This window comes from Zalophus californianus, chromosome 4, assembly GCF_009762305.2.
Source record: "Zalophus californianus isolate mZalCal1 chromosome 4, mZalCal1.pri.v2, whole genome shotgun sequence".
NCBI classification, from domain to species: domain Eukaryota; kingdom Metazoa; phylum Chordata; class Mammalia; order Carnivora; family Otariidae; genus Zalophus; species Zalophus californianus.
In genome coordinates, this window is record NC_045598.1 from 174,324,325 (window position 1) to 174,395,994 (window position 71,670).

A 71,670-nucleotide genomic window follows, 5' to 3' on the forward strand; every position below is an offset into this window, starting at 1 on the left:
GTCAGACATCAGGTGTCAAGTCAGTACCCGGGGCACCTTGACCCCAATGCAAAGCGGAGGCCAGTGGTACCCTCAGTCAGGCATTCGTGTTTGGTGTATTGTAACATACTGCAACTTCTGTCTGCCTGGCTACACGGATTTATGGATTATGTATCTGATTTTAAATTAAATCTCACAAAATGCACAAATGCTTTAAGAAGGTTCTTGCGGCAACACAACAGAGTGAAGATACCACACTTGCACATAAAGGAACAGGAAAATGTCAGCACTAACATGGCTCTTCCTAGGAGGGTCTCTTCACTGGTTGCAGTTTCTGCTACAATGACAAGCTAATGAGAGCCAACCGAAAATTGGCTCGAAAGTTCAAAATGCTCCCAACTATTTGAAATACGGGTATATTTCCATCATTACCAACGTTGACTATCCTCCTGAGTGTTCATTATGCTTTGAAATATTAATGATAATAATGCCTGCCTATACTTTTTTTTTTAAAGATTTTATTTATTTATTTGAGAGAGCAGGAGAGCAAGTGTGAGCGGGGGGCAGGGAGGGGTCAGACACAGAGAATCTCAAGCAGACTCCCTGCTGAGTGTGGGGCCCAACATGGGGCTCGATCCCATGATCCATGAGATCATGACCTCAGCTGAGACCAAGAGTCGGACGCTCAACTGACTGAGCCACCCGGGCGCCCCTGCCTATATTTAATAAGTACACATATATTGGGTTTATGTTAAAAATGCTTACTGATGGGATGATAGGAGACCATTGGTTTAAACAATAAGCAAAGGCTACAATTGTGGTAATTATGCTTCTGTTTATGGACAGTGAAGGCTACATGTTTTTTCTGCTTAGAGCACAATGCAAAAACAGAAAATGGAAAGTGGCCTTAGTGAATAATAATAATGAATGTTTATATAAAACTTACCATGCATTAAGCACGCTCTAACCACACAAAATGTATTAATTGCTTAAAATGCATCAACTCAGGTACTCCTCACAGCAGTTCTATGATGCAGGTACTGTTACCATCCCATTTGACATATAAGGGGACATGTCAAGGTTAAGCCGTCTGTCTGATATAAGAAGGAGGAGGCAGGACAGAGTTGGAACGCAGGCAGATTGACTTCAGATTCTTTGCTCTTGATCACTATGCTAGGCTACCTCTCTGAAGGAAGTAGGGGCTTCCTGGAATAATTTTGAAATTAAGACAAAACTATCACCTCACACCTGCCAGAATGGCTAAAATCAATAACACAAGAAACAATGGGTGTTGGTGGTAAGGATGTGGAGAGAGGGGAACCCCTGCGCATTATTGGTGGGAATGCAAAGTGGTGCAGCACTGTGGAAAACAGTATGGAGTTTCCTCAGAAAGTTAAAAAGAGAACTACCTTATGATCCAGCAATCACACTAGTAGGTATATTTCAAAGAACCCAAAAACACTAATTCAGGGGGATACATGCACCTGATGTTCATAGCAGCATTATCTACAGTAGCCAAATTATGGAAAGAGCCCAGGTGTCCATTGGCTGATGAATAAAGAAGATATGGTCTGTATATACAATGGAATATTGGTAATAAAAAGAATGAAATCTTAGCATTTGCAATGACATGGATGGAGCTAGAGGGTATTATGCTAAATGAAATAAGTAAGAGAAAGACAAATACCATATGATTTCACTCATATGTGGAATTTAAGAAACCAAACAAACAAGTAAAGGGAAAAAAGGGAGAGAGAGAGAGAGAGAGAGCGAGGCAAACTAAGAAACAGACTCTTAACTCCAGAGAACAAACTGAGGGTGACCCGAGGGGAGGTGAGTCGGGGGATGGGTGAAACAGGTGATGCGGATTAAGGAGGGCACCTGTCGTGGGGAGCACCGGGGATGTATGGAAGTGTTGGATCACTACATTGTACCCTGAAACTAATATTACACTGTATGTTAACTAACTGGAATTTAAATAAAAACTAGAGAAAAAACATAGCTGACAGGTCAATTGGGTGCTAGCGGATATAGAAAGGCTCACATTGCTTTCACACGCACACAAAAAGAAAGAACTAAATATAATTAAAACAATTGAATGCCAGTTTAAAACGTACAAAGAAAGGGGAGCCAACTCATTTTTATGTGGGGTAAGAGCGACTATTTTGCTGCATTTTCTAGCATCTGCCAAATATGATTTCTCAGGATGTGGTAGCTGGCTGACAGCCCCTTAGAGCCACTAGATTCCGCTCTTTCTCTGGGTTTTCTCCCTTTCCCTCCTGCCCTCTGAAGGCTTCCTGCAGGCTTTCCTTCCCCTTGTTCTCTTTCTAGGAGCTTGTACTAGTCAGGGTTCTCCAGAGAAACAGAACCAATCGGAGGCATTTCTCTCTCTTGCTCTGTCTTTCCCTCTCTCTCTCTCTAGATATACATAGTCTCTCTTTATCTGTCATCTGTCTATCTATCATCTATTCATCTATCTATTTATCTATCTATCTATCTATAAGGAACTGGCTCACACAGGTGTGGAGCGGGCAAGTCTATAATTTGTAAGGAAGACTGGGGGCGCCTGGGTGGCTCAGTTGGTTAAGCGTCTGCCTTCGGCTCAGGTCATGATCTCGAGGTCCTGGGATCGAGCCCCACGTCAGACTTCCTGCTCATCGGGGAGTGCTTCTCTCTCTCCCTCTGCCCCCTGCTCATGCTCTCTCTCTCTCTCTGTCTTGCTCTCTCTCTCTCTCTCTCAAATAAATAAATAAAATCTTAAAAAAAAATTTATAAGGAAGGCTGACAGACTGGACACCCAGAGAAGAGCTGATGTTGCAGTCTTGTGCCCAAAGGCAGTCTGGAGGAAGAATTCCTTCTTTCTGGGGGCACATCAGCCTTTTCCTCTGAAGACCTTCAACAATTGGCTAAGGCCCATCCACTTACCGAGGCTAATCTGTTCTCTCTACTGATTTAAATGTTAATCAGATCTAGAAACTACCTTCGCAGCAACGTCTGCATTGGTGTTTGACCTAACAAATGGGTACCATGGGTTAGCCAAGTTGGCTCAGAATTGATCATCACAGAGTTCATTGAAAGGACCTGGGGTTCACTGAGCTTTTGTTAATTTTTGAGAACCACGACAAGGCTCAGGCCCTGGGTCCCCAGGGAACACAGAGCGCTTCTTCAGTTCCCTTCAGAAGGGAAACCTGCCCAACCGTCAGTGTTTTGTTTTGTCTTTTTCAAGAAACCTACTGACAGCACCAAACAGGCTTGGGTGGTGAGTCTTGGTCTCTGGGTTTTAAGCCACAGTCCCTGGCTTCCAGATTCCAGAGGAGCCTTTGTTTATACCGATTCAGGAAGAGTATGTTGTGGGCTTGTCTTTTCCCACATTCTTCCTTTTCACAAGCGTGAACTCAGCCCTTCCTCTCTGAATTCCTCTGGTACTTTGTACCTCAGTCAGGGTACTTGGAGCTGAGGATCTTGTGTGGTAGTTGATGTACCTTCTCTTGCGCCTCCCAGCCCCGCTGACCAGATCTATGCAAGTTCTTGAAGGCAGGGGTTGGGCTCACACTTCTGAATGACTGCCCCCTGCCAGGACACCGCTGCTTTGTAAACATGGCTTCCTGGGGAAGACTTCAAAACGCTGATCCTCTGTCTCACCGGGCTAAGTTCAAGGTGTTGGCAGGGCTGCATGCCTTTCTGCAGGCTCTGGGGGAGAATCGTTTCCTTGCCTTTTCCTGATTATACATGGTGCTCTCCTTCCTTGGCTCATGGCCCGCTTTCTCCCTCTTCAAGGCCAGCAAGGGCGGGAGGGCCTGTTGTCCATGACATCACTCTGTCCTCTCGTGCCTTTCTCTTCCACTTTTAAGGACCCTTGTGACTGGGCTCACTCAGGTAGTCGGGAGTAATCTCCATCTCAAAGCACTTAACTTAATCACACCTGCAAAGTCTCCCTTGCCACGTAACACAGTCGCAGGATCTGGGGATTAGAATGTGAACATCTTTGGAGAGTCATTATTCTGCCTACTGTAGTAGCCTTATGATTTCCACTTAAAATAAGTAATTAGCGTAAGATATGATTTTAAATGGAAAGGTATAATAATTTTACTCATAACAGTGCTAGAGTTTTTGAGATATATTTATGCTTAATTTATTAAACTTGTAAGTTATTAATTTACCTGGGAATGTTTTGTTTATTAGGGTTGATGCTTACCTGAGCAGGTATTTGAAGTGCTTATAAAAAAAAAAAGCAGATGTGTTAGATTTATAATTGTAGCTTTAACATGTTTAAAGGAATTTTCTTTTTTTAAAGATTTATTTATTTGAGAGAGAGAGAAGAGAGTGAGCATGGGGAGGGGCAGAGGGAGAGAGAAACTTTTGCAGACTCCTAGCTGAGCTCAGAGCCCCATGCCAGGACTCGATCTCACAACCCCAAGATCATGCATGACCTGAGTCAAAACCAAGAGTCGAACACTTAACCGATTGCACCACCCAGGGGTTCCAAGGAATTTTCATTAAGTGTACAAAAGGGATTTTTTTTTTTAAAGATTTTATTTATTTATTTGACAGAGAGACACACAGCGAGAGAGGGAACACAAGCAGGGGGAGTGGGAGAGGGAGAAGCAGGCTTCCCGCCGAGCAGGGAGCCCGATGCGGGGCTCGATGCCAGGACCCTGGGATCCTGACCTGAGCCCAAGGCAGACGCTCAACGACTGAGCCACCCAGGTGCCCCAAAAGGGATTTGTTTTTTAAAGAGACTTTAGTCTGTTCAATTTGAGCTTATTAAACAGCACTAGACTTGTAAAGATGTAGTTGAACTTAAACTTTAATTAAACTCGGTCTTCACATTTGTTACTTTTTCAACTACCATTAATTTTTAACCAAGAAGCTATAAATAGTTCTGTCTATGCCCATAAACTCACACTGATTCTTATTCGAGTGGAGGGTAAGCATGTGATCAGTGAGACTTTCAAAAGCATTTTGTGAATGTCTGGTGTGTGTTATTTAAAAAAATTTTTTTTTATTAACGGATAATGTATTATTTGTTTCAGGGGTACAGGTCTGTGATTCATCAGTCTTACACAATTCACAGCGCTCACCATAGCACATACCCTCCCCAATGCCCATCACCCAGCCACCCCATCCCTCCCACCCCCCTCCACTCCAGTAACCCTCAGTTTGTTTCCCGAGATTAAGAGTCTCTTACGGTTTGTGTGTGTTATTAATTCATTTAGCCCCAGCACTGTGCTGGGTACGATGACACAACCCCAAATCAGAATACAGTCTAGATGCAGGAAAGTGTTATGGGAGGTGAGATTTACTCAGTCGGAGGAGGCTTTAGGGATGAGCTGGTCATAAGGAGCCATAGGTGCTTACCAGACAGAGGCAGGGGAAGAATATTCTAGGTAGATAGAGCAGCCTGAGCAAAGAATGCATGGGATATTTAGTGAGTGTTGAGCTTTTGTGTTCCTGGTGGAAATTAAAAAAAAAAAAAATCTGATTACTCCAATGTGCCTTTTATGTCTTTTTTTGATGGAGAGTTAGTGGCAGGATCAGGGTACATTCCAGAGTAAATGTATTAATTCAGCTACCATGTCGGTCACCTGAGCACATCACACCTAACTAGAGATGCAGAGCAATGTTGCTTGGGGAATCATGATTGTTAACATTTATGGAACATGTGTGGTGTGCCTGGTTCCATGCCTTTTTACTCACATTAGTTCGCTTAGCCCTCACAACCATAAGTAATGGATTTATTATCACCATTTTGGAGTCTAGGAAATTGAGACCTAGCGGAATTAAGGGGACAAAGGTCACAGCGTAGTAAGTGGCAGGACCATGATCTGAACCTTGCTCAAGCCATTCCCTCTTTCTGGAATGCTCAAGACCTCACTTTTCTGCGGCAGGCTCTTTCTTACATATTGGGTCTCAGCCTCACTATCTTTTGTTGGAGAGACCCACTGCTCAGCCTGTCATCAGCAGGTTCCCTTGTTATTCTGCATCCCAGACCCTTGTTTATTCTTACCATAGCACTTATTATGAATTAAATGTTTTCCTACTTGCTTTGTTTGTCTTTGTTTTTCCTACTAGAATCTAAATTCCATAGAGGCAGGCATTCTGTCTTGTTCACTATCCTATTCCCAGCGCCTTGCACAGTGTATAATAGCTGTTCAGTAAATGTCTGTTGATGAATAAATTGATACTGATTTCACAGCTCATTGTTCCCTAATCATTCTAGTATACATACAGTAAGTGGACCTGTCCCATTTGAGCATAGTGCTGTGTTATTGACTGAGTTTGGCACTCAGCAGCCAGCTTATTTTTCTACATGTTCCTAGAAATTTTATTAACAATGATAAGTTTCTGGGACAAGGAATCTAAGCCTCACGAGGCAAAAGATAAACATACTCAGTATGCTAAAAAGCCAACTTGAATTGGCACACACCAAAAATGCACCCGGGTGTTGTTGGAAAAACATTTATTGCAATTCAGTGTCAAAAAATTTTTACAAAAATATGCCACCGTCTGGTACAAACAACTATAAAAAATCAATTCATCATGCAAGGAAAGTGTGCAAATAATTTATACAGAAGGACTTAGCTCACACAGTATTAAATAAACATCTTTGCATGTAATGAGACTAACCTTGTACTTTTAGTTACATGTTCAATCCCCTATAGCATTTTTTATTAAAAGGAGTAAAGCTTCCAAACTTAGGACATGGACTTTAATATACACCCCCTCTAGCCAGGGTTATTGGCACTTGGTAGAATAAAGATGGTGCCAAGAGCTCTCAAGCGTAGAGCAATCCTTGGAGCCTTCTGTTTAACAGACTTGTGCGTCGTTAATTAAACAAACATTGCTATACTCAAAGACAGAAAAACTCCAGAAGTAATGTAGCAGATGGAGTTTTAAGAAGTTCAGAGATTTGGAGCAGCCATCCATTTTTGGACAAATGGAGCAGGGCCTGAATTTTGGGAGATTTCTCAGGAAGCTTTGTTTGCTGAGTTCAGGGACACTTTGAAAAATGTCCAGCAGACAAAGTCACAAATATCCGTGGTCCCTCGCTCCTTGCTGCCTATATTTATATTATTATAAAATAATCCATCTTTGCTTAGTGAAGATGACGTTTAGCAGAGAGTGGGAGGATTCTCTCCCCCCACCTCCCCCCGCCCCCTTTGGGATAGAAACTCACCAGACCTTATGGCAGGTGCTGGAGGGTGGGGAGATGAAGGGTATGGATTAAATGTACTTCTTCCTCTGAGAGGAAATACCTGCTTGGTTACCATCAGAACCTCGGTTTCTAGAAAGCAAGCTGGCTGCTCAGCCATTATCTAGACCACTTTTGTAATTAAAATTTAAGTACTGAGGGAAAAGTGAGTTTGTCAAAACGCGCTGCTTGCTCTATGGTGAGCAGGTTGTACTCATAGAATGCTATACTCTCACAACAGGGTCAGAGGTTCGTAAAAATGTTAAGTGGCTCCGGGGAGAAATGTTAACTTCTCCGGAGAACCGGGGACTTAAAATACTTGGAAATGATAATGCCTGGATGCCTAACACTGGACCTTCATGCTTGCCTTCCACAGTGAAGGTGTTGAGAACAGTCGGGTCAGGTGTCACGTGTCTCCAGACAATATGGACAGATGCTGGGTAGGGGGCACAGAGTCAAGGCCTCAGAAAGTCCTGGGTTCATACTCAGGTCTACCACTGAGGACCAGATGGGCTCAGACATGTCCCCTGAATATTCTGGACCCCCCACCTCATGTTGAAAGGCAGAAGGAATGCCTGACTCCACCATCTTCAACTTCCCTTCCAGCACCAAAGTCTGGGATGGGAGTTTCCTTCCTTCGGGAAACCACGAGGGTTCACTCTCTTTAACAAACAGAGAAGAAAGCATCTAAAGAAAATGTGGAGTTTAAAGGAATTATGATCTTGTTTACTGAAGACATCAGAGCCCAAGATATATCAAAGAGCCATGTCTTTGCATTTGTCTAGAGGTTCGGGGTGTTTCTGAAGTCTGTTTAAACACTAATAGGATTTTAGGCCAGGATCCAGTCAGAAGGATGGTTCACAGACTCAGATAGTTGGAAATAGATTAAAAAAAAAAAAAAAAACAACAAAAAACACCCAGATGTCCACATAGAAAATGTTGATATAGTTTAGTTAAAAAAAAATTCACACATAAAATTACAGTTAAAAAAATTCACACACATAAAATAGAGTGCATAGCAAAACATTATTGCCCTATAGCCTGGCAGAAAACTATAAACGCAGGTGCGTATTTTATGATAAATATTCAATGCTACAAACGATATACAGTTGAACATGTCTTGAAATGATTGACCTTGCAAATCACACCACTTGCTTAGACAAATGAAATTCTAAGCTCCCTCTCTTCTCCCACATAGAAACAACAGAAAAAAGGAGCCTGTGTTAAATTGTAAGCTCCTCATGAAAAACACTTTTCGAATCCACAGAGAATCATGACAATAACACCATACCTGCTGGTGACCTTCCTTCACCATCACCCAGTAAAGCCCACTGTTGTACCGAGTGTTTTGCAGTATCAACCCAGCCCACCTGCAATTATCTCCTCTAGGCCACTTCAGTATAAAATTGATCATCACTAAACAAATGTCATCTCACGGCTGACACCCTGGGGATGTTTTTTGTGGTTTTGCCAGTCGCCCTCCGATGCTACTGATCCATCTACTCAAAGTAATAGCATCAAGTAATCATGCCCTCTACTTGAAGATGTCATTGGACTTTTCTCTGGATCTTGCTGTGAGGTGAGCACTCACATAGTCTTTCCCCAAATGTTGTGCCTTACTCTCAAGAGACTCCGGGCTCGTTGATCATACACCTTGACGTTGGACCAGATCATACCTAACATCCCTGTGGACTTGTGCTCACTCACACTGCCCTGGGCGCCCTCCTTCCTTCTCTGGAAGTCCAAATTACTTCCTAGTTGACAGGGCGTTAAATTCTATGTTACGGGGGCAGGGGTGGTTAGGTAGGTACAGCAATGAGAGGGGAGCCTTTTATCTCTTCCAGCACTTTCCATTGTCCTGTCTCCCTGGCTTTTAGACCAGCAGTTTTGAGACAGGGATCCTTTGTTTTTGTTTTTTAGGTTAGGTTGTCCCTAGAGGGTTTGCCAATAGAAATTCTAAAGACGATTAGTACCCAGGGAACGAGAATTTTCTTTTTCACTGGCTTTACTTATATGTGAGGCTCTGGCCATGCTTAATAGCTGCCACGTGGCACCAACACAGATGCTCTCACCCGCCATGTTCTTCTCCATTGCCTTCACACAAACCACAGCATCAAAGATAGGCCATTTCTATTTCTTCCCCCATCCCTCTCCACCTGCGATTTCCTTTCTTTGTCTCCTCTTCCAATGAAAGAGAACCACAAATGTTGGTTTCTTCTTTTTCCTTAAAAATCTTCCTCAAAAATTTTCCTCGACTCTGTCACCACATCACCTCCAAAAATGCCAACAGAGATGGGGAGAGCCCAGAGGCACCATCAAGGGAAACAACTCAGAAAACCATCACCCTACCACTTGCGGTAGGAGTCATCTTGCACAGATGCGCCTCGCTGCCTGGGGTCTGACAGGCAGTCGCAGGCACTGTGGATAGTCCAAAGGAGACTGGTTTGCCAACTTTGTGCTGATGACCTAAAGCAGGCAACATTTCTGGGACTGCACACCCGAGGGTGCCTGGGAGTTCCCACCTTCCTGATGGGCATGAAGAGGCAGAGGTCACGAGTTGATGGACAGATGTGGAAGGCCACGAACACCTACACCTAAAAACGTCAGAGTCAAAGGTTCCAGAGATCTCAGAGTAACAATCAACCCAGCTCCGCCCCCCATTTTTCAGGAAGCAGAGACATTTAAGAGAAGTTGTCTGAATTCTGGAAGCGCTTTTTTATTCCACCATCTAGGTCCTGCATTCCTCAGTGTGACTTTGACTCAGGGGGGAGGGGAGAGCAAAAAAACCCATTTGGTATTACAGGGGCTCCGGAAGCTCAACCTTACCCAACAAGATCTTATTCTTTAATGTTTAATTCTTCTCAGTGGGGAGAATTTAAATGCAATTTACTTTTTCTTCTGATGGGCGTGGGGGTAGTGAAAATAAACATGGAGACACCCTGGTGCGTAGGCCCAGTGAGGAGGGTTGATGGAGAGTTGACTTCTCTTCAGCATGCTGATACGGGGGCTGTGCACTGAGGGGAGGGCAGGAAGGGGCTCTGCATCACTGGCTGGCACCTGGCCTTGTTTCTGTACATGCTTACCCACCTTTCCCCTCCACAGGTCACCCCAAGGTTCAACCCCTAAGGATACACTGTTCTCCACTGTGAATGTGAGCAAGTTCCTATTTCTGCTTCACTTATTTGCCAAGGGCATGGCAGGGTGGCAACTTTATTTGCAAAAGAAGAAAAGCAGCACAAAGCAAATACAACTGCCAAAATATGTACATTGTTGTAGAAAAGCAAAGTTCTATAAAAAGTAAAAAACAAAAACATCCCCTACCCCATCCCAGGAATATTTGACAATGACCTCATTAAGTCCTGAGATTTCCTTTCTTCCACACAGTTACCTGTGATATTTGCCTAGCAAGATCCCCAGGGGTATGGAGCAAGTTTAGGGATGAACTCACAGTACTTCTGTTCCCTATGTGATTGGAACTCCAGGCTTTATCTCGTCATCCTCGCAAGAAATCCTCGCTTAGGCTGAGTAAATTTTGATGTTGGACATAAAGAAAAGAAAGCTCCTCAGCCCATCACCTGCCCTGGGGGACAGCCCCTAGTAAAACGTTTAACTGATATGTAAAACCTGTTTTACAAGACTTTATCAGCACTCTGGCTTCGACCAGTCCACAGATTACACTTATCTGTGAAGATATTCTGGGAAGCCCAGACAAGCCGAGAAGTTAAACAGGAATAAGAAAGTCTTCACAGCTTTTGGGTGACTCATTCCATCTTTTCTGTGGTAGGACTTCCTCTGGGACTGTTTTTAATAGGCCTTACGTTGCCCCAGATGAGCTATATCACAGCTATAACATGAAAGGGGAAAAAAAAGGCATATGTGCTGTGGAGTTATTCTAGAAAAGAGGCCACTCCGAAGAGTGCCTATTCATCTAAAAAGGAAGTCTGCAACATGATGAGGATTGCCTCCAGGATCCCTTCCTATTGAAACCACTTTCATGTGACGAAAAACCAAGAAAAACAGACACTGCCTACTGGACAATGCACTTTGGCGGAGGGAGCACTGCATACTTTCCGAGGTAGACTATTGTGTGATATATTTGCAAGATAAGGCCCTATGCCCTCGCGGGTTTAAGATGGGTGGTGCTTCCTTTGCCTTTTTAAAACAACCTCCCCTCCCCCCAATCAAAACCAAAGCGCAGGGATTTCGCATTATGTTGTCGTCTTCTCTTTCTTTAAGCAAATTTTCACATTGTAAACAGAGTGTTCTATCTTGTATTCGACTTCTGCCCTTTTCTTCCACATCCCTAGGGAACTACCAAGGAGTCTCAGTGAACATGAGGAGAATTCCATTTTCACCGATGAAACTGAATTCCTGCCCTTACAGTCTTGCCGGCAAATAGTTAGAAAAAAGTTTATTTACAGTATTTCCGTTTTTCCATACCAGTTCTAATGAGAAGTCCGTATTCTTCAGCTCCCTGCCGGCACCTGCATCTCCCCTTCCAATGTCCTCTCAGTGACTTAGCTCAGAAGTTTTGAGCCAACGTTTCAAATGTACACTATTTACAAATGAACTGTCCAAGCTCTGTATTCCCAGCCGTCTGATCAGCTGGGAAGCCCTTCAGAAGTGTTGTCCTGTGCTGGGATTCAGAACTTGAACAAGTTGATAAAGTCCTGGGGTGAAAGGGAAACGGAGCAGCCCTCTGGGTTATTGGCTGTGCACGGGTGGTCAGTGCCCTGGAAAGGAACATCATGGTTTTAGGTTTGAGTTCTCAGAAGCATCTCGTTGGCTGGGCCCAACCTCAAAACAACATTCCTCTGTCAAGAATGCCGTAAGTTCTGCAAAAACTAAAGAGCTGTGTGTGTGTGTGTGTGTGTGCATGCGCACCCATACCCAAAGAGAATGGGAGAATTTGCAGGTGGGTGGGATGTACCACAAAAAAAAAAAAAAAAAAAAATATATATATATATATATATATATATATATATGTACACACACACACACACACACACAAATAGGAGTGGAGGAAATTAAGGACTCTCAAAGTTTTTCTCCCCAGGGACTGAATCAGTGTCTCCTACACCTTCCTTCAGCTGCAGTAGGGAAGTGCAGGAAAGAAGTAGGAAGGGCTTTCACATGGCAATGTTGGTGCCTTTAGCTCTTAGGGGCTGGGCTAGGGGGTCTGTGGCAGCCACCTCGAGACACATACCTTCCAGGAAAGAATGTGACAGTGTCTGCAAAGCTGAAGGGTGTCTCCGTACTGCTCTTTCCGTGGGTAACATCGCACAAGTTTAAAATACATCTTCTTCCAATCCAGCTGTCCTTTGTCGGACAAAATTAATCGCTTGCGGATCTGAATTGCAAACGAATACAAATAACTGCAAACGACTGCAGGAGGGTTCGTCAAGAAGATAGTTTGTGGTTTTGTGCTTCTGAAAAGTTCTGTTCCCACCCTCTCCTTCCCCCTTGTTCATCTGTGCCCTGCACTTACCAGGGAAAAAACTGCTAAGATAGAAAGAAGGTCCTTCTGAGCTCTACCCAGTGAAACGGTAGCTTTTACCAGTCTTTAAAAGAAACAGGGGGGCTGGTGACATCTTACTAGTGACCTCTACTAAATTGTATTTGGATGGTCCTTTAAGGTTTAGGTGATTTCAATAAACACCTTCAATCTTTTCTTTGCTGTAGACTTGAGTGATTATTTCCAGGGAGATGCAGTCCCTGCTTGGCACCGTGGCTCTATTTTATATCTGAATATTAGTGGCTTCATGAACAGAACTTGTTGAACTCACACGTCTATATAAAGAGGGTGGAAAAAAACGTCTGGGGCAGCACGAGGAGGGGAAACAGGCCTAGAGCTGGTGTCTGAAGCCCCCAGTTCAGATTCATATTCAAGGCCAGTTTCCTTCCCTTGAGAGCCATTTCCCTAGTTTGTGGACTGAATCCCCTCATCTGTTTAAAGTGAGCATCAAGATACCTACCCCACCCTGGGTGGTTAGACTAAAATGAAACATACCTATAAAAGTTCTTACCTGTAAACTATAAAGATAAGTTGCTTTTGTAAGTTACTCTGTCATAGCAGAGGAGGCCAGGTGTTGCTTTATGAACTTTTTAAAGCAAGTTGTGAAGTGTGCATATAGGTTAAGAATGTAAGTTGTTTTTTCCATTAGAATCACATGCATTATTTAGAAACTCCTCGTATTGTTGCTCTCTAGTCAGCCGGGAGGCCCCATGGAGGGTGGGCTCCCATGCCTCGAGCTCAGGAAGAATGCCAAGGAAGTTTGAGGCTGGGGGACAGAGAAGGGAGAGGAGGGACTGCCCGTGAGGGGCCCCCTGACCTGCCGCTCGGAGAAATGGTATTGGCAGAGCTTCTTCCAAAGCAGCCGGTCCTCGCTGAGCACGTGCAGGTCGGGGGCCACCTGGCCGAGGCTGACCAGGTCACGCCCGTCACTCAGCCTTTGCATGATGTTCAGTTGGAGGCACAAAGGCAGGTCGGTGAAGGTGAGGCCTTTGAAGGCAGGCTGTGGGGAGAAGGAAGACGTTAAGTTGCAGGTTGTGGGGGGTGGGCCGCAGATCACCGGGTGACACTCTCCGAGGATGCAGCTGTCCCCTTGTCCTCCACCCTCAAGCTGGTTGACTGATCCCAGATCCAAAGCTGCAATTCTCCCCACCCTGAGGGCAGAAACAGGACCCGCGGCTGAGGCCCACAGGAACAGCCTGGAACAGCTCCAGCTGAATGGTGCCAGAGGGACTTTCCTAAGTTTCACAAAGCCTTATACTTTTAACGGTTCTCCAAACAGCACATGTTGGATTCCTCTGCTCCACTCAGTGCAGTGACCAGATTCGCTACCTTCCTAAAGGGCCCCATGCCTTGAAAAACCCCCCAGACTGCCACCTGTGCAGGCTTTCCCATCACCCCTCCTGGCCATGGATCCCTCCAGGCGGGTTTTCTTGCCTGGGCCCCTGCTGTCCCCTCACCGCTCTGCCTGTCCAAATGATGCTCTTCTTCAGATCCAGCTTATACCCATTTTCCCTGAAAGGGAATTTCTTTTCTGTTTTGTGGGTACCCCAGGCATCTTCCTGGAATTCTATGAGCTCTTCTGGGGACTTTTTGAACCAGCCCCTTTTTGTTATGTAATGCAAACTGTTTCCAAAAGGAAGCTTGAATGGAACATTCCTGCTGGAACGTAAGCTCCATCGAGGCAGCACTTTTTGTCTTTTTTCATTGCTGTGTGCTTTTTTCATAGAAGAGTGCTTAGCATATAGTAGGTACCCAAAAAATACCCGAGGGATGACTGAAACCCTCATAATTAAGTAGGTAAAAAACAACAACAAAAAGACCCTGTGCTTGTTGTGTATATTTGTGTGTGTGTGCGCGTGCGTATGTGTCCTTTAGGAATGGCTGGTCCAGAAACTTTTGGCCTAAGTGCCCCCATCCGTTAGAACATCTCTATTCAAACCTAGGGCTCCATGGAATATTTAAAAAAAGTTATTTGTGGGTAATACATTGACAGTTAATCAGGAGCTGTTTCTGCTATAACCCTCAACTTGTATTTAATTGTTTAGTTTTATATTTATTATTTAAATTTTGATGGGCTCATGTTATCCCACCCACACCTAGATCCTTGAAGGTGGGGTCTAATTTCATATCCCTTGCAGACGAGCCCAGCACAAACAACCTCTTTTGAGGGCCTACTATGGCCTGGCACTGGGGCTGGAACGGGTTCATTAGGCTCGCAAGAGACTCAGAAACATAAGCAAATAATTATAGAACAATATGTTAAGTGCTATCAAGGAAGTAAGCACAGAGTGCTCTGGGAACCATCTGTACAGAGAAGGCCCTCACTAGTATTTACTGATAGCTCCTCGACAGCAATTGATGATGCCATTTGGGTAAGAAGTGAGCACAAATCACCTGCGACTGGGGTTCTTTGTTCTCATGCTAGATCTGGGTGAGCTCTTGATTTTGGACTACTGCCATTTTTAGCTTGGTGCTCTGTCACCTCTGGGGGTCACAGGAAAAAATATAGGATGAAGAAGCCCTTCCTTAGCTCAGGGGAAAATATCCTGTCAATGGATATCCTCAAATTTTTAGGGAACTACTCTGTTCAAGGCACATCAGAGCCCACACGCACAGGATTCCAGGGGGGATGCGTGGTTTCACCAATCCCCACCTGTGTCCCCTGCAGAGCAGGTCAGATGTATAGAGGGAAGTTGGGAAGAGGCATGGGGCCTTGGGAAGCCGGACTGTGGAGAAGAATGGGAGGTGGCATGGGAGGAACACGGGATGGAGAAGCAGTAGATCTGGATCCCAGGTGCCCTTGGGAACTCTGGGCCTCAGTTTCCCCATGTCCAAAGTGAATTGGCTTAGAAGACTCTCATGGTCCCTTCCAGCTCTAACAATCTCAGATTTGAATCAGCTTCAGCCTCTTAACTCATCAGAAGTGTCTATGACTTGACAGTTTAAATTGTTCAGGCTGCTGGGCTGAGTTTTCAATTGTTTGCAAAATTCAGGACTTTCGCTGGACCGCTGAAGGCTCTACACTTATTTGTCGTTTATCATCTGCTGCTGATCATATGAGCTAATAAAACTGCCATGAAACTTTCCTTTTGTTTCCAGCACTTCAAAGCATCTACTTTTTTGGTTAAAACTCCCAGGCCAATTATTACATGAACTCCTATTAAAGTCCACTTGGCAGAGTTCACGCTCAAATTTTCAAACCTGAACTTTTCCAAAATCCTTGCCCAGACCCCATGCTGAGCCCTTACTCCTGATAAATGGTTAACTGCTTGCATGCCGCCTTCTTTTTGAATATAAACATATAAAAGAACAATAAGTCAATCAAACATTTGGCTATAATCCTTCTATGGCTACCCTGCCCTCTCTCTGCTTCAAAACACAGCCTTACCCCAAACACTGCCTTACCCATAGTGATTCTATTTGACTTCTCCCTCTCCAAACCAGTTCTCTTCATTTTTCCCCCTTCATTCTTTATTCTAGTAATTATTTTTGCCAATAAAAATTGGCTCCATAAAATTAGATATGAAATTTTGAAGGAAAACAAGATCATATGCCGGGAAGCTACTGCTAGAACTTTGGCAAATAGAAAGCAATTACTGTAAATGTCACCTTAACATTTTTGTGGAATAACATACTTCTCTTTAGTCCAAACTGTTAAAAAGTAGGCTTTAGTATATGTGCTGCCGAAATATAGTCCAGACTGAAGTAATTAAGTCCTGTTTTTCTCTCTCTCTCTCGATCTTTCTTTCCTCTGGAGAGTTGGGCATTTGTGTGACAAGCTCTTTAGGGCTCCATGGGTTCCCATCACTGCTCTCAAAATAATGTGGCTCAGAGCGAGGAGGGCTGGGAAGGAGGGCAGCAGGGAGCAGAGTGCAGTGGGGAGAAGAGCAGCCTCTGCAGACAGGCCTGGGTTCAGTCCCCTGCATCTTACCTGCATTGAGGCACCAGCCACACTATTCTTTTTTTTTTTTTTTTTTTTTTTTTTTAAGATTTATTTATTTGAGAGAGAGTGAGCGAGCCCAGTGGGGAGGGGCAGAGGGAGAGGAAGAGAGAGAATCTCAAGCAGACTCTGCTGAGCGTGGAGCCCGATGCCGGGCTCGATCCCATGACCCTGAAATCATGACCTGAGCTGAAACTAAGAGTTGGATGCTCAACTGACTGAGCCATGCAGGTGCCCCCAGCCACACAATTCTTAACTACTCAGCCTGATTCTTCTCATTTATAAAATGAGGAAAAGCATTTCTTACAGTGTCGTTGGGCAGAGTGGACAAGATGATGCATAGAAGTACTTAGCATAGTGCCCAGTGGAAATCAGCTATTATAAAGACCTCACTCATAGTTATTCACTGGATGAGTTAATGAATACATGTGAAAGACTTAGAAGAGTGTCTGCCACAGAGTGAGCCCTTCGTAATAATAAGAGCTGACACATTTAAAGACTTACTACATGCCAGGCACTGTCCCAAGCACTTTCTATTGTGTTAGCTTATTAAATCTTACACCAGGGCTAGGAGATAGGCATTGTTACCCTTCATTCATCATTCATCTACAATTTATTGACCGCCTCTGCTCTGTGCAAGGCAGAGGGAACAGAGCAGGGGGCAAGATGGTGGTCTTTCTTTGTGGTGCTCGTAAGCCAGTGGATGGAGCTAGGGAAGTGGTATCACGTTGGAGATCATTTCAGATGGCAACAACTCCTCTGAGGAAGGCGAGATGAGAGTGTTTTCAGTGGACTGGACGGCCCGGGGAGGCAGGACCAAGCTTGGCATGGGCAGAGAAGGGCTTGGCCTGGCTGGAGTGCCAGGAGCAGAAGGGAGGGTGAGAGGAACTTCAGTGTTTGATCTGTCCTGCACGGGACTGCATTGGATGTAAAGGGTTTGCAAAAAGCTGGATCACTGAATACATAGTTGGAAGAAAGCTGGATTGAAAAGAAGTTTGGAAACCACTGATGTTAAGAAAGCTCTGCCATGTGAGGAATAAGGAGTCCTGGGTTCTGGCCTAAGCTGTTGGGCTTCTCTGGTCCCCACTCCTGTCTCTGAAGGGTTATAGCAGCTACAAGGGCTACCTCCTCCCTGGTGTGTCTGTGGATCAGTTAAGGGGGGGTTCTAGGTAAGCAAGCCCATGGGCGTGTAAAGTACGTGAGCGGCTGTGGCCAGGGAGGCTTCTGGGATGCAGGCAGCAGAGGCAAGATCTGGCCAAGTGTGATCACCTAAATAGTGTTCCAAAGCTGCTGGAGGAAACAGACCCTTGGGACAAATAGGACTTGCTCATTTAGGTCACTGGCTGGATGCTTCTCTCCTGGGCTTGGACCAAAAAAAGAAAGTGTTACGTCCAGGCTACATAGAATACCAGAAATCAGGTAGAAGGTCTAAGTGGGTTTTCTGTGAGAGAGAAGCTGGGAATCTAGGTCTCAAATTCACGTCGTCAAACTATGCCTACACTTAAGAGAAGACAATGGGGTAAGTTATTAGAATAAATCTGGCAAATGTTCAGAATACACGCTCTTAAACGACGGAGATAGCTTTTCTGGGCTTGTGCTGTGTGTGTGTGTGTGTGTGTGTGTGTGTGTGTGTAAGTGTGGGAGTTGTAGCCAAAGTGATTCTAAGGAAGTCACATAATTCTGAAACTTCTCATTATTCCCTTTGTTTCAGAGTTAAAGAAACTAAGAGGCACAGAGAGGTTCTTAACAGCCAAGTCAAGGATGCTGCATTTTGAAAACTTCATATAGTAAAATAAGTATTTAAAAGAGGTCAAAGCGGCTTCTTCATGTTACCTTCTCAAGAGATGGGGCAGACCCAAACTTTATCAGCTTGGGTCCCGGAAGCACTTAGAACAGCGCGGTCGGTGATAAGCGAGGCGAGCGCTACGTGAGCCGTCTAAGTGCGCCTGTCCATTAGCGAGCCCTAGCAGATTACAGGAGTGTCTTTCTCACATTTTTTGTGTGCCTCAGTCCTCTTGCTCACTATTAAAAGGACAAGAGCGGAGGGCCAAGTTCGGTTCAAAAAGTCAAAAGACACTACCAATAGAAGTGTAGCTCTAATACAGGGCCTCTTTGGGTTTTTTTCCACTTTGAGTGAGACTCGCTCTTTTCTTTCCCTGCGTGTATGGTTCGCGGTCTCTAACCAAAGGCTTACTTGTCATAATGATTAATCACTGGAACTAGACTTTGCAGAGGTTGGTGCCAACTTTCCAAGCCACTGCCATCAGACCTCTGTTGTATTCAAGGAAGCATTCCTACAGCTGTAAAGGACACGTTCTTCAGGAGGAAATGGGAAAGACGAGAGATCGCCCCTCAGCCCCCACCCCCAAATCCAAGCTTCTGGTTTGCCTACCATGTTGCAATTCACATACTTTGATCCTGTTGTGCCAACTTCTTCTTCCCACCCCCTTTTTTGGGAATTTCCAGCCCACTCTCAGCGCCCAGGAGAGAGCATCCAAATCGGGACAGTCCAGGCTCTTTGACCACCAGAGAAGATTTAAAAAGTCCTGGGGGAGGCCGCCCAGCCTCTCGGTGGAGGCACCGAACAGAGTCTTTACTGCTAGGAGGAGGCCGGGGCGTTCCCGCTTACCCTGGTAATTTGGATATTGTTCAGCTGCTGTTGCCAGTGTAGAATCGTCTCCATTCGGTACACCCACATGTTGATGTTCCCGACCAGCACCGACTTGCCGACTCTTTGCACCAGTGTGCATAAGGACGTGTAGAGAGTCTGCAGCAGTTCCCTGATTAGCCTGATGTTCTGCTGGTCTTCAAGGACTTGAAGTGGGGGAGAGAAAAAGCATGAGCAGTTATGATACAGGGACACGGTATATTTTGTACTCGGGCCTTTCTTTTTCTTCTCTGTTCTGCTCCTGTCGTGTGGGTCACTGCCTCTGGGGATGTGGTTTTCTTTCTCCCTCTTATTTATTCGACACCTGGCCAAGCTTCTACACTTGAGGTGACGGGGGAGAGTTTCCATTATCTAGGTCCCTCTTTGTTCTCTTTTCCCTAGTTTCTGGCAAAGACTCTTTCTCTCTTCATTGTTTCACCAGCACCGATTGGCTCACTCGACCTGAAGGCAGTTTCTTTGGCCCAGCAGTGATGTCCTGTGTAGGTGGTCAGTAGTTAGGAACATGAGTTGTGATCCTGTCTGCCTGAGTCTTTGTGGGATTACGGATAAACTACTCTTCCTTAGGGGCCTCAGTTTCCCTGCATGCACAAGGACTCAGATGAGCCAAAGACCTAAAGTTCCTTTTAGATCAAATAGTCTGTGAATTTATTCTGCCTTGTACATAGCTCAATTTTCTAGGAATCTGGAATCCAGAGGTTTGGTAGCCAAGCTTGGGACATGTGAGCACACCGAGAAGTGTGAGAGGTGTGCAGCAGGGCAAATGGATGCTCCTGATAAAAGGATGGGAGGGTGACGGTCTCTCCCCTTCGTCCTGAACATGAGTGGCACTCCTTTCTGAACTGGCATTTGGCACCCCTGAAACGCATCTGGAGTTATTCATGTCCATCCATGTCTCATGACGTGTCTGCTCTATTGGAAAATCCATCTGTCCATCCCCATCTCTATAAAAAAGGGAGAGAGGTGGGGCGGGGTGGGGGGTAAAGCTCACCTTTCAGTACCACTTTTTCCAAAATGTTCATGAAGTTCTTTTGGGCGATGCCACTCAGGGACGTGAGCTGTGACTTTGCTATCAGTTCCAACAGCTGTGGGTAAAAATAGGAGTTGCCAGGCTTAGAACACAGAGACATTTTTCTCCTCTAATCTTCGCTTTTGAGTCACATGATGCAGAGATACGGACCAACGGGGAGAGACAGAAGGCAGGCGGGCCCACAGTGGAATAAAAAGCAGATGCTCACAGTGGAAGACAAATGGAGGTAATTCAAAACCCAGGAATCAGGCTGAATATTTAATTGCCTTTTTTCTTTTGAATATAAAGAGTTTGGCTTCAGCCAGGGTGAATTCATTCTGCTTGTCCTACTTCAGCAAGTGAAGCCGAGGGACTCTGAAGGGAACAAAGCCGCCTATGACCTGCAAATGTTTGAGTTCTACACAGTCACTCCCAGCGGGAATCTGTCCACCCCTACTTGAACTTCTTCCCCACTGGTACCAACTGTTCTCAAGGCACATTATAGCTCATGGTCAGCAAGATGAGTACTTTCCAAGGAAGGGGCAAGTCTTATCCAGAAATCTCCTGCTCATGCAGTGTTCGGTAAAAATGTCTGTTAATTAGAATCTCCCATTGCACTTAATCTTCCTGTAGAAAGAGGCCAGTCCCAGGGAGAGAGGAATTCAGGGTTGTATAGTATATATACGTATTTTTACTTAGAGACTAGGATCCTCTGTGACTATGGGCAAGTTACTAAATTTTTTGGTGCCCCCATTCCTTCATCTGTACTAATAACACTCAGAGTCCCCAAGACTGTTGAGAGCTTTGAGTGAGGGAATGCCCGTCCATGAGGCACAGTGCCTGGCACTGATCACGTGGAAAATCAAGGTTGGTTGGTTGGTTGAAGGCATGTGTCCTAACCCCACTACCCCATTTATCGCCAAACAAGAAGAAATGTAGTAATTTAACTTGGTGCATCCTTAGTCTGCTTTTTCTTTGGTAGCAAAATTCTTTACAGATGTGGCAATATTAAAAAAAAAAAAACTATTAAAAATTCTACTGTTGAAAAATGAAACATCAGACTGGAAGGGCAGCTTCGAGATCAGGTAGATCAACCCACTTAGCAGATGAGCAAAGTGAGGCTCAAGAGGCTAAGTGTCACCAACTTCAAGCAGTGGGAGGACTCAGCAGAGACCTCCTCAATACACTCAATGCTTTCACAAAGTCACCAAACAAAAGAGGTTGATGTAAAGTGAAAATAATTTTACCAGAGCCTAGCAGGCCCCCCGCTAAAACTAGCTAGCCTAAGACTTAGAACCAAGACCCCTCCTTTACATTAGAGCTTGAATTTCTGCCCCTAGAAGACTTTTCAAGGGAGTTTCATCTGCTGGCCAGGCCCCGGCCCAACTTCACTTCAGGTCGGTAGACACCGAGTGTGACACTGTGCTCGGGCACTGGAATCAAGGCTGAGAGAACTAGCAAAGTGACATTCCAAACACTGGGCTGCAGAGGAGAACTGAAGCTTTTGGATCAAGGCCCTAAGCAATTCCAAGGCATTTGTTTAAAACTTCTGTCCTCCTGGAGCCCTGTAGGAGCCTGTCAAACCACATACAGACTTTTAATTTCCTGAACATAATTTTACCCAAAGTAAAATTTTACTCTAAGTAAAAACAAAACAAAACAAAACAAAACCCCACCAAAACCCCAAAACAAATAAAACACCCCGAAACCTCTCCCTGCCTGGCCTATGTGTCTCTCACACACGCAGGGAGAAGGAGGTGAAGAAAGGCTGAGGCTGGTTTGTTAAGATTAGTACTGGTGGTCCAGCGTTGGAAGTCAGGAGCTGACCTAGTGCCCACAGAGAGAGGCAAGAAGTCTGTCCATCTGTACAGGCTACGTCCACGGGTGGGCGGTGACCACACTGGATGACCTCTGCTTGTCTGGTTCAGCTCTGTCACCAACCAGCACGTGACCGTCAAAAGAGGAGTGACAAATGGCGGGGACTGGCCAGACCTCTCGTTTATCTCCCTGACCAACAACAACCAGATTCAGAAGGCCAACCCGATGGTCTATTAATACCCTGTGCCTCACATGACCAGCATGAAGCAAGATGAAAGAAAACAAAAGCCTTGAGTCCCTCTCGGAAGGGCAGTTGGCTGTGCACTGTGACTCATCGTGGGGTGGGAGGAGGGCAGGCAGCGCTCTGCCTGAAATCCATCCAAAACCCAGATTCCATGTGACTACCATCGCTTGAAGGTGTCAGTGTTAATCTTGTCTAAAAATGCACCAATCACAAGGAGAGGAAAACTCTCCAGGCTATGACTATGCATTTGAGGGAAAACAAAAAGCCCTTTGGTCTGACTGAGATGGTGTTTGACTAAGCAGGAGGAGGAATGCAGCAGCCAAAATTTCTCAGTTGACAGCAGAAGGACATGTCAAGCACCCTATGTTCAGCCCTATCTCAAGAGAAAGTCCCTCCTTCCACCGCCAGGGAGTTGTGGGGTCAGGAGAAAAAACCCTAGGGAATAGGAGACCCAGCTTCTCTAGCCGGGTGACCTTTACCACTCTCTTCCATTGGCAAGTATTTTCTGAGTGCCCGTGCTGCCCTAACATTGTGGTAGGTGATGTGGATATGACAATAAAGACACACGATGCCTAGACTTATGGAGTTTATGGTCTAGTCTGTGGTGTAAGTCTGCTAACCTCTCAAAACCCCAGGTTCTTCATTTCTAAAATGGAAATACAAAGACTACCTACTTCACAGGGTTGTTAGGAGAATTAAAGAGATAAATATGTGAAAAGTCACTCTAAATACCAAATACAAGGTATTATTTCATCTCTTCCAGACCCCAATCTTTTAGTGACGTTTACAGCTGATATCAAGATTTAGCAAACTTTCTGTGAAGGGCCAGATAGTAAATATTTTGGGCTTTGTGGGCCATATGCTCTTTGTCACAACTACTCAACTACTTAACTCAGCAGTTGTCATACAATATGTAAATGAGTAGATGTGGCTGTGTTCCAATAAAACTTTATTTACAAAAACAGGTGGGGGGCCAGACTTGGTCCTTGGGCCATAGTTTACCAACTTCTGATCTATATCTCTGATATATATAAATGTAATATATGTCACAGATATATCATAAAGTTTAAGAAATGTGTGTGTGTGTTGTGTGTGTAGAGTTTAAGAGGGTTTCAGAACCAAACTTCCTGCTTCAGTTTCCCCATCTGTAAAATGTGAATAATAGTATCCACTTCAGAGTTGCAATGAAGATTGACTGTGTTCATAAAGCATTCACAACAGTGTCTGGTATAAAGAATATATATATATACTCAAATTATTAGTTTTTATCATAATACAGAGACTATTACTAGGTAGTATTACTGCTAGGGAGGGGATAGTGAACTATTAAAGTAGAGCTGGCTTAAAGATCTTTAGAATCCCTGCATTTCAATTTTATTCATTGTCAACCAAATATTTAAATGGTTTCAAATTTTAATATTCCTTTCTGTCATTTTTATTATGTTTGTGATCCATTTAATGGCTCCCTATCTGTTGATGAGAGTTAATGTTGATACATTTTATGTCTTACATAGCTGCATCTACCCTGAGGTCTTATTTTGCTAACAATGCGGGGGGTTACTACATACCAGGGACGGCACTAAGCACTTTACCTGTACGATCTGATCTTGTTTAGTCTTCCATGGTGAGCCGATGAGTTGGGTTCTCCATTTGATAAAAGAGGACAGTGTGGCTCAACGAAATTAAGTAACTCAAGTCATACCAGCAATAGTAAGTGGTGGAGCCAAGGCTTGCGCCCATTTGTGTCTTAACAGAGAACATGTATTTTGATCACTTAAGGACTTCAGCTTTTCAGGGTCAGGTAAATTTACACCTAGGGCCAAACTTTAAAACTAGTAGCAATATCATGTATTGCTATGTTCTAGAAGACAGAGTCTAGAAATTCTCTATTAAGATGACATTGTGACAGGTGATCAGCTTTTACCGGGAAGGGAGAAATCATCCCCAGAAAGTGTTAATAACACGACTGGGACGGGGCAGTTGCTTTCGGTAAACCATTTAGGTCTCCTTTCCACACCCGCAGAACTCCGCGGGCCCCAGTGGGTAGGCAGTATTATGTGCAACTGGTGGTAAAGGGGTCAGAATTGGTTCCTTTTACTTCTGTGTTAAGAGAGCTGTGTGCCTAGGGGAGCAGGACTCTAGCTAGCCGTTTATTTACCAAGAGGATTTAGCCAGCTGGATTCTTTGCCCCCAGCCACAAGAGAGCAGAGGAAAATGTCTTGTTGGGAAATAGCTGTTTCTTTTCTGCTGGGCAGATCTGAGCCCAGGTGCTAGGAATTTGCAGCCGTGTTTAAGGGGGAGCGAGACGGTCAAGAGGAGGACGAGGAGCACGAGGGCTCTCAGGCTCCCCCCGAATTCCACGGCATCACTGCCGCGTGGGCAGTCTGGGTATCCGGCACGATTTGCAGTGACTCGCTGTGCAGTCACAGGAATGGCTCTGGGCTACCAGAGGAAGGGATGGTGGTCACTGCATGTGGAAACCACATCCTGCCCTTCAGCTTTGGCTCATGCCGGTATTGGAGACGTTGAACAGGAGAAAAATCGAGTGTTAATCTTGCAATCTAAGCGATATCGCAGAGCAAACCTTAGAGCGGATACCACCACAGTTTGAAGTGGTGTGTGGACCATGACTGGCAGAAGGGAGATTTCCCTTCTCTCTCACTTTGCCGCAGAAAGAGCAGGTGTCTTCTCTTCTCTCCCCTTCAGTTCATCAGAGCATTCATACTTTACAAAACACATGAGCTCGGGTCACTGCTCTGCTGGAAACCCTCAAGCGGCTTCCCTTTGCACTTCAAGAAGAGTCTAAACTCCCTTCCGTGGCCGGGGCAACGTCCTCCCTGATCTGGCCTATGCCCCATCTCCAGCATCACTTTGCACTGCACTTCCCCGACTCATTCTGCTCTAGCCGCACAGCCCGTCCTGGGTTTCCTGCACGGGGCCAGCTCAGGCCCGCCCCCCAGCCTCTGCCCCTGTCACGTCTCCCCATCTCCCCGAGCTGGCTCCAACCCACCCTTCGGGCCCCAGTTTGGAGGTCACCTGCTCAGACCCTCCTCTACGGGAACCGTCCGGTCTCATTGTGCCACTGACCTGTCTCTGCAATGATCTTGTGTCCTCATTCGAGGATGGTCTAATTGGGATCTGAACCTCAAGACAGCAAGGCTTGTTTCCTTCCCTCTCACTCCACCCCCGGCCTGGCACATGGTAGGTGGGTGACCGCTATTTGTTTTCTAATACATCTGTCTTTTAGAATCCATGCGTGTTGTAGCGGCAAGGGACCTGGGCACGAGTGTCCCTCCTCTATAGAGGAGGGGGCTCGTAATGGTCAGATGACACCATCACGGTCAATGGCAGATGGTCTGTGGACTGTCAGGCTGGGAGTCAGACAGGGTCTGGTCCCAGGCTGATGTTTCAGCAGTTAAATCACTTACAGTGCACACATATGACAGACACCTTCCAGGAAGGCAAGCGGCTGAGATCTAGAGGGACACTAAAATCAGGGCTTCAGAAGCATCCACAGACGCAGTAGCTGCCCTGCCCACTTGAGACAAAACCACATGGAGGTTAACCATAGGCTGGTGCTCAAAGCATACTCTATCTTGCATTGAACGTGGTTAGGAACATAATTTATCTCTAAATTCTTCCATCTCCTAGGACAGTGGGCCCTGAAGTTTGAGTTACAGGTCTTGATGGAGAAATGAGCCTCCGGGTCATCAAAGGCAGGAAAGAAGCTGCAAGAAGCCTGACATTTCTCACATGCTCAGTCCCCAAGCTGGGGTTCTCTAGGAAGCTTTTGTCTTCTGCAAGAAACCCTTGGTTACGTCAGGCAGGGCCTCTGCTTGTACCAAGTGCCATGTACTTTCAAGACCCTTCTTTATTCAGGGGAGAACACAGATTAAAAACCGGGAAAGTTTTCTTCTGACTTTGAGCTTGAACACTGACAGGTTGGAAGAGGGAACATTTCAGAGACATTAATAATCTTCAGGCACGTCAAGATTGGGTAAATATTATTTGCAAGGGAAACATCTCTCTAACGGAGGGTGTTAAAATCCTAAGAAGGAGGGCCAAGTTTATACAAATTAATTGTATTCTCATCGGAGAGAAACTCGCCTGTCTTCTATCCATCCCAGATATTTTTGAACTTGTAATGGTGCCCTGCTCCCTGTTGCATCAATCGGAACAGTTCTGTTTGCTTCACCTCTACCCTAGGATTCCATGAGGCTGGATGTCACATCGCCCTTGGTCCCTGGCCCACCTGCACTTCACTCCCGTTCTTTCCCCCGTCCAGGTTTCTACGCCTGCCACTCATCCCTGCAAAGCCTGCTACTTGCCTCCCTACCTCACCAAATCCTGGCCATCCTTCAGGGAAAGAGGCTGGTTCTTCAATCTCAGGTTCTACCTCTTCCAAAAAGCTGTCTCCAATACCCCCTTCGTCCACTCTCCTAGACAGGACCAAAACCCCATTTGCCATCTCCGTGGTTGAACCTTGTCCCCCGGAGTAGCCCAGAAGCTCCTGACAAGCAAGGGCCAGGTATTTGTTGATTCTCAAGTGGCTTTGGTAACACTAGGTAAATGTTACGGGTTGCATCCAGAAATCTCTGTTTAGGAATGTGAAGGCATTCACCTGAAGGAGTCTGTGATCTCTGGGGATCTAGCAGGAGGATGCTGTCAACTTCTTGCTACTGGAGCTCCTCCATCAGTGGACCTGAGGGGCTTTCCGATCCTAGCTTACAGATACTGGAAAAAAACCCCTCTGTTTTACCCTCAACTGGAGCACTTAGAATACAGTGCCAAATGCTCTCAGGAACTTACCTCCTTGAATGGGAAAAAAGTCTGCTGATTGGTATTTAAAAGTCAGCTCACCTGTCCAATTTATCATTTCCCACCCCCTGCATAGTAAGCACCTGACTTAACCTAGAAACTAGACAGAATTTTTGTATAAAATATATTTCTGGGCCCATGGTGGGATAGGGTTAGATTCTGAGTCCTTAAGAAAAAAATTTGATCCTGCGGTCTCCAAAGTGGGATGGGAGAGGAAAGTAGGCAGAAAAACCATAAAACATCAATCTCTCCATTTCATCTTTAATCTCTATTATTTCTATCATCTTTCTACTGTGTGTTTTCTAATGCCTGTAATCAGGACCCGAAAGATGAGGATATTAATGGCAACAAGTGATTCTCATCGAGTGCTTATCACGTAACCAGGCACTGTTGGAAAGCATTTAAATTCAGTTTGAATTCTCTGAGCAACATGATGGGGCAGATACCTACCTTTTATAGGTAGGTGATTCACAGATGAATTTATGAACACACATAAATGGAGAGTACATGCTTACATTGTTTGTTTAGGAGTCCATGGTCCAAAACACCACTGTTCTGGGCTCTTGGCCATCCCTCATTTTCTCAGGAGGGTGCTCACGCAAGTGGGGAGCACCTACTTCTGCATGCACTCCATTATTTCCATGGTTCTGCAGGCACCCTTACTTCTTCAGGTAGCTCCCCACTTCTGTGGGTACCCAGACATTGCAGGATCTGCAATGCAAGCCTGAGTGCTTGTTAGGACCGAAAGCCAGAAATTCTAAGAGACACAGACTTTCTCCTCTAAAAATCACTGGCAGCCTAATCCGCAGTCACTGAAGGACCCCACCCTGTGCCCTCAAACGTTAATTGCCCTGCAGTGGATTCTCACAATTCCCAACCATTTCTGCGAGTCCTTTTCAAATAGGCTCACAATGGCTCTGTTCTTTTGATTTGTTGCCTCTGGGGTGACTGGCCGCCTTCCCTCCATCCCAGCTTCTCTGTCCCAATGGAAAAACAGAACCCCTGGTTTTAAGACCCAGGTGGCAGCGGCCACCCTCCATCCGAGGAAGGCGCCGGGTCTGTGCAGTGCCAAATTAATCCAAGGTCACTGCAGCAGAGGAACCCAGTGAAGGGGCCAGGCTTCTCAGGCACATCACGACCCACCAGGGGGTTGGCAACAGCACACCCTTAATTTTAAGGCATTGGGTTTGAATTTGAGTCACAGTGCCATATTTCAGCCTTTTGTTTGCCAAACCGCCAGTCAACTTAAACTAAAACATGTTTTTGGACAAGACTTTCAGGGGTGGTAGGAATGCAGTAACTTGCTGGAAACATTCAAATGATCTTAGGGTGGTGATGCAGAAAAAAATAAGAATGTGCCTGCGTTTAGGTTGTGATGTCCTTTTTTGCTGCAGAGGGCTAGAGAGCGGGGTTGCAAGCTTTTGCTTGTCCTTTCTGATCTGCTAGCACCTATGGGTCCATTCATTCCAGTCAGGAGTGGCCCTCAAGGTTCCCCAGGACCTTGCTGGTCTGGAGGGGGCATCGACAGCCCTTAGAGAGAGCTGAGAGACCAGGTCAGAGGACATCCTGGCATTAAAGCATTAAGATCCTCTCCTGCCTGTGTGCCTTGCTGTATCTTGTTTAAAAATGCCATATGCAAAATATGGCTTTTGGGCTCCCAGTAGTTTTTTGAGCTGGTTCTCAAACTTGAAAACAAACTTGAAATCACCTGAAGGACAAATTTAAGTAGCAATGTGTGGGCACCACCTTCAACTAATTAAATCAGATGCTTTAGAGGTGGGCTTCTGTAGACCAACAGGCTTTGCTGGCTATTCTAATGTGCAGCCAGCTCAAATGAGAACCAGTGGGCCACAGCAGGCTCACTTCAGAGAGCCATGAGTCGGTGTGTGACCTCCAAAACCCTCTCCTGGTTTACTGGAGACCCACATTCCCCAATGGCCTCTCTGTGCCCTAGCTCCATTAATCAGCACTCACCTCCTCGTGGTGACCAAGCGCCAAGCCCACCACCAGCCCAGCCCCTAGAATCCTCACCAGCTCCCCAGGGGGATTTCCAAAACGTGTTGGCCCAGAGGCACGGTGTAAACCAATTTTTAAAACGGCCTTTCATAAAATGGGTAAGTTGTTGCCGCTAAAGATTTTAAATCCTCTTTAAAACCCACAGTTAAAATTGTAGTTAAGCCACTGGGGGTGTGTAGGGAAGGGGATGATGGCAGTGAGTAGAACCCGAAGCCTATCGAAATAAGGTACAAATGCCATATGAAAACCTTTCCAGTTTATATTCAAACGTTTTGATTCAAAACATTCCATAAAGGCTTCATACTTACTGACAAAAATGATGAAATCTCGAGATAGCCCTGTTAGCCATCTCTTTTATTCCCGCTGCATGGTCTGTTTCTGAAGATGACAGCCAGCATGGACACAACACATTTTAAAAAAAAAAATGTACTTGGCTTTAAAGAATTAAAAAACTTTTTTTTTTTTTTTAAGGCTTTCAAAGCTGGTTCAGTCGTTCACTGGAACTAAGGAATCACTGTAGTACTGTATTAGGAAACCATTAGGTGGAGGCAGTAAGATGGGGAGGATGTATTGGCAAGCTACTTTGCAAAGTTGGCTTTAGGATAAGAAGTATATATGAGATGGGCTTAGAGTGTCTTATAGAAAACCCTCAGAACGCAGTGCCTATCATTAAAATGTTTTAAGCTCTTTATAAAAATAACATTATTTCTCAAATTATAGAGGACTCTAACAGTGAAGGGGAAAAAGAAAGATGGCTCTTTCCAAAATAGAGACATTTTTCCACTACCGCTGAACCTGACAACTCTGAAAGCGTGTAGCAGTTTCTCTGACTTAAAGATTATTGAAGGAAAAGTGCTCACAGTTTACAATTAGATACTATCAGATACCAGTGCTCTATGCTGGGTCTTTATCAAGTGCAAGATTTCTTTTCTTTTTTTTTTTTTTTTTGTTAAGGAGAAAAACATTTATCAACTGGCCTGAAAAGGCATATTAGGGAGAATCAATAATAATTTTGGTTAGTAGGTAATAATATTGTAGCTGACCCTGAATAACAGATTCTGGTTTGCAGGGTATCTCCACAGAAAACACATTACCGAGTGGACAGCTACCCTGTGAGGTTGTTGTAAATCCTCATAGAAGGGGCAGCGGAGTCTTAGGGAGGCTGAACTAGCCTGAATGTAGTGGAGACACCACCTGACCTCAGACCATTGTACGTTTCCATCCTCTGTTTGCAGAGGACTCCCTGTAGCGGTTGAGAGTGTGGACTCTAAGATGGACCAGGTTTTGGATTCCGATTTTGTTGCTTATGTAGCTTTGTGACCTCGAGCAGGTCATTTTACGTTGCCGTACTCCCCTTTGTTTAAACAGATCATCCAAGTTCCCACACTCCATAGGGTTAATGAAAGGATAAAGGTGAGTGCACATAATTACGCGGAAATAGATTTTGGCTATTGTGATCTTGTCCCTTTGCCTTATTTCTTGTGAAAGGAAAAATAGGTAGGAAAGAGCACCATCTAAGAACGGACCATTTTGCTGATCCGTTTGCAACGAAGACGTCAGCACTGGGTGTCCTCCCCTGACACCTAGAACGTGGAAACTATTCATATTCTTAGCAACAGAGATTCCAGCTTCCTGCCAGGCCTCTCTCCACCCAGCCTGGGCTGGGCTGCAGGCCACAGGGATCTCTGCCGGAGGGGCAGAGTCACACTGAATGACACGAACATCTCATCCAGAAGCTCTCTCATGTTCATCCCTTTTGGATGGCAATAAGGGCTCAGCTGAGAGCGGACAGATCTGCTTATGTGGTCACACGCTCAGCTCAGAGCTTCTGACCTCCAAGGAGGCCTGGGTATCAGGTCCGTTGGGACAGCCAGGCCTGCATCTGCCCAGAAGACAGGTGAATGATCCAGGCCTCAAGGGGGCTTGATGTCATCGCTCTGGCTGAGCTGTGCAATCATCTGACTCAGTGACCCGACATGGAGTAGCACAACAACCAGGGAGAAAGAAAATAAAAACCCAACCAACCAACACCCAAACAGCCATGACCTCCCCGGCTGAACCACTGACAGAAACGCACAAGACAGCTAAGAGTGGGGGAAACAATAATAAACTGATTAAAAAGAATCATGGACTTGAGGGGTATGGTTAGACTCATTTGCTTTACTCCGTTCATCATGAATATTTCGCTAAAGCTCATTATTAAAAAAAATCCCTCCCCCCGCCCCCAACATAGGGTTTCAAATGGAAAGCAAGTGGTCCAAACAGGGAGTTTCAAGTTTTAGTGAACGCGAGACCAAAAACCGAATAGGTTATCCCATGGGGGTGGAAGGGAGTCATGGGCAAGAAACTCAGGGGTGCTCTGAACTCCTCTGGTTTTGTAGCCTAAACCACGACTGCCTTGGGGTCACCGAGAGTCCGCTCAAGCAGGACGAGGAGGACAGTGAGAAGAACCCGAGGTACACAAGGTTTTTAAAACAAGCCATGGCGTTTTCCTGGCTTGCTTGCTACTGAACTCACTCTTGCTAATGTTGCTGCCAGAGCCCTTGCTGCCTGCAGTGTGTTCCCCTTCATCCGTGGGCTGGGAGTGGCTCACAGGAGCATTATGGCCACTGCTGTCTGTCACAGCCAATGTCAGGGACATCCCAATGGGATCCACGTAAGGACGTGAAGTACATCTAGAGAGAGGGGAGTTGACAAGTCTGTTTTCTGCTTTCCTCAAAATTCCCAGGGTCCTAAGAAGTTATTTTGGGGGGCAGGGCAGGAAACTACCTCAAGACAACCTGAAAAGACAATTCAACTGAGACTCGAAACCTACAGAGACTTACCCGTACGACGTAGTTAAATCTTCTGGAATCCAGAATAGCAGTTGAGAAGTCCAGCCTGTTGAAAGCTTCCCCCAAAGTGCAGTATCCATGGCGCTGAACGTGAAAACAGGGGGCGCAGAGGTCATTCTCCAGAACAATCCCCCTGGACTCTACTGACAAGCTGGGTGCCTGTCTCAGGTGACCTGTGGCCATCTGTGGCTTTCCTGCTGTGAGCAGCTCTTTCTGGGAACCCCCTGCGAGCCATAACGATGGGCAGAGTAGCCAACAGCTGCTTTAGTCAGTGACTCACGTGTTAAACACCCCTCCTCATGATTTGTACCATTTGAGCCCTTGCACAAAGCTGAATAGGAAAATCATAAGTAGCTGCTTATCAAGGGAAGGTCAGGAGCTGGATGTCTGATGGGTGACATGATGATAGCTGGTCACTGTAACATCCCCTGGGAGGGGAATTACATTTCCTGGTGTCAGCTCTGTGTGCTACCTCGTATCTTTAGTGCTTTTCTCATTGTGATCATCAGAAGCATTTTTAAGGCTTCACGAGGAAGCAAAAAGAAGTGTTGATCTTTTACCTGTGAACACACAAGGAACTGGGAGCAGAGAGCCCTGACTCCGTCCCAGCTCTGCTCCAAGTATCTGGGTGGTCACGGGTATGTTCCTGACCCCCCGGCAGAGCCTCGAACCACACAAGGATGTACAAATTCACCAAGGTCCCTGACAGTGACAGAAATTCTATCATTCTGCCATACTGTGTTGTATCCTAGGTATCTGAGCAGATGCCTGTGCAGAGAGAAAATGTACATAAAAGGGTCTTATAAAGTGCCAAATGTACTTATTACCATGTCTTGTCCCCTGCACAGGCACTAAAACTTCTGCTGTGTTTAGTGGTTAGCCCTTCTAGGGCTAAAACTTAACAAAGGTGGAGTCTGAAGAGATCTCAGAACAAAAGACTGGAGAAAGAAGGCTAACCACCAAACACTTATCTCACTGAATGACCGGGGAGCCCGCCCAGCAACTTTGCTTCTCACTCTCTCTGTAGCCCTAAACTCTGATGGTTGGGTAGGTGGCAGTCACTACTACCTGCGCCCAAGAAGACAGCCATGATCTTAAGTAATATTCTTGCCCAGTTTCCCCCTCTACCCTGTCGGGAGAGGCCTAAAGCTAAGCATATTCTTTAATCAACAGATGAATGCTCACCTCTTTAGTACTTCCTTTGTGAACATAGATCCATTTTTCTTGGTGGAAATCTACAGAGGCAAAAAATAAATAAATAAATAAATAGATAAATAAATAAATAAATAAAACCCAAAACCCCCCCACAGCTTTAAAATTTGCAACATGCTCCAAATTTTAAACTTGTTTCTTTTTTATGTATTCCAAAGTGTCGAACGTTTTGACAAAAAAGATGAAGACTCTACTAACAATCTAAGAGATGCAAACGCCTGACATCTGCAGTGCCTACATACTGGTGTTATAGCTCGCTTGGTCTGAAGCACTCCAAATCTTTGATTATCAGACTTAGTAGACCAAAGCTCCAAATTGAAAAAAAACCAAAAACCAAAAAAACCAAATGCCCAAGGACAAGTTTGTTTTGAATGCCAAGCCTACAACTTATACAAGGCCATAAAAAGTAGAAATAAAGCAGGTAACATGAGGAAATCATCTTGTACAGGTGGATTAAACTAAAGATCTGTAATTCCCGCTTACTAATAGAACTTTATACTCTTACATATGGCATCTAGAAATGTAATGGTATTTATACAAGGAAAGAGGGAGAAACAGATCTATTTCCAAAGCCTCAAAGCCCAAAGCCAAATAAAAACACATGCTGGAACTGATTCAGCTGACCATATCACTGGATAATAACTAAATTAACTATGTCAGATGTAAGTGACAAGCAGGAGAAAAACACCCCAACTACCAACTGACTTATAAACAAGACTATAAAGTACACATTAATCTTGCTTGTAAAATGCACAGCCAGTTTGAGTGCAAAGATCCCAGTAACCGCTGTCAACGACACAGTCAGCATTAAAGCAGATGTCTCACATTCGGGGTCTGGTACCCCCTCCCTCCCGCCCCCGACCAAGAACCCATCCTAAGGATCTTCAAACAGCTTTCTTCCAAGTTCAGAACAAATGGCTTACACTGAGTTTTGGTTTTGCTATTCAGCATGTCCTTCTTTCTCTTCTTGGCTGCCACATCATAGTTCAGGCTGTTGAAAAGATTCTCCTTGTTGTAGACTTCCTTGTTGCAGTAACTAGGACCAAACAACAGAACAGGGGATGAGCCGTGACAGCTACACTTCAGTAAGAGCTGTTTCTATAAATAACTGACTGGGTTATAAAACACAAACATACATCTTCCCAAACACAACAGTAAACCCCCCTGAAAAGAAGTCTGTTCAAGCACAGACCTTCCTCTTCGGGGATGAAATATTCTCACAGCTCTGTGGAAGGCAGGGATGGGGGCTTCTACTTCTTTTGAATTTCCAACAGTGCCTGCCATTGTGTTGGATACACAGCCCTGCACCCTTTTACTAAGGGCTATGCCGGGCACTACAGTATTACTTTAAGCAAAAATGATGACTGCAGTGGGGAGGGAGAGGGAAGATTACCGGTATCACTGTAGTCCACAATGCCTTCATTTTGTAAAAGCATCCACCCTAAGCTGCTTTCTAAAAAAACAAACAACAAAAAAAAACCCACAAAAAAAACCCAGCTTTATGGAGATAGAATTCATATACCATACAATCCACCCATTTAAAGTGTACCCAAGCTGCTTTTAAAGAGTATGCTTCTATCATGCCTTTGAAACATGATCACATTTGCCAAAAATCAGACTTATACCCCCCATTTCTAGGAGATGTTTAGTGTACAGTGCTAATTGTTTAAGTTTCATGTAATTCCGTGACTAACACTAGGCATCATGCTATGGGGTAAAGACCTCGGGTCCTAAATGAAACCAGCTGAATTCACAGTTCATAAATTTATAAGGGCTGAAAAGACAGAAGGGCCCTAATCACAGGTCACTGAAGGATGCACAGGTTCAACTTGGGTCGGGTGCATATTTCCGTCAGTAGGCTGAGTTCTAGGCTATTGCACCATGTAACTTTACAGTGAGTCTCTGAAGAGTTTCTGTAGAAGGGATGATAGAGAAATATCAGGAATAGTGAGTAGCTTCCCCAAACCCCATGGATATGGATGAGCAAGGCAGGATTTATAATGCCCACTGGGAAAACATAAACTGGGGGCTTTTTCTTCTATCACCAATATATCGGAGTCCTTTAATTTTCTGAGTTCCTCTGCTGAATTTAAAATGGGATTTGCTTCAGATCTTCTGACATACATCTGTTGGGTAAAATGAGGCACACCTGCGCTTCTCCCTTCCATGGACATTATGTAAATAGTAAAAGAGAAAAGAGGGTTTAAAACAATTTCCAGTATCCTGTTGCTGCAATCACTCCTCAAGTAGCACTTCAATAAGTATCTTGCTACATAAACACACGTGGCATCACCAGCAATATACTTGGTGTTTCTGGACCCATAGAGAGGAGCTTGATGGATAATCATTTGTTAATCTGCCCCAGGAAGGCCATTTACTGAGTTTCCTAATAACTACAGCCTTCTTTTCATTCGGGGGAAACAGGATATTTTTAGGTTTCACAGAGATTACTGCAGAAATACCCTCTCTTAGAGACAGTTTCTTAAGCAAGCCAAGGGTGAATGTTTGGGGCCAGGCTTTGTGACACACAGAAGCGGGTGCTTGTCTACCTGCATGACTAGAGCATACAGAGGCACTGAGCAACCAGTTACCTGCTCCCAGCTCAGCAGGAAAAGAGGGGCAGAACAAAGGGAGAGCTGAACTCTTGAGTCCTTAGAGCCACCAAGAAATTTCAATCAAAGTTGAGGGGAAGGGAAAAAGAGGGAAGGTCATTTGACTGGTCCATGATATACCAAAGCTGAGAACAGCTTTAGAAAGCAAAGTTAGAACGTTTTGTGTGTAAAGAGGCCACATTAAGGCTTATTTTTAAAGAAAACACACTCATGCACCATGAATGAAAACCAAGAGCCTAAATTCCACCTGTAGAGAACCATAAAATGAAGTGGTTTTATTCTCTTAATCACACATTTGAGATCTAGCAGAAAGTTTTCAGAGCCTGGGCCATAGACTGTGGCCATTCCCCAGAAATTTTAAGTATTTATAGTTTATCTTACTCTCTTCTAATTGAGAACATTACCCAAAGGAGTTTGAGCACCTGCCTTCCTTATAGAAATGACAATGATCTGCTTTAAGGCAAAGTGGCTCATTTCCAAAGTTAGTTTAAGAAGAATTTGACATCATTGATGATGCTCTCCCACTGTCGAATGTAGATAAAGCTTCAACCAAAGACAAACCCTGCACTTTTCTCTTGGTTATTAGGTTTTGGATTCCTGAGGTAGGGCCTGGAAGGAAGGGCTAGGAGATTTATTTGTGTTGCCTGCTTATAGGTTTTCTGTCAAGCAATAATTTTGAGAGTTCAATTATCTCCATTTCAAGGAAATGCAAAGCCAATGGAAAATTACAACTGAAAAAAAAAATTTTTTTTTTTAAAGATTTTATTTATTTGACAGACAAGCAGGGCGAGTGGGAGAGGGAGAAGCAGGCTTCCCGCCGAGCAGAGAGCCTGATGCGGGGCTTGATCCCAGGACCCTGGGATCATGACCTGAGCCAAAGGCAGACGCTTAACGACTGAGCCACCCAGGCGCCCCACAACTGAAAATTTTAACAAGAAAAGCCACCGCCATTTAGGAACCATGACTTTTTTTTTTTAAAGCAAAAACTATTTAAAGAGGCTACTTTCTTCATTAAATTCAATAATAGCCACTAAAGTTGCTATTTTGGGCGCCTGGGTGGCTCAGTCATTAAGCGTCTGCCTTTGGCTCAGGTCAGGATCCCAGGGTCCTGGGGTTGGCCCCGGCCCGCATCCGGCTCCCTGCTCAGCAGGAAGCCTGCTTCTCCCTCTCCCATTCCCCCTGCTTGTGTTCCCTCTCTCCTTGTCTCTCTGTCAAATAAATAAATAAAATCTTAAAAAAAAAAGTTGCTATTTTGTGGTCAGTTTTTACTAATCTTGATTTTTATAGGCACAGGCCTAGAATAAGAAAAAAATGACCTCTCCCAGCCCTATACTATCAACACACACATACCAAGATACTGAAAGACAACTTTAGAAAAGGTGGAAAGATTTCAAAATTAAGACCTTTTGGGCAAAGGAGATAAAAAGGGAGGGAAGGGAAAGAAAGAGGCCTATTTCTCATTTTGTTTGCATTAACAGGGCATTTAAGAAAGCTGCGACTGCCCCAAAGGGCTTAGTAGTAGAGTAAGGCCAGGGAGATTTCTATGCTAATTTGCTCCCATCCATACCCAAATGGTCAAACTCCCCTGGCTAGCACCCAGATTGTTTTGGTAAAACAAACAGCCTAATATATGAAGCTCATAGACCAGTGGCTTCCTGGCACACAGTAAGCACTCATAAAAATCTGAACTATTATTTTTGTCTCCTGCACTACTCATCCAGGGTACCAAGGTAAACTTCCTGCTTCCTGGTTCAGCCTTAACTATACTGGAAAGCAGCATTGGTGTTTTCAGCTGCAGGACTGTAGACTTGGAGAAGAGGGGCCTGAGGCTCACCATCGCTGAGATTACTCATCCTGGGGGTGGGTGAGGCGGGAGTCGGGGCGGGGGGAGGTTGTTGGTGAGAAGGGGCTCCGAGCTGGCATGGACTTAGTACCGTTCTGCTGTTGGAGGGGGATGGGGCTCGGAACATGGAGACAGTGGCCAGCAGAGTCCAGAGAAGGTGTGCTGTGCAGACATGCCGTGGTCAACACTAAACACTGTCCCCAGGTTGGGACACGCCAAAGGCACCCTTCATTCCCTACCCTTGTTCAGGCAGCTCACAGGATGGTACATGGAATTAGAGAAGTGTACTCTGCCTCTGTAGTTCTCTGTTTTATTACCCGTTCCTGTTCCTCCCCCTTTTGAAAGGGTCTGCCTTTTGTTTTCTCTTAACAGGAGAGGCATTCAGCTTCACCTGTGTAGGCAGGCATTCAGCCCAAACCTCACATCACCTAGAAACATCACCAAGGCTAAAAACAGTGGGGATATTTGAGACTACAAACCTAGGTCTCAGAAGGCCAACTGCTTTTAAGTTGGCAGACTTCTCATGCTAAGTAGGGAAGAGATTGTTTACAATTGATGGAGGAAAAAAAAATACTCCACAAACAGCCAGCTGCTTTGCTAGGAGCTACCAGATGATTCCTAAACTCTGACTCATCCAAGAGCCACAGGTGGTCCCTATATTGATCACCATTTGTTGTAACTATGGCAGTGCCACACCTCAGAAGGCAGGAAATGGGAGGAAAGAAAGGAGGCTCATGAAGGGGACAGAGGGGTGTGAAGCTACCTGATCCAGCCTAGGTTAAACTTCTGTGGTAAATTAAAACCATCTTCAGGTCTCCCATACTATGGCCAGAGAGGCACCACTATTTGCTCCTAAAGGGGAGTGAAACCAGCTTATCTCCTGGAGCAGATAGAGTGTGAATATTTATAGGAACTAGAGGCTCTGTATTCCTGCTGAGCCCAATGGTCTGCATCCTACTGAAGAGCATCCTACAATTTTATCTGGGTGAGCCGCTGCGACACCATTCAGCAGATAGATCATTGCTGCACCTCCCCAGAGAGAATCTGAACTGTTGTACAGAAATAAAGTACTGAACTAGCAGATCATCCTTAGGAACGAGTACGAAGGAAGGAACCTTCTAGTCTAGGGAGAATAATTCAGGCATAATTGGTAACTTGCATCCCTAAAAGGGAAGAGTCTAGTGACAGCCGTTGGTCTTTTTATTCTTACTATAAGTAAATGGTCTGATTTTCCATAAATGAGATTTCTTATTTGCTCCCCAAACTCCACTGGAACTGCCTCAAAGGATCTTTAACGTAAGAGTTATATATGCTCTTATCTCTCCTGACAGACCCCTAGGATTAAATGCTTTTTGGTTTTTTGTTTTTTCATTGGAAGACTAAAGGAGTTTTAACGCTTTACAAACCACAGACAGCCTGGGGGAGGGGGTGCTCTGGAGGTCAAGCTATCAAAATAACCATACTTGGATAGTATTCTTAAAATTGAGTGCCAGGGGCTCAGCCAAAAAAAAAAAAAAAAAAAATCACTGGTAAATCTCAGTAAGCGGGAACCCCATCCAGTTACAGAACTCATCACCGAAATCAATTTAAGGGCTCCGGGGCCAGTGGTTTCAACCAAAGGCTGTGAGAAAAGGCCCCCAAGGATGGCTGGGCTGCACTGATTCCCTCTGGACCTTCTTTCCTTCCTTTCTTCCTTTCAGATTTTATTTATCTGATAGAGACACAGCGAGAGAGGGAACACAAGCAGGGGGAGTGGGAGAGGGAGAAGCAAGCTTCCCGCGGAGCAGGGAGCCCGATGCGGGGCTCGATCCCAGGACCGCGGGATCATGACCTGAGCCAAAGGCAGACGCTCAACGACTGAGCCACCCAGGCGCCCTGGACCCACTTTCATTGCCCTTCTCACCTGTGCCAAATGGGGATCTGAAAGTCGACTGTTGAGATCCGGGACTGACAGATTCCAGACTACTTAACTTATTAGACAGCACTCCTGTGTTATGAACCAAGCGGAGCACCCGATCGAGCGGAACTCAGCTTTTCCACCAGGCTGACAGAGCTCAGGTGGGACCTTTCCTGAGCCAGGTGGGCTTTCTGCAGTCGATAGCCATCACTTGAAATTATTTCGGCCAGAAAACTGACCGAAAGCCCCCCCCCCCCCCGAGGAAACAGGTGCTAACGCTTCGTCCTTTCAGAAGCAGAAAGCTTGTGGGTTCCATGCCCGCCCCCCTTCCCTCCTCCGCAGCTCTGCAGCCGCCGCAAGTCTTCACCCCGGTTCCTCAAGTCCTCCCCGCAAGCGCCGGTGCCCAGGGGACCATCTGGCCACCCCTTCCTGGTTACTCATCCTCCCTGCCCACTCTGCGGTCGCCTGCGCGTGGGAAGAGCCCGGAGGTGCTGGACCCAGGACCCATCGCGTCACCCGACTTGTGCCCACAGCCCTTGGGCGCTCCGAGCCCCGCCGCCCCAGCGGTGACAGGCGCGCAGCCCACTCGCCCGCGCCCCCGCACGGGCAAACTGCGCGCCTCGTGTCCTTAAGACAGGGGTCCCCTGAAGTTGTGTGCTTAAGTTTGAACGTTTGCGGGCAAGATCCACGGTTATCGTCAGATTCTCAGAGGGACCGGGGGTCTGTAGAGTTGTGCCCGCTCGGAGACGCTGACCTTGAACAACCAGAGAAACCAAATTCTCCGAATCCCGTGCTCTGGCGACCTCTGCAGAAACCCTGTCAACTCCCCACCCCACCCCCCGGCCCGGGGCTCCCCTCCTCACCCTGTTCCAGTCCTGCCTGCCCCCGATTCACCCGCCCGGCGCCCCCGAAACCAGCCCAGGTCTGTTTCGCGGGGCTGGAAGTTGGTGGCGGATCCACTCACCTGCTGAGGTCGCTCACGAAACTGCCGCTCTTCTCATCCAGGAAGCGCTTCCAGCCGTCGGCCGTCTTCACCCAGCTCTGCCCGGGGGACCGCCAGTCCTGTCCGAGGAATGGCATGGCACCGGGGAAGACGCGACGGACTCGACGGACTGACGGACCGGACCGGCTGGGCGGCCTCGGGGAAGTGCCGCCCGGGGCGGGTGCTCGGGCGCCGGAGCCGGCGACGGGGGGCGGCTGCGGAGCCCAGCGCCTGTGTTCGCAGAGGGCGCGGCGCTGGGGAGGGCCGCAGGGCGCGCGGGGCTGGCCGGACTGCTGCGCCGCCGTCGCGGCCGCACTATTTATCCCGGGCCGCAGGCTCCGGCCCTTTGTTGCCGGAAGAGCCGCCTGCTCTCAGCCCGGCCCCCCCCCCCTCCCGCCCGAGCCCACGTGGCTTTGTTTATGGGCTCGGCTTGTTTTCCGAGGCGCTCGCGGCTCCCGCTCCTCCGGCTCTTGCACAACCACGCGCCGGTGGAAACTTGAAGCCGTGCTGCCAGGCCGGGGCTCCCGCCGCCCCTCCGCCCCCGCCCCCCCCCCCCCAGCGCCCGCTCCCCGCCCCCCCCCCAGCGCCCGCTCCCCGCCCCCCCCCCCCAGCGCCCGCTCCCCGCCCCCCCGGGCGCAGCTGCCGCCGCCGGGAGAGCGGGGCCCGGCGCTCGGGAAGACGCGCCCGGTCCTTCCGCCGCTCCCGGGCTGGCGAGGTGCGGGAAGGAGACCCGAGCGGCGTCTGGGTCACTCCTGGGCGGGGCTGGGGAGGAGGGATACACCCCCCCCCCCGCCGCCCCTAGCCCCTTGCTGTCACATCGGGTCCCGCAATCACAACGGCCCCTCGGGAACGGGGGGTGGGGGAGCACAGAGGGGCCGAGAGCAGGGCTGGGGGAGGGGACGGCAGCCTCCTGGCCTCTCTCGCCGCCTCAACCCGGCTCTGGGGCGGAAGAGGGCTACCCCTGCGAGGCGGCCGTGGGGAAGGGGGACAGCCCCCACCCCACCCCCGAACTGCCGTTAATGGGTCCGCTGCCAGGCCCGAGTCCGAGGGTGGCAAAGGAAGGAGAAGGACAGGGAGGCCGGGCGGCGTCTGATGCCTGCGGGGTGGGAGCAGACAGCAGGGACAGTCCCCCAACCTACTCTCGGCACTCTGAGCGCGCAGTGCCTACGTCTGGGACGCCCGGCTCCGCACAGCGCCGCCCCGAGCATGTTAGAGGCGCCTGAGCCTCGCTCCAGCGCCCGGGGCTGGGCTTTTGTTTTGAGGACCCGCTGTACCCTCCCCTCCTTCCCGCCGGGCGACATCCTCTGGGCTGTTAATTCTTCTCCGGGAAACAGCAGGCGGGGAGTTTTGTTTAGCTTTGGTGAGCGTTCCGGGAGAGGCCCTCCGCCCGACCGACGGGGACTAAAGGAAGTGCGGCGAGCAGGCCTGGCCCGGGCGCAGGTGCCGAGACCCTCACCAACTAGCTCCTTAACCTAATCGTCTTAAACTGGGGCGAGCGGCCCGGGGCGGGGGGCGGGGAGCTGCACGGTTTTCCAGATGAGGGTACAGAGGGCCCCAGAGAAGAGTTAAGCCAGTGACTTCCCCAGTTTGGTAAGGCTGGCTTCTTCACAGTCCTTAGTACAATCTGAAACTACCCTGTTCAGTTTTACTCTTTATTTGTACAGTCCATCCCTCTCCATCCCTCTCTGCAGAATGTCAACTCCTTGAGAGCTGGTCGGTCTGGTTCAAGGGGGCATCCCAGCACCTTGCCAGGCTAAAAGTTAGACCTTCAGTCACTATTTGAGTAGGTGAATGGGAGGCTGTGGGAGGTTGCTGGCATCAGGATAGCTGCTTGCCCTTCATGACTTCTAGCTGTGATGCTTCACAGTCTGATCTATTGGGCGATTAGACTGCACCAAGCAGTCGCTGCAAGTTAAAACTGCATGCTCAGGAATTAGTTTCAAACTCCATATTCCCTCCATATTCCTTTCTCGGCAGCCATCTACAAGTGTCTTCCGTTCCACAGACTTTGTGCAATCTTTAAGGCTTAGAGTAGGGCAAAATAATTGTGGGTGTGCCTTGGGAGGGTGCATGTTGGAGGGGGAAGGAGATGTTTTTAATAAAGTCTGTTTTCAAGTAGCCAGAGTTTTCTGATTCAGGTTTCCCACCATAAATAATTTATTAGTGTGGTAATAGTAAAAATAGCTTGTAAAAACACTGCAGAAGGTCCTACACAAATGATAAACACTACGATCATGCTAACAGATGGGACAATGCTGGGTCTGGCCTTTGTTGGAGAGAACTGAGTTCTGCAAGGGAGCATAATTAAGGGATGTGATTATTATAGATGTCTGTTAGTTACATGTCAATAAGCTACATCACTCTAGAAACCACAGAAGGCAGGAGATTTGAATTCTCATTCTGCTTGAGCATCATACTGCTGTCTGACCTGGATGAATGACTTAAATTCTGGAGGCTCAGTTTTTTGAGCTATCAAGAAAAAAAAAAATAGAGCCTCTAACGTTTCCCTTTCAGGATTCGAGAGTGTTGTAAAGGGGATTATCAGTACTAGTTCTTTTCTCCTTCCCACATGACCCATGGCTTCCTAGTGATATGTATTTATCTGGTTCTTTTTTTTTTTTAAGATTTATTTATTTATTTATTTATTTGAGAGCACAGCAAGGGGAGGAGCAGAGAGGGAGAAGCAGACTCCCCTGCTGAGCAGGGAGCCCAACGTGGGGCTTTATCCCAGGACCCTGGGATCATGACTTGGGCTGAAGGCAGACACTTAACTGACTGAGCCACCCAGCTTCCCCTATACTTCTTTGATTCTTGATGTTGGACTTGGCCATGTGACTTGCTTTGGTCTGTGGGATGCTGGTGGATGTGATGTGAGCAGAGGATCTGGTGTGTGTGCTTGTGGGTTGGTCTTGTCCTCTTATGTTTCTGTGAATGCCATGGCAAGAATATGCCCTGGGTAGCCACTGCTCCAACCTTGGTCCCAGGATGGGACACATGGAGCAGACACCTCAGTAGCCCCACAGATATTTTAGCAAGAAACCAGTGTTTATTGTTGAATGCCACGGAGATGGTTGTGGTCTTTTGTTACACAGCCAGTAGCTACAAAGAGTTGAGTGGCTGAAAGTTTGTCAAAGTTTTTTGACTTCTAAAATTCAAGCATAAGTAGGAAATCACCTTTTTTTGGGTGGGGGATAAGAACTAAGGCGGTGCCTGAGTGGCTCAGTTGGTTAAGCGACTGCTTTTGGCTCAGGTCATCGTCCCGGGGTCCTGGGAGCGAGTCCTGCATTGGCTCCCCCTGCTCAGCGGGGAGCCTGCTTCTCCCTCTCCCTCTGCCTGCCACTCCCCCTGCTTGTGCTCTCTTTCTCTCTCTCTGTCAAATAAATAAATAAAATCTTAAAAAAAAAAAAAAGAACTAATCTCAGGAAGGCTCAGTGTTTGTCCCTAGTCCCTCAGCTCTATCCTCCTTCTCAAAAAAAAAAAAAAAGAAGCTTGTGGTTATCATATCTTAACCCAGCCTTCTTCTGAAGTGTCAGTGACTGCTTTAGATTTCCCTCACCACTAAAAATCTAACTTGACACTTCTTCAAACACAAGTTTTCTACTGGGAAGCCTTGGCATGCCGAGCCCCTCAGGATAAAGAATGTGCTAGGCCATGTCTTCTAGACAATTACCTTCACATCAGATACTGACTTGACTTTGCCAAGTCTCTGTGAGTGGAGGCCTTATCACGACCGAGCATTGAGAACCACCAAGGCAAAGCTTCAGAATGAAGATATAGAGGCGAAGGATGCTCTGGGAATTTTGCAAGGCACAGACTGGGGAGGACCAGCATGGCCTCATGGTTTGAGCAGGGCACACCATGTGAGCACCACGATGGTGAGTCCCTTTGCATGGACACTGAACCATTGCCTTTCCTGAACAGCTTCATGCAACAGATTACCTACGTTATACGCTGGGTATTTGATTTTTTATTTATTTATTTTATTTTATTTTTTAAAGATTTTTTATTTATTTTTTAACAGAGAGAGACACAGCGAGAGAGGGAACACAAGCAGGGAGAGTGGGAGAGAGAGAAGCAGGCTTCCCGCTGAGCAGGGAGCCCGATGTGCGGCTCGATCCCAGGACCCTGGGATCATGACCTGAGCCGAAGGCAGACGCTTAACGACTGAGCCACGCAGGCGCCCTTGATTATTATTATTATTTTTTTTAAATGTGTGTTCTCCCCTATGGGGCTTCGAACTCCTTGTGGATAGGGCTGTGTCTTAGTGCTTTAGTCACCATGGTGCCTGTTATGGCGCTTGCTACGTGACTCGCAACCAATAAATAACTCAAAAAATGTAGTTGAACTACTCTGGGATGCTGTTATTCCATGTCTTCATCTATTGATATCTTATTACTCCTCAGGACATAGCAAGGTAGGGAGGAGGAAGGGTCGGCAGCCCCGAATCCTACCCTGCTTAGCTGAGTCCTCCATTAGTGGTGCCTTACCAGTTGGTGAGGCAAATAGGGGAGGTTAAAAGATAGCATCTTAGGAAAAAAAAAAAGTCTTGAGTGTTTAAATGTTTGTTCCCCTCATGACAGGTGCTAGCCATGCTAAAGACCCTGTGTCAAGCACTTTGCGAATGTAATCCTATTGAATACTCCTCACAAAAGCCTGTGAGCTGGGTATGGTTTTTCCTATTTTATAGATTAGGAAGCCGAGGGTCCAAAAAGTTAGGTAGTATGTGGTGAAACCCAAGCTGGTACCCAGGTCTGTCTCCAACCCTAACTGGAGCCAGATTGGGTTCAAATCATAGTTCCCCACTTAAATAGCTGTGTGACCTGGGCAAGTTACTTAACCTCTCTGTGTCACAGTCTCCTCATTTGTGAAATGGGAATAATGATAGCATTCACCTCAAAGGGTATTGTGAGGATTTATTAAAATAATATGCCAGCAACAATGGTAGAGAATATTCTTACCTTTAGGCAAAATTTGAGCCTCCATCTTTTACTTGCTTACATTCATGTCTACCCACCAAATTTTAAGTTTTGAGGGCGTGGAGCATAGCTCACTCAACTAATTTCCAGATGGGAAAAATGGCCTATGTTGGAGCAAATTATACAATGAAATGATAGCTTGCATGTTATTAGTTCCTATTTATTGCACCTGAACTATAGAAATGGACCTTATTCTGTTCAGAAGACTACATTTCCAAAGGTAAACCCAACATAATTTTAGCCTGCCCACTGCCTCACAAGGCTGTTTAGAGAATTTGTTTGTAGGAAGGATTGAAAACTTGATAAATATGAAGTGCCGTGTTGTTTCTACCCCCAAATGACATTCATTTATAGTTTTGGCTGAGGGACTGACTACTTCTCACTAAAATGCAATGGTATTTTGTTTGTTCATAATTTCTCTTTCTGAAAGGGTAAAAAAAAAGGTATTTTTTTTTTTTTAAATACTTATCAGCAGTGGTTGTAAGTTAAAAATAACTTTAGCTTGTTGGGTGGAGTGGGGGCTGGGATCCACCAAATCTTTTGGCTCACCCTGTCCCAGTTAGGGCGAATTTTATGAAGGGGGAGCCAGAGGAACTCAGGATATTAAATTCAGCCTGTCAGTGTTGTCACAGGATACAACAATTTGCATATGACCCTACACCCTGTCTGTCTAGGGTGGGGCATCCTTGAAACAGTGTGAACTCCGTCTGTTAGGTGTGTTTGAGTAGGAATTGTTGGCTGTGTGTTATTTTTGGGTCTCCGGCTGCCATGAGTCTTGCCAACTAAATTAAAGTCGGTCAGACACATGTCACTGAAAATATTCTCATTACTTTAATGAGAATCATTTGGCATTCCTCAAATGTGGGCCTGGTTCTGTTTTTGAGAGAGGGTCAAGGGCATTTTGCTATAATCCTTCTTCTTTCATAGCTCAGTTCAATTTTAATGAAAAAAATTTTTTTTTCTTTCAATAAGTAGTAAATAGGATTTGGAGGTAAGGCTGCTAACTTTTGTATAATATAGAGAAATGAATGAAACCACAACATTTTACATGAATAGCCCAGACTTCTAGTGTCTTTTTATAAAAACACATTTTAGAATGAGGATGTTAAATTTGTTGTGGATGTCAAGTTTTAAATACAGTATCAGTGCCTGAAATTGGTTAAAACCATCCTATCTATAACCTTTCAAATGGTATCTTGAATAGTTGAGTAAAGGTTTCAGTTCTGAGATTTCTCATATACAAAAATAGCTTGGACTGAAATTTATCTAGACATTGTGTCTTGTGGGTTACTTACTTATTATCACTAATGTTTATATAACTTTGCAAGGTAAGTATTTTTATCCCCATTTTATAGATGAAGAGACTAAGGCTCAGATATGTTAAACATTTATTCACAGGTCTGCTTAAAAATCAGAACAAACTTTTAGAGAGGTTACCTAATCCAATTCCCTCCTTTTACCCTTGAGAAGGTTAAGTCCCATAAAAGAGAGACTCACTTGAACACAGAACTAGTTAGTAGCAGGCCTGGGAAGTAGGCACCATGAGACCAAACCAACAGGGTTGGAATGTTCCATTAATCTTGCTGGACTGACCAATGTCCCTGAGAAATGTAAATTTTCAAGTAAAATTCAAATCCTCTTATTTACACACTCCAGTGATCAGATTTTATTAGGACTTGTCATCAGTGAGTTTGTTCCAGAGGGTACAAGAAAAACAACTTGATCCCCTAAAGAGGCTACTCCTCAAAGTCACCCAGGATCCTAGAGAAACAGCAGAGTTCAAAAATCAGGTGCTTTCTAAGTACTTACCCGACCATCAGATTGAATGCAGATATGCTGCTTGTTACATTTTGACAGCTTGTTGTAATCACTGCATGTTTTGACTTGTCAACTCTGGTGATTGGAGAAGTGGTTCGTGAGTCATATGGAGTGTGTTTCCTCATGTGAGTTAATTACTGAATTATCAAATCCTGGAGAAGTCACTTAACCTGTTTGGTGTTCAGTTTCCGTTGATAGACATACCTGTTGTAAAGATCAGAACAAACTTGTAGCGAGGTTACCTAATCCAATTCCCTCCTTTTACCCTTGAGAAGGTATAATTCTCTGGGCATCATTGATTGAAGGGTGATCATTAACAACGATTACAAATTTTCTTTGGGAAATAGAAAAACACAAGTCTCTCCGGTCTTTCTTATTGGGTGGCTGCCTGTCATACCCATCATTTTTCCACAGAAAGCAAAAGTCTATAGATGTGTTCTGCTCACTACAGTATGCCTTATGCCTGGCATGTATCAAAGAATCAAAGTGCCTTGGTGTATGTGGAACTGATTTTCTAAGTTGTAGCCTAGAAATTGTGGTCCATGAACTGAAAACCATTTTACTGTTTGTCTCAGATGATTCAATAAAAATAAAATGAGCCTGTGAGTTTTTTTTTCTTTTTAACAACAGTACATTCATTTCAGGAAGAAGAATGTAATTTAAAAATAAGTACAGAATGTTCATCTTCTTTCCCATTCTGACTACAGCCTGAGAAATCCAGTCCCTTAAGGGACATAATATTTTCAACCAGGGTTTACTGTTGATAGTAATTTAAGAAATAATTCAGTCTTTTAAACATCTGCTTTGCTAAAAATGGTATTGTATAAAAGCTTTTTGCTAAACGTCTTCAAATTGTGTATTTATTGAAGAGATGGGGCATAAATTAGATTTTTTTCTCTCCTCTGTCAACCAAGCAAAAAGAGTGGTTATCTTTAGTTCTGGTTTTGATCATTTTACAGGCTGTAAAATTTATTATAGAATATCATTCATTCTTTGTCTCAGCAGGGATACTTCATGCCTTTGCTATGTTCCTGGTACTCTTCTAAAGCAACTTAGAACATTTACTCTCAGGGAGCGTGTAGGCTCTAGGGAGAGAGAGACATACAAATATGTATTCCTAAAATTATGTGGCATGTGCAGTGATAGGGATTTGCACAGGGTTTGTTGGGACACCTGAGAGGATAAATCATGTGACCCATCAGGTGAGGCTACCAGGAGTTGCTCCTGAGCTCGGTCCTAAAGGATGAGTAGGAAGTGATGAAGCAAATGGTGATTGATCACATCCAAGTGATGAAGAAAGGGGAATGCCAAGGAGGGCTTTCTGGACCCTTCCCCTCCCCTTCCCTTCCCTTCCCTTCCCTTCCCTTCCCTTCCCTTCCCTTCCCTTCCCTTCCCTTCCCTTCCCTTCCCTTCCCTTCCCTTCCCTTCCCTTCCCCTCCCCTCCCCTCCCCTCCCCTCCCCTTCCCTCCCTTCTTTCTTTCTTTCTTTCTTTCTTTCTTTCTTTCTTTCTTTCTTTCTTTCTTTCTTTCTTTCTTTCTTTCTTTTTCTTTCCTTTCTTTCTTTTCTTTTCTTTCTTCTTTCTTTCCTTTCTTTTCTTTCTTTCTTTTCTTTTCTTTCTTTTCTTTTCTTTTCTTTCTTTTCTTTTCTCTTTTCTTTTCTTTTCTTTTCTTTTTTTTTTCTTTTCTTTTCTTTTCTTTTCTTTTCTTTTCTTTTCTTTTCTTTTCTTTTCTTTTCTTTTCTTTTCTTTTCTTTTCTTTTCTTTTCTTTTCTTTTCTTTTCTTTTCTTTTCTTTTCTTTTCTTTTCTTTTCTTTTCTTTTCTTTTCTTTTCTTTTCTTTTCTTTTCTTTTCTTTTCTTTTCTTTTCTTTTCTTTTCTTTTCTTTTCTTTTCTTTCTTTTCTTTCCTCTATGCCCAATGTGGGGCTTGAACTCACAACCTCAACATCAAGAGTCAGATTCTACTTTAGGTGGAAGAAGAAACAAATGGTTGGGTGGAAGGCTGAGGACTGTTCTGAGTGAGACCTCACTTTCACTGGTTTTAGGGCCACCAACAGGAGGAACTCTGTGTTTCCTCTGCCCTGGGGGGATTGCCCGTGTTGCGGGAGGGAATTCCTTCTAATTGGCCAGGCCTGCCTAGGGAAGAGGGAGGACCTCCATTTAGAGCAACATTCCAACAGGTATCTTCTCTTTCTGTCCTCCACTATCTGATCCGTCTTGAATAAGATGGTTTTCTGGTTTTTTTCTTCCTGCCAGTGGTTATAGCACACAGTCCTGTCCTGTGAAATGAAATGTTCCGTTTTCAAATGCCTTAAAAAATGTTATGTATATATATGTAGTGCTGTTCTCACTACAAATAAGTTATAACAAACTTTCTTTTAAACAAAGAAGCAAAGAATGAAATTGCCCCAAACCAATAAGTGAATGGGTGGGTGCTGAAAATTTGTTTTACGTCTATCTTTTTATGTATATATTTTTACCATCCAGTTTGTACCTTCTGCTAGCCCCCTGATTTGGGGTGGGGGGCGGTGGGGATGCCTCACGTATCTTGGTGAGAGGTAGCGCTGACTTCCAAATGCAGGATCTAAAGGGACCGGATCAGGGCGCCTGGGTGGCTCAGTCGGTTAAGCGTCTGCCTTCGGCTCAGGTCATGATCCCAGGGTCCTGGGATCGAGTCCCACATCAGGCTCCCTGCTCAGTGGGAGGCCTGCTTCTCCCTCTGCCTGCCGCTCCCCCTGCTTGTGCTCTCACTCTCTCTCTCTCTGGCAAATAAATAAAATCTTAAAAAAAAAAAGAACTGCTTTAAAAAAATAAATAAGTAAAAATAAAGGGACCGGATCTTCTCTCTCCCTGCTGTGGTCAAAGTCAGGGGCAGGCATGTGACCTGGGCTGGGCCAATCATACACACTCTCCTGCAGAAGTGATGGAAGGAGGTTTGGTGGTTCCTGGTGGGAGGTTATTCTTGGCCAGTGTCTTTGGAGAGGTGCTGACCCTGGTTGGCCCCTGCTGTAGCGGCTTTGCTATGATCCTTGCTGTCTGGTCCTCTGGGGCTCTCTCAGTTCTTGCCTCAGTTTCCCATGCCTGTTTCTTTAGCCTCTTGCTGATGCTATGGACCCCAATGGTCTTCCAATAAAATCTTTGTGCTTAGAAGAGCCAAGGTCAGTGTCTGTAGCTTGCTAACAGTAATTGTTAGCAATTCAGAGGCATTCAGAGCCTGGGTCATGTAAAAACACACGGTCTCCTCTGCCCATCACCCCTCCAAGCCCCTGTGGTCTCATGTGCTTATGTGTGCACTCAGGCCAACCGTTGAATTAGACCAGAGAGGATGATTTGCAAGTATTAGGACTTACCTAAAGAAATCATCTGCTGAGGAAACTGGACTCAAGCCCAGATAGGGGATTTCAGCTTGCACAAAACTGGCAGATTTAGAAACATGGAGACAGAGAAGAATGTTGAGCTGTCCATGTGTGAAGGTAAAAGATGAGGAATTGAAAAGCCCAGAGCTCTAGAGTTTTCTTATAAATCCACGGCATGAACCTCATCGGGGCAGCAAGCCTGAACCCCGAGAAAGTTCAACTGGTGATACCTTAGAAATTTCCCTAAGGTACACATTCTCTTACAAACATTTTCTAAAATTGATGTTTCCAGGTATGGAATTTAGCTTGAAGGCAGGAGGAAGGGAGTAACATTTATTGAGTACCTGTCGTGTGCCTGACTTCTATCGACATTGGCTTATTTAATTCAACCCCCCCCCAAACACTACAAGGTAGGTATAATAATATCCTTATGTTATTCACAAGGAACCTGCATAGTTAGACTCACAAGCTTACAAGTGGCAGAGCTGGGATTTCAGTCCAGGACTTTTAATTCTGAAGCTTGTGCTCTTTCCATGAAACGATTCTGTCTCCCAAAGTTTACGTGAGGGCAACAGGAAGAATACGGACAGAGAAAGGCGACTTCTAGACCTCGGAAAGAAAATCCTTCTTTCATGTAAGTGAGACTCGGGACTGGAGACATGGCCAACTGGTTTTTGTCATTGCTGCTCTTGTGTGGTCTGGAGGGACCTCGATTGTCTTGGTATCTATCCTCTAAATAACCAAGGGACTCACTTTATGACAAAAGAAGTATAGCACTGGGTGCTTGCTGGCAAAATGAGCTGATTTGCCTGTAACCCATAACCCATCACTCAGAAGCTTGCCAGAACTGTAGAATGACCCTCTAAAGACTGCTGGGGAACATGTTCTAAAAGTTCAGGGCTCCCATCCTACAGAATGCAGTAAATATAGTGTTTCCCCCATGTCCAGAAGTGGGGAGGTGGGACTAGGCTCCATCTCATTTTTTAATCCATTATACCTAACAAGCCCCACCTGGAGCACTTTGGCTTCCCATCCCTGAAATCTTGGGTTGGTGGGCTTGGAGGTTCTGGTTTCCACCAGCGAGCACATTAAATTTCCATTAAATTTAAATTTAAATTTCCATTAAAGTTGAAGCTGAAACTGTCCCAAGCCTTTTGAGCCTCCTCCGGGCAAGGAACCAACAAGCAGACAGAAGGTTACTGTATTGACTGGAGTGACTGATCCTGATTATCAAGGGAAATAGGTTACCGCTACCCAATGAAGGGAAGAGAACCCATATCCAGAACCCAGAAGGCGCACTGGGTCCCTTCTTAGCACTGCCATATACAATAATAATGGTTAGTGGAAACCTGTGATAATCCAGTCAGTACAGGGTCACTAAAGGCTGATCTCCAGGAACTGAAGAGTTGACTCATCCTATCAGGTAACAAAACTCCAATGAGTGGAGGTGCTGAGGGAAAAGGTGGAATGGTGGTAGTGGAGGGATTGCTGATTTTCATCCCAGGAGCAGCACGTGAAGTTTGGATTGGTGTTGATACGCATGTCTTCTCTAATTGATTATAATTTTCTTTTTGGGGTTTGGCTTTCTGCAGCCTCATGGGAAGGGTATGTTACAATATAGGTTCCAGGAGAAAGTGTGACTGTATTGACCTCTCCTTACCATGACATAGGAGTTTATGGGACTTTGGGTCTCCAGAATGTTGGGGACGAGACTTTTATCAGTCTTCATCTGAATGAGGGGCAAGATGGATGCTGAGTAGATGCAAAAGGGGTGAATCATGCAGGTTACTCCCAGCATCGCTCCCCTTCCCTTCCCTCGAATCCATCTAGACCCCCTCACCTGGGCTTCCTTGCGCTCTGGTTTCTGATTGAGTTTGCCAATGAAAGTTACTGGCAAAAAATTAGAAAAAAATTTTTTCTAATTCTAAAAAAAGATTAAAAAATCTCCCTCTTTGCTTCTGCACCGTAGGCTTAGCCCTTCCACAACTTTAGTTCCTGCCAGGCAGCTGCTCTGGCCTGATTTCAGCTCTGACTGGACTCTGAAAATCACTTTCTTCCTCTTGTCCCCAAGACCCAGAGCTGCTTCCTGCTGCCCTCGCCTCTTGTAGGTTCCCTTAACTCTATCCACACCTCTGTAACTGATCCCTTCATTAAAACCTCTTTAAGTTAAACCATTTGAGCAGAGTTTAGTAACCTGCTGGGCCCCTGTGTGATACAAATTGGGAGCTGATTTCATTTTATTGAAGCATAAAATGATCATTTTATTCATTTTATTGAAGTGGTCTAAATTTTCCCAGAAGCTGTGTAGGTGGTGTTTCTTGAAAAAGCAAGGGTTCCTACAATATTTAAATCAATTTGATCTACAAATGTTCAATTTACATGAAGCTTTCCAGGGAGAAGGCAAGCCAGAAATAATACAAAATAAGAGAGGGGAGCTATTTTAAAAGTCTCTTTTACCTAAGAAAGTTAGGCAAATAGACTTTCCTCCTAGCATTACTTATGACAACATCATTTTTACAGTTTAAATGAGAAAGTTGATGTCTACAGACATGGGGTAGAATTTAGCTTTTACTCTACCTTTTCTTTTTCAATTGCCTGTCATCAAGTTATAATCCTTTGGGATATGCAGTAATCATATTTATTCCATCATTTATGCCTTCTTCAAGTTTTTATTTTGTACTTACACAAAGTCCTGCCATTGGTGAAACAAAGATGAATGGGCGTGGCCTTGCCCACCAGACACAGGCTAAGTGCAGGGAGAGAAACATGGGTAAATTCATTCCAGTCTCTGCTTTTGAGTGTCTCCATAAGTAAAAAAAAAAAAAAGCTCCCCCCAATCCAAAAAAACAAAAAGCTAACTTTCATTCATTCAACAAGTATTTGTTGAACACTTGCAATGTGCCAATGCTAGGTATTGGAGGTATAAGACTGAAGGGAAAAATGCAAAAAACAAACTCTCCAAAATACATGAAACAAAAGAAAAACAAAGCAAAAAAGGAAAAACCCAACAAACAAATAAACCTGCCCCCAAAAACCAATACCCCAAAACACATACTCAGATGGTCTCTTCAGTCATGGCATTTACAGTTTAGGGAGCTAGTGCAGAGCTGGTATGAGGGTTAAATGAGATGTTCGTGGAGCAGCAGGTATGCAGTAGATGCTTAATAAATGCTAGAGATTATGAGCATCTATTGGGGAGACAGACCCATTGCGCTAAAATGTAATGTGTGGTATATCTGTGCAAAAGAGTAGAGGAGTGTAGAGGAGGAAGGAACTTATCCTGTTATGGAGAAGTCATGGAAGGTTCTAGAGGAGAGGATGCAGCTGAAGGACAAACCTCACTTCACTGTAGAAAGAACAAGGGAGGATGACATTCAGGCAGAGGGCAAAGCTGTGCAGGAGTGTGAGAGCTCGGGGTGTTTGGGCAAAGGTGTTGACTCAGTGTTGCTGGAGCAGAGGTTGCATGGAAGGAGACAGGAAACGAGACTGGAAGGCAAGTTAGAGCGTGATTGTGAAGACCCTCCTCTATGATATGGAGGGCAGAGAGCCTTTCAGAAGTGAGGTGGGCATCTTGCATAAACTCTACAGCACTGGAGACATGTTGGAACCAGTGCGTCTCTCCTTGTTGATGGGCACTCTGTGGTCTTGTGCTTTCAACAGTTTTAAAGGCTGAAGCAGCATTAGGAGCCCCTAAAGCTGGGGAGACCAATGGATCCAGAGAGCTGTTTCACAGTACAGTCTCCAAATATGGTACAGGATCACATGTTTAAATGGCGTCCTTCCTCAGCAAGACTTTTCCAGAGAAAACACACAGATCAAGATCATGTGTGACAAAATCACTATATTTGCGACATAGCAAAAATATAAGATACAACATGAAGACCACCACTACAAGCTTCTGGGATTGGTAGGAGTGTCAGAGAATTGAGTCAAGTGCTGCCTTATTTTTTTTTATCTATCTTCCAGAACCAAAGGGAAGGAACAGGGGCCAAACAACAGATCGACACTCCATGAAATAACATTTATTGAGTACATGGAGTGGACCATGTACAGTGCTAGGTGCTGTTGATTCAAAGATGAATAAAATGAGGTCCCTGGTCTGGGAGAAGCTCACAGACTAGTGGAGGAGATAGTTGTGTCTTTAGACTGAGTGTCTGCCTTGTGTCAGGCAAGGTGTTGGGCTCCATATGTCATCCCATAATGACCATGAGAAGCAAGTATAGTCATCCTCATTCTCAGTTGTGAGAACTAAAGTTTCTGGAAGCTAAGGTATTTGCCTGAGGTCTCATAGCTGGGATATCATTCAGGATCCATGCAGGGAACAGACTCAGATGGGGTACGTGAGAACAGTTTAGTAAAGGGACAGTTTATAATGGTTGTGGGCAGGGAAACCAACAAGGGATGGTGGAGCATTGTGGGGACGGAGGTGGGGAGGAATATTCCCCCTGCAAGGCCTCCAGGGGCAAGTGGAGGGAGCAGTTATAGGAACCTGAATTCAGGAGCCATGGTTGTAGGAGAGGGCCGCCAGAGAGGAGCAGTGGCCTTTGGTAAGGGATATGGCCAAGTCCCAAGACTTGGGACAAAGGAGCCAAAGGGGAATAAATACCCTGAACTCACTGTTTCCTGCCCTTCCGTCTCCCACCCGTCCCTCCCATTGATAAAGCCAACCAGAAGCTAGAGGGCAAGAATGCCCGCTGATGCAGGCTCCTGGAGCCCAGAGCAAGTCAGAGAAGGTCAGAGTGTTGAGTCTGGAAAGGCAAATGGGAAATAGCCAGCACAACCGGTAAGGCATCAGGAGGAGGTTGAAACCCCCACTTTTTCTGACTTTCTGACTTCCACTTGCCATGTTAAAGCATCAGCCTTCTAACACATGGCCCACCTTCACAATTACCTGGAGGATATCTGTCAGCAGGATTAAACAGTATGGAAAGTTGGGGTACAGTACCCCTCCCTGATACTTAACATGTGTGCATGTGGAGGTGATAAGGTGGGCATGTGGCCCAAGTGAAGCAGGTCTCCGCAGGGCAGGGTTGGAGGCTTGGCCCCACCCTAAATATTCAAAATGTCACAACTTCCTGTGACCAGCACTGAAGGTACACTCTCCTCAAAGAGGACCAGGAGGTTTCAGGCTGGAGGATGTGCTGGGGGAGCCCCACCTTTAGGCACCCCGTTTCTTCTTAAGAGATACATTTACGTTTATGGTGATGGGATTCTGCCTGTCCAGGGTGAAGTCCCAATGAAACTCCTGATTTGCAAAAAGTGACTTTGTCAAGATAGTTCATGTCAATCTGACATCGAGGTTCTGGGAACAACTTCTTATTGGGCCACCAGCACCATCTTGCTATATAGTTTTTTTTTTTTATCTCTTAATCATCTTACATAAATATAACTTCTTATGTAGTTCCAGGCATCACACATGGGCATTAAATGACAGCCACGAAGTGATAACCAGTGTGTGGGCTTCTGTAGCCATTTTTCTAGATCTGGGAGGGGCTGAGCATAACCCTAGCCAGTCATCCTCTTGGATATAGTGAGGCATTCAGGGCATGTGACCCAAACAGAGTGAATTGCAGGACTCATGTCATGGTGCTAGAAGTCTCTTTTCTGCCTGAGTTGCAGAGAGGGTGGGACATGCTGGCAGCCTTCTTGTTTCCATGAGAGAAGCTGGAGAGAATGGAGTTAACACAGTGGATGGCCGGCTGAGGACACAGACTACAGTGACCAACTGATTCCAGACTGTCCTGTGTTTAAAACTTCAAGTCCCACATCCTAGGAACCCCCTCAGTTCTGGGCAGACTGGGACAGTCTCTACCTCAAGGACAGAATGAGGTATGTCCTGATGACATCATTGGAGCCCCAAGTCCCAGCCCTGCCTGTGGACTTTCCCTGGCTTCTGCCTTTTGCAACCGAATCGGTCCTGCCTGAGCTAGAAATGGGCAGCTTAGGGGACAGGAGCATTTGTGTGGTTTAGACCAAATCACTGAAGTCTTCCAGTACTCCTTGATTTCCCCATCCTTAAGATGAGTGGCTGGATGACTTTTATGTCCTCTCCCAGCCCCGTAAAGTTTATGCATCTGTGTCAGCCCAGGCTTGCAACCTCCCTCCCCCAACCTCTTAACATCAAAACAAAACAAAACAGAACAAACCTGCTGTGCAGAGTGTTCCAAAATTCAAGCAATGTGCTTGAGCTGATGTTATCGTCCCTTGGCACGGTTTTACCTAGATGAAAGTGAGGACTATTGAAATATCTCCTTGCAACTTTTATGTGGGAAGAGGGCTGGAACCCTAGGCATGAAATGGTATTTATTTTGCTTGTGATACGAAACAGCCGGAGAGTCTTCATGAATCAGGTGTGTTGCTCATCCTCGGTGACAGGTCTCAGGGGGGAGCTTCTGCAGGCGACCTGAGGCAGAATGTGTTCTAAGCCACATCTCTCCGGAGCACAGAGAGACGTTGTCTGGGAGGCAGGATTCCTGGGTCCTAGAGTAAGCACTTCATTACTTAGTGGTTAAGAGTTGATGATACATTTTAACGTATATTAACATATGTATTCCCTTCACCTGTAGCATTCTTCCCCAGGACTGGGTTTTATTTGACTAATTTCCACTTATTCTTTAGGTCTTTTTGAATGTTGCTATGGAGCTTTTACTGGCATGCCTAGAACAGCTTGGTTTCCATAGTAATCGTGATGAAGCAGGGTAGATACTGGTTGTCAAGCACACCATCTCATCCTGCCCCCCCCGCCGCCCGGGCCTTTTGGTAACAGCTCCTCCTTTCCTTTTGGGGCAAACTCCCCCCTTTCTGTGTGGTTCCAGTGGGGCTGTTAATCATCGTGCCCACTTACCTTCCTATAGGGGTTGCCAGGTAACCAGGCTGGGCCAGTCATAGTCCCCATCCCCCACCCCCTGTCCTGCACAGTGAGTAGTCCATAGATGGGCATTGGGCATGTGACCTAAGTGGAGACAATCACAGTCGGCTCTGGAATTGACTTAGAGAGATCTGAGAGAGGGAGGGTCCTTGTGATGGGTCTGCTAAACCAGAAGTGTGTGCATCTAGGGATACCAGAGGCTCTCTTAGCCGCACTGAGAAAAATGATCAGCATTAAGAGAGAAAGAAGGCAGGGCACAAAGCGAACAGTGATGAGGAATGGAATAGGAATGAGAGCCCTCTTTAGAGATATACTCCTCATACCATAAAATGGACCCTTTTCAAGTGTACAGTTCAGTGGTTCTTAGTGTAGTCTCAGGTCAGTGCAACCATTGCTACTATCTAGTTCCAGAACGTTTTCATTACCCCAGAAGGAAACTCTGTCACCTTTAGCAGTCACTCCCAAATACCCCTCCCCCCTTCCTAGCACCTGAAGACCACTAATCTCCTTTCTATCTCTATAGATTTGCCGATTTTGGAAATTTCATCTGAATAGAATCATACCATCTGTGGTCTTTTGTTCCTGCCTTCTTTCACTTGGTATAATGTTTTCAAGGTTCATACATATGGCAGCATGTTTCTGTACTTCACTTCTCTTTATAGCTGAATAATATTCCCTTGTATGCACATACCACATTTTGTTTCTTCAATCATCAGTTGATAATACATTTGGCTTGTTTGGGCTGTTACGAATTACGCTGCTATGAATTTTTCACAGAATCTCACACAATTGTAATAAATTATTTCCAGATAATTTGTTAATGTCTGTCTTTCCCATCAGACTGTGAATCTATGAGTGCAGAAGAGCTTACACAGTGCCTAATGGTTAGTAGGTGCTCAGTGATTATATAATAAAGGGAAGACATAAGAGTGTGATCCCCATTTTACAGACGGGGAAGCTGAGGGTTAGGGAGATTAACTTGTCTAAGTCATGCAACTAGTGTGTCCATCATAGCTCTTCATCATAAACAACAGAAGCCGACTCTGGCTGATTTAAGAAGAAAAAGACCTATGGAAAGCCTGTTGGGGAGTGCACAGAATCACCAGGAAGACCCAGGTTTACAAAATGAGCTGGAAAAAGGGAGGCAGGATGGCAGTTGGGACCGAGGCCAAAATGATGCCTAAGGAGCAGCCTAGTGAGGACATGGCTGACATCCCTGCCTCCCCCCGGCACAGAGGTCATTATCAGCATAACACTGGTACCATCACTAGCCTGGATACCAGACATTGCTGCTACTGTTACTGGCCTCACCAGAAGGCCTTTTCCACTGGCCCTACTTCTTCGCATTACCGGCTTCTGATTGAAAGCCCAGGGGTCCGTGACTTACCACAAGGAAAGCTGGGATAATGAATGTCTGGCCTTTTAGGCTTTTATAGTGTAAGTGGGGTCTGCCTTACGCCAGCACTCCTAGTGGGGTCCTGGAACAGGAAGATTTAGTGTTGGGTAGAAAAAGATAACTTTAGTAATAGGTAGAAAGCCAGATCTCTCCAAATTGAATACACTATAGTTGTTTGATAGCTTCTGACAAGACACCCAGTCCTCTGAACCTTTTGAATCAGTGAAAGCCTTACCGTGTTATTTTTCATCTAGTCCCCACTCTCCAAATGTCGGGTGTCAAAACTATGACAGGTCATCATGTACTGAGGGAGGCCTATTAATTTCTTATCTATTCCCCACCTTTTATTTTAAAAGCAAATCCTGCCAGAACACAGTGCTCTTTTAAATGTAAGCAGAACTGAGTGCCTAAAACAAAGCAAAGCAAAACCAAACCAAACCAAAGCAAACCAAACCAAACCAAAAATACGTAGAAAAACAGGAGGACCTCAGCCTCTGATTTTGTCATGCACACGTGATTGGGAAGTTTCCCTGCTGCTTTAGACCTTGAGAGGAGTGGCCTGATGGCTGTACCTCTTTGCCACCCTCTGTACCAAAAGGGACTGTATTGAGAAACGTGTGGCTTTCTCCTTGTTAATGTCCCCAGGACTTGTCATGTGTGAACTCTCTGTGGCATTTCTTCTACATCACCTCAAGGGAAGCTGGCCCCAGACCATCCATCTTGTTGCCCATGGAAACAGACTGGTTGCACCATCTGAGAGGCCTCATCCTGAATTAAACAGTCTTTGATGAGATCTGTGTAAAAATGCACCCACTCTCCTTTGCTCCCTGGGGTGCATAGATAATGAAGCCACATAATCATTCACAACCACCAAGGAGATGCCAACCTCCCTGTATTTAAGCCAAGCAACCTCAGGTTGTTATGATAACAAAGAAGAAAATAGATATGGAAGTAGTGTTAGACAAATGTTAGGTAAATTTAGCAAGTGAGCAAGTGTAATCTCTCTCTGCATCTCTATCTTATCACCTGTGCAATGGGAATAATCTTATCAGTACTGTGTTATCAAGTTGTGTGAGGATGAGCTAAGTGAAAATGTGTAAATTGCTCAGGGTAAGACTTGGCACATTGTGTGTGCTAAATGAATGCTAGTTATTATGTTGGTTTCTTGAATCTGTCACCCAAAGGAAGCTTCTATTAGGTCCTGCTCCCTGATTGATAAATTAAAAAGTTAATTAAGTAGCTAATTACTCCCCTCTAAATTTTCTTGTGGAAATCTATCCAAAAGCTAAGGTCTCATTGTCCTATTTTAATGAGCCTCAGAGACAGTAGGAAAGGCTGATATGGAAATTGAGGAACATGGCAGTGCCATCTTTCTGTACATGCAGCCTCTGGGCACTGTCCTGAGGGGTGAATTTGCTTCAAATTCTGGCTCTCTCAGTCCTGGCTAGGTGCCCATAGGCCAACCCTTTCCTTTCTTTGGTCATCCATTTCCTCAACTGTAAAAAGAGGGGGTGAAAATGCTCTTCTCAGTTCTAGATGTTTCTGTCAAATGTGTAGATGTTGGATCTGAGTTTGTTGATTTTCTAGAATAGGATGGTGTAAGTTAAGCTTGTGCATCCTAGAGTCAGAGTCCTGGGTGCAAGTGCAGTCTGCATGACTGGGCAAATTACGTAACCACTCACTCTGTGTCTCAGTTTTTTGATCTGTAAAATGAGGATGATAACAGTATTTCCTTCAAGGGTTGTTGTGAGGATTAAATTAGATAGTGCATAGTGTCTGGTGTCTTATGAGCTCCTACTAAGGTTTAGCTATAATAATAACAGCCATTGGAAGGTGCTTGTTTTTAAAGCTAACCAGTGTTCACGTTCTGCATGGAGCACTGGGTGTTATAGGCAAACAATGAATCATGGAACACTACATCAAAAACTAATGATGTAATGTATGGTGATTAACATAACATAAAAAAAAAAAAAAAAACACAGGGAGTAAAGCTAACCAGACTTAGCTTCTTTCCTCCGTGGTCTTAGTCTTTTCCTTTGAGGCCAAATATAAAGTTTTGGGTAACTGAGAGCTCTGGTTGGTTGAAGGCTGGTTAATCAAGAGTTGGCTCCCCTCCTGTTTTGTGGCTCATGCATATTCATGAGTAGAATTTGCAAGGGGCCTACTAGGCATCAGATGGTACTTGTTTTGGGCACGTACATTCTGAGGGAAGGAAGTGATAGGTTGCTGTGCAGTGGCCACCACTCTGAAACCCTTAGGGCAAATCAGACTCGGAGATCCAGGTTGGATAATATCTTAGCAGAAGTGGAAGCAGCTTCTTTAGAAAAAGAAAAAATCTATCTAATATCACATTTTGTCTGAGTGCATCAGAAAATTTATTTTTCTTGGAGATAAATCAAAAAGAAGCAACTGCCCCATCCACACAAAAGTAATAAATAGTAATAAAATCTCCTGTGAACCGTCACTTCTTAGTAACCTGGACCCAGAAGATGTGGGTTCAAAGTCAAGAGTAGAATGATAGTAGATGATCACATAAAAACACAAAGAACACAGAGAACTGGTTATGGATTTATGACATGTTTATGAGGCTGAATATTTGCTTTTTAAAGAGCCTCCTTCCCATAGCTTTGCAAGGAAAGGCAGCTCTGGGGAATGTTTCTGCTTGGCCTCCTGGAGAGTGATGGGGGGAAAGAGCAGGGAGGAGGCAGAGGGGCTATTTATCTGGTGATGGAAGAGCAAGGGAGCAAGTGACCTAAGTCCCAGCCCCTTTGCATAGAAAGTAAACTCAAGGGTCTTAGGTCAGCATTTGGGCAAGTGGTCCTTCTGGGAGAGAGATCTTATAGTGAGTCCTGTCTCCAGGTAGCTCTTGGGTTCCAGGCCGTGGAGTCCTTGGCACACTGATAATGGACCCATTTATGTTCCGTAGCTCTTGGTTCTCCTTCTACTGCCCGTGGTCTACTCTGTAACCTCCCTGCCCACCTCACCAGCCATCCAGTCCCCTAAGAGCACCATCCTGTAGGCCTTCCTTCAGTGTGATCTCTGCCCTCACCATCCTCCCACTCATTGAACCCATCACCCTGTCCCGGATCAATCAATTTTAGTGCCTAACTACTGCTAATATCACCCATTGAGCACTTACTGTTTGCTCATTGCTAGGTGCTTTACAAATATTAACTGAAATCCTTACAAAATCCCCCAGAGATGGGTATTCCCAGCTCCATTTTTCGTATGAAAACACTGAAGGTTACTTGGTTGCTTGACTTATCCAATGTCTCACAACTAGTTAGAAGCAGAGCCATGATTTAATCCCAGACCCTCCCTTTCTCTAAGATCTGGACTCTTTACAACCCAGTGGTCTTCAAACTACGTGGCACCGTAGGACTTTTCTCAGAACATATATATCACATAGAAGATAAATGATTGGAAGTGGGGCTCTTCCATGGAGACCAGGATGGACACTCATCATATGCTGATGGCCTTTTGTTTTGTGTTCACTTCCAAGGGGAATTTTATGTATTAATTAATCCAATGGGATTGGCTTATTTTTGAGCATATACATTCTTGTTGTAAGCAAGTCCCTTGTTGGAAGCGACTAACCTACCCTCCCTGGGTTTGTAAAATGGGAATAAGGCCTCCTCGTATGTTGTAGTTAGATTTAGAGTAGGTAATTGTGTAAGGTGATGGTATGTGGGAGAACAATTCCAAGATTATAAGGACTGATTTCTCATTTATTGCTTTCTTTAAAGACACCAGAATCCAGGTGGGCCTTAGGGGCTCTCCTGCCCTGCACAGCAGGGAAGGTCCCATCCACCTGGGAAAACATAAAGGGTGCTGGTAAATGTTAAGTCTGGGAAGAGATGAGCACAGCTGTTCTCATGAGCCAGTCAGGCACACTACCTTTGAAATGGAACATTTATATTCCAACTTCCCAGGTGCTTTGTAAAATTCTTTAGTTCAGTTGCTCTTTATGACAACTCAGAAGGCTCCAGACAGTGGATGGCTGGGGGATGGTTATTTCTCCTAAAATTTCTTTCTCAATGGCTGGATTCCCTGAAGGTAATATTCCTGCTTCAGGTTACACTTTATGGAGTGTCTTTCCCCTGGAACAGAGCCACAGGTTGGACTGCAGAGAGGGACTCAGGCCAGGAAACCTGTGTTAGGGATGGGGCTGCGGCAGAGAGGAAATAACCATGGACCCTTGCAGCTGCCACTCAAAGGAAGAAAGCTGTTCTTTCTTTCTCTCTTATATCCTCTCCCTCCATATGGATGTCCTTAACAAGAGCCATGGAGGTCTCCAGTTACCCCGGAGTATTTGTTAGTGTTCCCACCAGATGCATAAGAAGTAGAGTTGCCAGAAAGGGCCTCTGGTTATACAGACATTTCGCATGCAGAGTAAGTGACTTGGGGAAATTGTATATGCCTTTGGGCTGAGCTAGGTCAAGTGAGGCCAGGATGTAAGAGAACTCTGCTAAGGCATATAAAAGCTGCAAGTGTCTCATGGGTCCAAATCCCTTACTTCGAGTCAGAGCATTTGAGAGCTGGGATTCAGGAGACACTCCAGGGCCCTGGGAGGTTGTGATTTGCCCTGGCAGGTTTCTCTTGAGTCTATTAGTCTATTGAGTCTATTAGTCAAGGCACCTGGCTGCGAGTGAAAGAGACTTGAGGAAGAATAAAAGAGCAGAGGGAATTTATTGACCTATGTGCATGAACAGCCCAGGACTGGCTCTCGGGCTATGGGCATGGCTTGAGATCCCCTGTGACTCTGTGTCTTTCTCTCCATTTCATATCCTTGCTCACCTCTGTGCTGGTTCAACACCAGGCAGGCTTGTCTCAGTGGTGACAAAGGTAGCCAGGGGCACCTCCCAGCTTTTGTTGACCTCAGAGCTGGTGATCCTAGAAATAAGGGAGAGCATCATTTCCAAAATTCCAGCCCAAGTACCAGGAATGACATGATTGACCTGGCTTGGTTCACATGCCCATTTCCTGAAGTAATTGCTCTATCCAGGAGAATTCTGATTGGTACCATCAGAAGCTTGAGAGGATGGGGCTGCCCCACCTGAACCACATGGACTGCACATGGGGGAGGGGGATCCCTCAGAGATGCTGGGCAGACGAGAAGGCTCCTCTGCAGTGAACATCTCTATGCCATCAGCATGGCAGAGCTGAAGGGCCATGACGCCTGCTCTCTGAGATCATAGCCTTGTTGGGGAGTGTGGCTTGTCCTCTGCCTTTCTTGTAGAATGATAGAATTTGGTTGCCTGTGGTAAGCAGAACAATGCTCCCCCAAAGATGTTTATACATCCTACTCCCCAGAAACTATGAATACGTGATGTTACCCGGCAGGGGGAATTAAGGTTACAGATAAAATTAAGGATTCTAATCAAATGGCCTTAAAATAAGGAGATTATCCTGGATGAGGCAGGTGGGCCTAATGTAATCATAAAAGTCCTTTATTAAATGGGGGAAGAAGATGGCAAAAGAGTCAAAACCTGAAAGGTGTCATTGGGAGAAAGACTGTCCTGGCTTTGAAGGTGGAAGGGAGCCATGACCTAAGGAATGTGGGCGACCTTTTGAAGCTAGAAAACGCTAGACTTGGATTCTCCCCGAGAGCCTCTGGAAGGGAATCCAGTCCTGCTGATTTTAGTCCAGCGAGATCCGTTTCAGACTTCTGACCTCTAGAACTGTAAGATAATAAATTTGTGTTGTTTTAAACCATTATGTTTGTAACAATTAGTTACAGCAGCCAGAGGAAATTAACACACTGGCCAGCATAAGAAGGACATTGCTTGACCTTCTTTGCATCCAACTATGGCTACCACTGAATCTTGGGTATAGGGGGAGTGGCTGTGTGGCAGCTCCAGGGACCCTCAGGCACCAGGCAGTGCCCTCTCTTCTCCTTCTTCATCTCTTCCATCCTGCTCTCTAGATGTGGATGCCAGTTGGACCACCAGGATGAGGCCATACCCTGTAGAAGGTGGAGGTATGAGCTGGAAGGAACAGAGCCACAGAGCAGCCTTGAAATTTCTACCTTTATACTTTGACTTGAGTGAGAGAGAAATTTTTATCTTGTTCAAACCGCTGTTATTGTGGGTGTTTTCAAAACTCACAGCTGGAGCCAAACCTAATAATTTTGGAAAGAAAAGGCATTAACACTGACCTGTCAACAGATCTAGTCTCTACAAGGTGAGAGCATCCCAAGGGTGTTCCAAGGATGATTCCGGAGTTCCTCCCTGATCCATGACTTTTCCCGGGAGCCCCCAGGGTCTTTTCCATCTGGGGTTGCCATCTTGGATTTGCAGCCCTCAAGGCCATCCGGTCTCCTGCTTTGCTGTTAGTGCCTGTTCTTCAGCAGCAACCCTAACCAGCCCTGATTCAGCTTGGCCCTCTGGCTCTCTGAACCCTACGCTATTTTGGTGAGCACCTGTGACCCAGTTCTGACCCCAGGAAACTTACTCCTACCCTGGCTGGCCTCCTCCCACCCCATATCCCACCTACATACAGTTAAATAAGAGTGTAAGATTTAACTAATTTTGGAGACCTTGTCTCTAGGTCTCTGTGTGTGACTTCAGAGGAGATCATAGTTCTAATAGTTAACATTTACTGAGTACCATGAGACAGAAAATTGACTAGTGCTTTATATTTTAAGTGCATTTAATCCTTGGAATAACACTAGGGGCGGGTACTAGTGTTATGTCACTTTACAGGTAAAGAAACTGAAGCTGTATTAACAGAGAAGTTAAATAACTTGTCTGAGGTCATTCAACTGCCAAATGGCAGAGCCAGGGTATAAACCAGGCAGTCTGATTTTGGAGCCCATGCTGTGTATGGTATATTAGGTGTACTGTTTCCCAAGCCCAAGTACTTTCATCTTCTGAGTAGTACTTTACTCAGCAAAATGTTTAGAGGATCATGATAATGGTTCAGGAAACCAGGCAGGGTCGCCCCGTATGGTTGTGTGGACCGGACACTGCACAACTCAGGAGGTGCCATTCACATTGGCATCTATGTTAATTGTAACCCCTGGAGTTGTGCAGTAGAGAACCTACACAACTATATGTGGCCACTCTAAGGCCTTGGGACTTACATAAGCTGATAGCAGAAGGTCACATGGAAATGCCAGGAACTCAGTTGGGGAGCTATTAAAAACTGTGCCTGGGCGTTAGTGTTGAAGATTAGGAATCAGGGAAACAAGCCAAGGTAATGGGAGTTAGAAATGCAGAGGATTCTTCCTGGGGCAGTCTGACAAAATCCACTTGATGGTTTCTTTCACTCCCAGGCCTGCACTAGATGACTCTTTACAAACGGGGGAGGATTTAGTTTTGATGTTATCATAGAAATAATACATGCTTATTTTTTTTTAAGATTAATCTATTTATTTGAGAGAGCATGTGAGAGGGGTTGGGGGGGGGCAGAGGGAAATGGATAGAATCCCAAGCAGACTCTCTGCTGAGCAGGAAGACTGTCATGGGGCTTGATCCCACAGCCTCAAGATCATGACCTGAGCCGAAATCAAGAATCCGACACTCAACCGATAGAACCACCCAGGTGCCCCTAATACATGCTTATTGATGGACATTTGGAAAATATAGAAAAGCTTAAATAAGAAAATAGTAGTCATCCATTGTCCATGACCCAGAGAGAGCCACTGTTAATATTTTGTTGTATTTCCTCCAGACTCTCTTTTCTGCCTCTTGATGGATGATATATATATATATTTGAGAAAGAGAAAGAATGACATATTTGTATGTGGCTGATCATGTTAAAACATCAACTCATACTATTTGTATAATTTTCACCCAGTCTTCTAGAATGGTTCAGATGGGACTGGGCTGACTCTTGCTTGTCCTGGAGCATCTTTAAAGCTCTACCTGGCTGCTAACACAAGCTACTGGGTGATTCTTTCCAAAACAAATAGGATTGAAGGGGAGGAGTGGGAGCGATTGTTGGGACAGAGAATGCATCCCAGTCAAACCCAGGAGTCCCAAGTATTGAGGGGCCACTGGAACACAGGGGCCGGCACACAGAGCCAGGAGCCTGTTTGTACACCGGGGAGCTTGGTGACCTTGCAGGTGATAGACTGGTCCTCCTGAAGGAGATCTTTGAGATGATGTGGTCCAGCCTCCTCCCTTGCCTTCATCCCTCTCCAGCCCCACCTTGACAGCACAAACACATTTTCTAGGTGAGAAAACTAAGACCTGGGAAGGTAACTTGACCTTCTAGAGGTCATGGAACAAGTCATTAGTAGACTGAGACTTGGGACTCTTGACTTCCTTCCAATAATCCAGCATGTCCAAAACTGCATGCTGGGGAAGGCCAGATTTACCATATACTCTGGAATAAAGACATGTTCCATGCTTATAGCGGCATTTTGGTCAAAGGCTGCACACTGTCATCCACTCACATTCACAAGTACCTTAGCTTTCTCAAGGCTCTGAGAAGACCTGCAGCAAAGAAACCTGTTGGAATTGGCTCAATTCAGTGTTCCCCTGAGCTTGTGTGGACAAGGAGCTCTTTTCACATTAATTATCTAGTCACATCCTTAGGAACATCCTTGGGGGAAAGAAAGGCTGTGGTACACCGTACTGGCTGTCCACTTAGGCCAGCAAGGACACCTGAGGACATCAGCAATGTCACACTGGGTCAGAGCCACAGTCCTTCTAGCCCAGGAATGTACTCTGTGTTAGGGCCACCAAGGAAAGTGTTGCAAGAGCATGTGGCTGCCCTCCGCTGAGGCCAAGCTTAGAGGCCGGAGACTGGGTACTCCTTAAGGGCCTAATAGCTTCATATGACACTGTTGTCCCCAAATGGTTTCAAACTTTTGAAAATTTCAAATAGCTTATACTAAATAAATTCCATGGATGCGAGTTCTTGTGTGTCTTGTTCATGGCTGTGTCCTTAGTGCCTAGAATAGTGCCTGGTACACCATAGGCACTCAGTAAAGACTTGCAAAATAAATGGGATTAAATTTCCAATTCCTTTTGAGGGTGCAGAATTCCTTTGGGTGACATAAAAATCTTGAACTTTTCCTTTCCAGGCTCTGACTTACAACTTAGGATTCAGATTAAAATTTTCTTTGAAATTTATGTGTGTTGAGCGCCTAGTGGATGTGAACGCTGTACCAGACATGTTCCCATCTAAATAAACTCCTATATAAACTTTCAGTAATCCTGTAACGTAGGATCGGTCTCCATTTTCCAGGTGAGGAGGTTGAGGCTGGGAGGCGTGAGGTGACTTGGCCGAGGTCTTGTTCTAAATCAAGTGGCAATGCCGAGATTTATGACCCCACGGCCAGAACCAGGTCGAGCTCATTAATGAGAGCCTGGGGGTGATCAAAGTCGGCATGAGACGCATGAGGAAGAGGCAGGCCCCAGAGGAAGACTCCTCCCGGTTATAAAGGAAGGCACTTCCTCTTCTGAAAAGTAGTTTGCAGCAAGGACCGGTCATTAAAGCTGTCCTGGGTGCTAAGCAGGCACCCAGGGCCACCTGTCATGTCTCGTTGTGGAAAATAATTCTGAGTAACTCTGAGAATTGAGAAACATGAATAGTTCTCAGCTGATCGAACAGCTGAGGCACCAAGCCTGCCCAAGCCTCCGTTACAACAACACAGTGTCATATCACCTCAGCGTGTCTTCCAGTTGTCCCGGCCACTCAGCAGGTTGGTATTTCTCCTTCCATTCAGCCCTTCGAATGCCCAGGCATTGATCATGATAGCTCCAGAGTAACTTTTTTTCAGTTTAACTTAACAATGAAAGAAAACCATTATGACACCTGGTTGCCCTCTGAAAGCGGTGTCTGTTCCCTTTGAGCTCGAGCACACAGGGCCTAATTAAACTGTGTTCAGGAGAAAGTGTCTAGGTGGATGGGAGGGCTGGTGGATGGAAAATGATGTCTCAGCAGATTCATAGGATGTCAGAGCTGGGAGGAGATCATCTGGCTCTTCATCTTACGGAGGAGGAAACCCAATAGCTCACGTCGCTATTGACTGGTGAAGTTGGACTTCAAACTCAAATCGCTTGATTTTTGGTGCAGTTTTCTTTCATCTACAACATCCTGCTGTCTTGAATACAAGCTTGGCTCCGCCATTCATGCTGTGTGACCTCACACAAGCCTTTAACCTCTCGGGTCTTGGCTCATTTGTAAAGTACAGGCAATCATAGCTACCTACTTCATGGCGTGATGGTAAGGAATAAATGAGACTTTGTAAAGTACTTTCCCAAGTGCCTGGCCCACGTAATTGTTCAGTAAATTAGAGATTTTAAAAATTCTTCACAACACTGTCATTATTTTATTTTTATTTTTTTAAAAATTCTGTTTTTTTTATTTTTTTAAAGGTTTTATTTATTTGAGAGAGAGTGAGAGAGCACAAGTGGGGAGGAGAGGGAGAAGCAGGTTCCCCACTGAGCAGGGAGCCCAGTGTGGGGCTCAGTCCCAGGACCCCGGGATCATGACCTGAGCCGAAGGCAGACGCTTAATGGACTGAGCCACCCAGGCGCCCCTATCCTTCTGTATTTTAGAAGAGCGTACTCTCCCTAGTTGATGGGATGGTCTTATGGGAAGGAAGGGGCGTCTCTGTCTGTCTGCCCTTGTAGCTGGGGAGTGCAGCAAGAGCATATCAGCGATGTTTTCGTTTGGGGCTTTCCTGCTTGTCAGTGTTCATGCTTTGCCGGACAAACACTGTATATTTCTTGTGAAACCCTGGGCATTTCCTGCCACTCAGAAAAGTAACCCGATGAACCCACTCCCATAAAGGTGACAGTGGTGTTTCACTCCTCTCAGAATGCCTGGCAGATGGTATTTAATGCAAAGTAATTCATTTCCAAGGGGGGAGAATCTCAGATCACGGTGCCCGGTAGATGGGAGAAAGAATTTGGACCTTGGGGCTTTCTCTTCCTGGAGCCCCTGCAGTCAAACAACAGGAGGTGGTCATCTGCTTGGTCCTTATCCGGGGTTCATCTCACCCCGCTCTCCCCATCCTCCTGGTATGTGATTTGCTCACCCACTGAGGACTCTCCATCTGGAAAGCTGGTTCTGGGTGGTGGGAGGGGAAGGACTGACCTCTCCTATGAGATAAGGCACCTGCAGAGGCTTGAATGTGCAGCTTGAATATCATGAGGTGTGTTGTGTCCTTCACTCCTGCTCTAGTCGGTGCATAGCCTGAGCTCAGGGTTCCCCAAATTGGAAGCTTCGCACAAGTGAGATTAGCGAAAACCTGGTACACTTCCTCTACAGTGGAGCTATTAGGAAACTAAAGCAGAGAACAGTCCATTTAAATAGCACACATCAGTGTGCCAATTTAATTCAAAATTTGAATCAGTATACTTCCTTTGTATAATAAGGCTCAACCCTGTGCAAGCAGAACCCAGGACTGCTCTCGAGTCCTTCCTCTTCTCTACCCCCGTGTCTAGTCCCGTGCAGAGTCCGTGATGCACATCTGAGTATCTCTGAATCCGTCTCCTTCCCTCCATCTTCATGGTCATCACCCCACCGTTGCTCCAGGCTATGCTGCAGGGACCTCTGTGTGTCTCTGCTGGGTCCCCTCCTAGCCAGTCTTGGTTGCAGTGTCTCCAGAATTGTGCACACAATATGACCCATTGTGGGCAGGCGGAAAACAGTAGAACTTAGATTTTTATGTATTTTTAATAAAAGAAGGAATGGAGCTTTAGGAATAAAGCTTTACTGATATTCAAAAGATGGATTGACCCTGACCTCTCACCCAATCTTAGTGCCAGACAGTTGCCTGTCATCTTTGGTTCAAGAAGTGTCCTGGAGGCTCCAGCTCCTGGCAGGGGGTCAGGGAGTATCCTCATGCTTTCTGCTCTTTGGTTTGTTTCCCCGCCCCCCCCCCCCCCCAGCTTTGCTGAGGTATAGTGGACAACTAAAAATTGTATATATTTAAGAGATACAACTTGATGATTTGATACACATATACACTGTGAAATACAATCAGGGTAATTAAGGTATCTATCACCTCATATAGTTACTTTTTTGTGTGTGGTGAGAACACTTATAATTTATCCTTTTAGCAAATTTCAAGTACACAATACAATATTGTTAACTGTAGTATAATACACGCACATTGTTGTACATTAGATTTTTAGAACTTATTCATCTTCTGGAACTGAAACATTGTACACCTTGAGCAACATCTCCCCATTTCCCCCAGCCACTGGTAATCACCATTCGACTCTGTTTCTATGAGATTGATTATTTTATTTTTTTAAGATTTTATTTATTTATTTGACAGAGAGAGACACAGCGAGAGAGGGAACACAAGCAGGGGGAGCGGGAGAGGGAGAAGCAGGCTTCCCGCCGAGCAGGGAGCCCGATGCGGGGCTCGATCCCAGGACACTGGGATCATGACCTGAGCTGAAGGCAGACGCTTAACCGACTGAGCCACCCAGGTGCCCCGAGATTGATTATTTTAGATTCCACATATCAGTGAGATCATGCAATATTTGTCTTTCTGCATCTGGCTTATTTCACCTAGCATAATGTCTCCTGGGTCCATCCATGTTGTTGCAAATGGCAGGATTTCCTTCTTTTATAAGGCTGACTTGTATTATGTTTATATATATATATATATATATGTATATATAGTGTGATATATATTCATCAGTGACATTTGGGTTGTTTCCATATCATGACCATTGTGAATAATGGGGCAATTAATATGGGACTGCAGATA

The 71,670-nt window shown here is 45.5% G+C and overlaps 1 protein-coding gene across 1 annotated transcript; it reads right to left on the minus strand.

Annotated features, from left to right (window-relative positions):
- Window positions 1–8,105: 8,105 nt before the first annotated feature.
- FBXO32 (F-box protein 32) lies at window positions 8,106–41,005 on the minus strand. The gene is made up of 9 exons (XM_027582472.2): window positions 40,559–41,005; window positions 34,166–34,278; window positions 33,216–33,265; window positions 32,022–32,114; window positions 20,283–20,376; window positions 19,256–19,440; window positions 13,504–13,686; window positions 12,378–12,521; window positions 8,106–11,904 (listed from the first exon to the last, which is right to left on the minus strand). The coding sequence occupies exons 1-9, from the start codon at window positions 40,672–40,674 to the stop codon at window positions 11,815–11,817; spliced, it is 1,068 nt and encodes a 355-aa protein (XP_027438273.1). The 5' UTR covers window positions 40,675–41,005; the 3' UTR covers window positions 8,106–11,814.
- Between the last annotated feature and the right edge of the window lie 30,665 nt (window positions 41,006–71,670).

What these genes read in the sequence shown, in the direction of transcription:
- FBXO32 (XM_027582472.2), bottom strand. Translation starts at nt 40,674, where the DNA reads ATGCCATTCCTCGGACAGGACTGGCGGTCCCCCGGGCAGAGCTGGGTG. An exon ending in GATTTAACTACGTCGTACGG is followed by an intron (nt 20,377 to 32,021) that starts GTAAGTCTCTGT and finishes TTTTACCCACAG; the next exon opens with CTGTTGGAACTGATAGCAAA. An exon ending in GGAAAAAGTGGTACTGAAAG is followed by an intron (nt 19,441 to 20,282) that starts GTGAGCTTTACC and finishes CCCCACTTCAAG; the next exon opens with TCCTTGAAGACCAGCAGAAC.